Source organism: Silurus aristotelis (assembly GCF_946808225.1).
Source record: "Silurus aristotelis genome assembly, chromosome: 2".
In the NCBI taxonomy this organism is placed as follows: Eukaryota; Metazoa; Chordata; class Actinopteri; order Siluriformes; family Siluridae; genus Silurus; species Silurus aristotelis.
The window spans coordinates 23,662,311-23,734,399 of NC_139575.1; the positions used below are offsets into that span (position 1 = coordinate 23,662,311).

Below are 72,089 nucleotides of genomic sequence, written 5' to 3' on the forward strand. Positions count from 1 at the left end.
TTTTCTGAGCAGGTTTAGATCTCTCCAGAACTTCTCCAGAAAAGCTCTATCCCTTTAAAGACTCTGCCACGTTTTAATCTAGTAATCAAACATTGAATACGTTTACCAGTAGTGATATTGCTTGGGCATTTCAGGTCTCCAACTGCTAAAAGGTGCTTCATTTTCATTACTGTTGGTTTCTTTTTTTAGAAAATAATTGATGGGGTGTTTGCTTTAGCAAGTAGAATTATCGAAGCAATGTTGTGTATTTAATCCGCTATGTAAATATACAATTTGAAAAGAAAATTCTAGCATCCTAGTTTTGAAGAGAATAGCGAGGTATCTGCTGTTACCATAGAGTCTGATTACATCTTGTTGGGGAAAACAAACACATTTTTAGTAGTAAGATTAGCATAGCACTAGCTCAAAACCCAAATAGAGATAACAAGAAAGCTCTATTTCTGAACCTATACAACTCCACTCTCGAAACTGTGAGCCTTTGTCATTAATGTGGATGTGGTAGTAGTTTTTTTTTTTTTTATTATAATTCATAAAACTAACAGATATGCCTGAATTGGTCAGGCGTATTGATTTCATTTCCATGTATCAGCACAATAATAAAACAGATGAATGCACTGCAGTTTGAATTAGTTGTCTGGTTTTAAGAAAGAAAGAATTGAACAGATCTGCAATCTGTTTTGTTTTCTAATTACTGAATTATCTTTCCTGATATGGAATTGAGGCAAAATTTTAATACCATGTTGTGATGTGAAGTGAGATGGATTCCAATGCTGAACATTAAATGGATGGATTTATCTTTATTTCTGTGAAATCTATAATTTATTTTGTGAAACGTAGTGGTTCTCATTTTTCAAAGAGCTTCAATGTCAGGAAGTGTTTGTGCACCACTGTTTTGAGAGTATCGTTTCAACTTACAGACAATACAATGCACACCAGACATAACAGTGTACTCTGTACTTGATCTTGATTTCAAAACCATGTAGCCGAAATGAATCTACATATCAATACTGAGATAATCCACCGACTTGTTATATTGATTGCTAATGCAGCTCTAAGCGCTTCAACAGAAGATTTGTCAGCAAATCGCAGTCAATATTTTGTTTCCGATGCCCATCACCCTCCACCCCACCCCTGTAATGTGCTCATGACTTAACCATTTGTAGGTAAGCAGAAAGTTTCAGACTTTCATCTCTTTATTTTCTTATCTAACAAAGACATTGTAAATCTTGTAACATTTATCTTATCTTTTAATAAGTGGGGTTTAATGTTATTTTGAACGAATTTTATTTTTCTTATGTGGATGTGTACAGTTGGTTGATTCTTGTCGAAATATTCTGAACTGAAAAAATAAATATATAATGCATTACTTGTTCTGGCTATGAGTCCGATACTTCTAATGTGATCAATTTTACAATCATGCTGATGCCTCAACTAGAAATAAAACAATGTTTTTTTACAGTTGGCCTTTTGAACACTGTCTATTTTAGCTGGGGTATATTACATTTGCATATAAATTATAAAGCCCTTTATTACTTTCTGTGTTAAATGCCACTGTAGCTCTATTTTTCTATTAGAAATGTTGCCTTTGTATACAGAATACAGGTGTTATAGTAATGTATAGGGGTGAACTGAGTATACACTAAACCTTGAAACGACTCCCATGAAATACGATGCAACAGTGTGCAGTTTCTCTATTTGGTGTGTTCTAATGAGGTATGTACAGCACTACTTCTTGCTGCCTGCATTGTGCCTAAGAAGGCAAAAAAGGAGAGGGAGGGAAATGCAGAAAACAGATGGGAGCGCTGAAATCTGGCGTGTTGCCTCTGAGCTCGTCACGATTCACAAGCATCTGAAGTCTTAAGAAATCAGGGCTTTGAAGTGGCTGTGAAGCTATGGAAGGAATAAAGGAAGGTTTCACGGTTTGTACACATCTCTCTCTAAAATAAAAATAGAATTGTCCATATCTTGAGGACATGTTCAACCAGAATTTATGTTTCCTGCCAAATAGGGGGGGGAACTGATCTGCAAAAAAAAAAAAACAGTAACCACTAAAGGACAACCACAATGAGTACCACTAATGAGTACGTAAAGAAAACTAAAGGTCTGAAGGAAGATTATTACTGTTATTTTTTGTTCATAATAATTACACCATTTTCATTATCCAATCCTCACTGATAATCAGATGAAGAGAAATGAATATTTCTTTTCTATATAATAGTTATGGTTGCTTTTCATAAACTGATCACAAATGAAGTAGGAAACCTCAATCATTTACAATCTTTCTATTCTTTTCTTCTTTCAGCTTCTCCCATTAGGGGTCACCACAGCAGATCATCTATCTCCATACCCCCCTGTCCTCTACATCTGCCTCTTTCAAACCAACTACCTGCATGTCTTCCCTCACCACATCTATAAACCTCCTTGTTCTTTCTCTTTTCCTCCTTCCTGGCGGCTCCATCCCCAGCATTCTCTTACCGATATACCCCATGTCCTTCCTCTGCACATGTCTAAACCATCTCAATCTCGCCTCCCTCACCTTATCTCCAAAACGTCCTACATGCGCTGTCCCTCTAATAAACTCATTTCTAATCCTGTCCATCCTCGTCCCTTCCAACGAAAACCTCAACATCTTCAGCTCTGCTACCTCCAGCTCCGCCTCCTGTCTTTTAGTCAATGCTACTGTATCTAAACCAGGGGTGCTCACTTTTTTTGCCTTACAAGTTACTATCTATATATATATATATATATATATATATATATATATATATATATATATATATATATATATATACACACAGTACAGACCAAAAGTTTGGACACACCTCATTTAAAGATTTTTCTTTAGTTTCATGACTATGAAAATTGTAAATTCACACTGAAGGCATCAAAACTATGAATTACACATGTGGAATTATATATGGAATTATATACATAACAAAAAAGTGTGAAACAACTGAAAAATGTCATATTCTAGGTTCTTCAAAGTAGCCATCTTTTGCTTTGATTACTGCTTTGCACACTCTTTGCATTCTCTTGATGAGCTTCAAGAGGTAGTCACCTGAAATGGTCTTCCAACAGTCTTGAAGGAGTTCCCCGAGAGATGCTTGGCACTTGTTGGCCCTTTTGCCTTCACTCTGCGGTTCAGCTCACCCCTAAACCATCTCGATTGGGTTCAGGTCCGGTGACTGTGGAGGCCAGGTCATCTGGCGCAGCACCCCATCACTCTCCTTCTTGGTCAAATAGCCCTTGATGCCTTCAGTGTGACTCTACAATTTTCATAGTCATGGTCAAAATAAAGAAAACTCTTTGAATGAGAAGGTGTGTCCAAACTTTTGGTCTGTACTGTATGTGTGTGTGTATATATATATATATATATATATATATATATATATATATATATATATATATATATATATATATATATATATATATATATATACCCCTACTCTAAACCATACAACATAGCAGGTCTCACCACCGTCTTATAAACTTTCACTCTCGCAGATACTCTTCTATCACAAATCACTCCTGCTATCACTCTTCTCCACTCACTCCACCCTGCCTGCACTCTTTTCTTCACTTCTCTAACACACTCTCCATTACTTATTTATATGTCCTATTAATTTTCCAAATGTCTCATGCACATCAGAAACACTCATTCACAAATGGAAAATTTGAACTTTTGCACACACCCTGATGTTACTCTATTTTAGTGCACCGTTCACATTTTGTTGGACTCGGGATTATGTAGCGTAAACAATCCATCTACTGATATGTTCCTGGAAAGTAGAAGGGGACCAGAGAAACTGGAGGAAACTGACATACACATGGAGAACATATGATGTTAACTCTATAAAGATGGTGACCCAAGCTCAGAATTAAACTGGGAACTCTGAAGCTGTGATGTGGCAGGGCTACCATATGTTAGCCACCTCATCTACTCCTTATTTAAAAATATTTGTAACAATCATAATGGTCAGATGATCCATGACACCATTTTTCATTGTATTTTATGTTCACTTATAACTTAACATGATCTAATAGCCAGTAAGATAAGTGTGTGAGAAAAGCATTTTGAACTAAATTGATATATGATTGGAAAACTGTTGATGCAATGATAGATTGTTACTTCTAACAATTATAGATTTATGAATTAGAGCCTATTACATGAGTCATATCCATTTAATTTATTTACTATTTATAGTGAGAAACATTAATATTCCATTAATATCTTCATTTTGTGGTCATCTGCCTCAATACTTCAAAACAAGATGTTGGAAACAATAGATAAAACAAAAAAATATTCTGGTACATGCTGATACAATCACACAATTCCTGCAGATTTTTTGGGTGTCCTTTCAAGCTATGAATCTGCCATTCTACCACGTCCCAAATGTAATCTTTTGGATTTGATTCTGGGAAGTCAGTTTAGAAGAGATGGCAGTGGAGTTTTTAACCAGATTGTTAAACAAGATTCTGGAAGGCCTAAGTAATGAAGAAGGAGTGTATCTTTAAGAATAAGGGAGATGTGCAGACCTGCAGTAACTACAGGGGAATTAAGTTGATCAGTCACACCATGAAGTTATGGGAAAGAGTAGTGGAAGCCAGGCTGAGAGAAGAGGTGACCATCTGTGAGCAGCAGTATGGTTTCCTGTCGAGAAAGAGCACTACAGATGCAAAATTTGCTTTGAGAATGTTAATGGAGAAGTATAGAGAAGGTCAGAAGGAGCTGCATTGTGTGTTTGTGAATTTAAAGAAAGCGTACGACAGGGTGCCGAGAGAGGAGTTGTGGTATAGTATGAGGAAGTCAGGTGTGTCAGAGAAGTATGTGAGAGTGGTGCAGGAAATGTATGAGGACAGTGTGACAGCAGTGAAGTGTGCAGTAGGAACGACAGACTGGTTCAAGGTGGAGGTTGGACTGCATCAAGGATCGGCTCTGAGCCCTTTCCTGTTTGCAGTGGTGCTGGACAGGTTGACAGACGAGGTCAGACAGGAGTCTCCATGGACTATGATGTTTGTGAATAATATTGTATTTGTGCTGAGAGTATGGAGCAGGTTGAGAAGAGCCTGAAGAGATGGATGCTGAAGAGAAGAGACACACTGGAGAAAAGGGAAATGAAAGTCAGTAGGAGAAAGACAGAGTACATGTGTGTGAATGAGAGGGAGGGCAGTGGAGTGGTGCAGTTGCAGGGAGAAGAGATGGAGAAGGTGGAGGAGTTCAGCTACTCGGGGTCAACAGTGCAAAGTAATAAGGAGTGTGTTAGAAAAGTGAAGAAAAGAGTGCAGGCAGGGTGGAGTGGGTGGAGAAGAGTGACAGGAGTAATTTGTCATTGTCTACTTATACAACTTGCTGAACATATTGGGATTGTTAGCTAAAGTCTGACAGTGAGGTCTGGTTTGATTTTCTTTTTTCTTTTTTTCCTTTTGATCTGCCAGTTTTAGAGCAAAACTCTTTCCAAAATTCCATTTTTGATTGCCTCACACCTCTGGCAGATATCAGTCTTTATTTTCTCCTAACACATTTATTGTTTTCTTGTCTTGGAGTAAGTCAGCGTTTATTCATTCATCCCTGCACTGACTGAGGTGGTCATTATTTATCCTTATCTAATACCACTTATATGCATCAGACTAGTTGGATTTTTGTGTCAGCACAGGCCCCCGAGACTAGAACTGAGAATCTTTGGTGTAGGCACATTATGAGCCACAATAAATCTGAAATGTGGACCATCTGGGATCTCTGGGAAAAAAACCCCCACTGTGTTAGTGTATGATGTCAAATGAAATTTTGCTCATTGAGTCTCTCGTGCTGAGCCTGGGGATCTGGTGATGAAATTAGAGTCTCAGTTAATTGGGTGTTATTAACCTCAGAAATAAGAAGTCGATTCTGTGCTGTTGGAGTTTGTATTGGGAATTTAGTGCCCATCAACACTACAATCTGTCATTCATTTCAGTAAAGGAAAAATGCAAAAGACAAATTTCTTAATTTTTTAAAAATCTTTCTTACAAGCTTCCAAAAAGAAAATGTTTATTTTTAGGAAAACTCAGCTTACCCAGTTTATATTTACTGCATTTGTCTGACAGAGCAACTAACGTTTATCTCATTCATACAACTGAGCAGCTACAAGTTTGGGATTTGAATCCAAAGTGCAATGCCTTAACCACAAAGGCTTTCTCACCTTCGTACGCCGCAGTTCCCTGGTTGTACTTGTTTTCATGCCACTTGAACAACTGTATGAGACTTTTTGCTTTAAAAGCTGTCACAAAGTGGTGACAGGTTATGTCTCTCAAAACCAGGCAATGTTCTGTCAGTGTCAATGTAAAAAATACAAACATTTTAAATGAAACCAATTCGTAGCAGGTGACTATTTATGAACATAACACAGGTTATTAACGTCCATTCAACATATTCATACAGTGTCCCAATGAATTGTACACCTGTTTCAAATCATAAAGCTCATTTAAAAAAAATATTTATTACAATATGGTATTAATATATATGTTTATTCTTTATTATTTTAAAATACGGTTTATTGTTTAGTAGGTAACTTAAAAAAAAGAGAGTTCTGGTGTGTGCTGTGTGCATGCAGGGCTTATCATAAGGTAAGTAAATTCCTTTTATAATTCAAGATTTAATATTTGTTTTGTCACAAAGCTAATTTTATACAGAATACAACTTGCAGTGAAATGAAAACATGATCGACTGCTCAGTGAATGGTGCATCACATAAAAGGAGCTATAAATGTAAAAGAAGAGTAAATATAAGAAAATAAAAAAATATATATTAGATAGAGTACAACTTGTATAAATAAAATTAAGAAATGACGATAACAAAACCAATGATCGAATCTTTTTTTATTACTGCAAAATGAAAACACGTTTTAAAACGTGTTTTGAGAAAATGATACATAAATCCTTTAAAAGTGAGACTTTTTTCGGGCGGACTGAGATCGTCCTCAGGAACGACTGAAGCGCTGCGTGTTTCCGGGGGGGACATTTTGAGGAACGGATCCATTTCCGTTCAACCAGCAATAAAGAAAGCACTCGGCGGCGCCAAGCTTTTGGCTTCGCGGGTCAATTTTTTTGAAAGTCTTTTGGCAGAATCCGATCTTAATCGGAGCCATCCCAACAGCAATCATGGTAAGACTGGCCGAATTAAACGGCATCCTTAATTTCTTTATGCTATTATTGTTGTATTTTATGTCAGGACGAGAAATAATCAGCAAAAACTTTTATTGTTGTAAGTCAATACGTTTGTGTTACGTTCTGCTCTCCTGAAGCTGCTAGCCCTGCTAAATCAGAGAAAGTTTCCACGATTACAGCTATGATAAAGGAATATTTAATGTTACACCACGCACTGTTTTTATTTGTTTAACTTTTTAAATATATTGCGTTTGAAAGCCGAGCATAATGTAATAAAACGCAACGAATGGGAAGCTACCGAGCACCGAGACGTAGCTGAAGAGTAGCCATCTTGCTAACCGGTTCGTGTAGATTATACAGTAATGTGTTTTGTTTCAAAGAGAATTCTTCTACTTAAGTGGCGTGTAAGGGGAGAATTATAAGCTACATGGTTTATCCCTGCACGACTGAAATGCTAAGCTATGGGCTAACTAGCTTGGGACACTATGTATAAGATAGGCTAAGAGTGTAGAGCTTAGGACCTTATGACGCATGCGCGCCATAGTGGTGGACCTGATGATCTTGTATCATAATAACCAAAGTGGCTGTTTTTGTGTGTTTTCTTTCCTCTTAGACGGTCGGAAAGAGCAGTAAGATGCTTCAGCACATCGACTACAGGATGCGCTGTATATTGCAGGACGGCCGAATTTTCATCGGGACCTTTAAAGCCTTCGACAAACATATGAACCTCATTTTGTGTGACTGCGACGAGTTCAGAAAGATCAAGTAAGAACTTCACGGGAACTATAGTGTACAATTGGGAATCTAATCAAAGTCTCTCTCATCCATACACCCCAAAAATCAACAAGTGAAGCTCCTCATTCCCATCTGGCTTTTCAACCAGGGTTTCTCAAGATATGAAAAGATGCATCATGATGTCTGGTGCTGGATGAACTTCTTTGTAGGTCTCTGAGCAGCTAGTCCTTAGCTTCAGGTCATGACTGAAGACATGGCCCATTACACAACATTTTTCTTTCTCTCATGGTTTTAGTGGCAGATCCCGAATTATCTACGTATCTGAGGTTATGTAAGTTCACCTGTCGTGTATGAGTGTCGACTCGCCACTAAGAAAAATGTAGATTATGGATTAAAATGCACCCCCCCCCCCCCAAACAGCTTGATTCTGAAAACTTACTGAATTCTGAAAAAGAACAGGTCAGAACAATGGGGTCTACTCCAATGTTTTACCCACAGGCCAGACTCTGTTCATCAAAGCCTAGCAGGAGACCTCCTGCACTTCCTGTTGCCTTTTTAAGATTTCACACTCCCTGCATCAGACCTGTAGTACTGCATTCGGTTCTTCACAGTGTAGATACAGCTGATCAGGAATGTATTCGTGCCAGTCAATTCAGGGGTTATGTGTGGATCCAGCTCTTACTTGGAATGTTTAGTGCAGTTAAATGCATCGTTTTAAGGTTTAAAAACAGGATTTAACCTTTTTTTTAGCCCATGTAAAAGTGCTTATTTCTGTGCTTCTTGTTTTGTATGGTTGTTACAAGTTTGTGTGTAGGTTCATGATGTCAGATTCTTGAGGTTGTCTTACTGTAAAGAACAAGCTTTGCTGAATGCTTTGAATGTGTTTCATAGGCCCAAAAATTCCAAACAGCCAGAGAGGGAGGAGAAGCGAGTATTGGGTTTGGTGTTGCTCAGAGGAGAGAATCTGGTATCGATGACTGTTGAAGGACCACCTCCCAAAGATGTAAGCTAGACAAACATCACAAGATTTGGATTTGTAATAGTGTTTAAATTTAAATGTCTAATCTGATTCCTGTTGTAGACTGGCATTGCCAGGGTGCCCCTGGCTGGTGTGGCAGGAGGCCCAGGTGTGGGCAGAGCAGCAGGCAGAGGTGTACCAGCTGGAGCTCCAATGGCCCAGGCTCCTGCTGGACTTGCTGGACCGGTTAGAGGAGTTGGTGGCCCATCACAACAGGCAAGTTATTATTATTTTTTGTGATTCTAATAAGGGTTGTACTATATACATCTGACTGGTAGGTTCATGTAATTAAGGCAGGGTTTGTTTGAGAATTTTATTTATTTTATTTTTATTTATTTGTTTATAAAGAAACCTAGTTTCAGCTAATGGGTACTTAAATACTCATCTATGGTCTTATGCTGACAAAGCATTTCTGGCAAATTAGATTTGGTTGCTTTAAAAAGTTTTTGTTCCTAGTGAAGCTCATGACTTTTTGCTTGTACCTCCTTACAGGTGATGACCCCTCAGGGCAGAGGCACAGTGGCTGCAGCAGCAGCTGGTGCCAGCATCGCTGGTGCACCCACACAGTATCCACCTGGCCGAGGTGGCCCTCCTCCTCCCATGGCCAGAGGTGCACCACCTCCAGGTAACCTACATCCACAACTTCTGATATACCTAAAACTGCTTTCGGGTCGGTTTAAAGGGGAACATCCAACCGCAGACCAACTCCCCCGTCAGTTTGCAGAGTAGAGTGGCAGTGGAGCTTGTGATTCTGTAGCCATGATGAACACTTGTGCAAACTGAGACTGATGAAGAGGCATTTGTGAACAGGATTACTCTGAGCTCAGAATCACGCTCTCATGCAGTGTTTGATTCTGGGTCTCTGACTGTTAATTGAATGTTAAACTGAAGGCTGTTGTCTTATATTGTCCCCAGGCATGATGGGTCCTCCACCAGGCATGAGGCCACCTATGGGCCCCCCAATGGGCATACCACCAGGCCGTGGTGCCCCAATGGGCATGCCCCCTCCAGGAATGAGACCACCACCACCCGGAATGAGAGGTTAGGATCTGGATTTTGAAAAAAATAAACCCTAGTGTAAAACACAGTATATTTAGGCTTTACACATCAACGTAAATTGAAATGTTTTACAAATAATTTACTGCATGATATTCAAATTAAGCAGGCTCAAACGACCAAATTATTTAAATGTGCTTTGTGTAATCTTTTACATTTGGTCAGTTTGTCACCTGATTTGAGAGACTGACATTTCAACATTAGTACGATCTTGGATTTTAGTGTTTGGCTTTTGTTTATAAAACTGTTCTAATTCTGTTTTTGTTTGTCTGTCAGGGCCTCCTCCTCCAGGCATGCGTCCGCCAAGACCTTAATTTGCCACATTGGAAGAGAATGTGCTATGAGCCTTTTCTGTTCTGCCAGCTCTGGGTTGTTGTATAGTTTCAAATGGTTTTGCTTTTTTGTATTTTTCTTTATTTTAAAATAAAGTGTCTATTTGACGTCTTGTTTTAAATCACTTTGTCTGTGTATGTTCCCCTGTCCCAAAAAAGAAATAATAAAAAAAAACCTCACTTTATCTTTGGGTAAGCTCAATACAATGAGTTAAGATTTTAAGATTGTGAGGCCAAAGCCTGCAGCTTATGGTGGAAATTACAGGCTGAAATGATATCGTCTTATGAAGGATAGATGGAAATTACATTATGTAGCATTTGTGAACAAGTTACACGGCCTCTTTTTAGCCACTGAAATTTCATGTCAAATTCATTATTTTTGTGTAAGCTTTCCAAATCACTGCATCAGTCAGTATACATGGTCCATTTGACTGTTTTATATTGAGCTATAAGCAGGTTTGATTCCCCCCCCCCCCCTGCTGTAGAGCACCTATGCTAGAAATATGAAACCACCCACAGGACAGAATTAGTCCAGTCTCCTCTAGCAGAGTCACTGGTTTGTTACCCTGCTCCTAGAGAGCAGTCTGTACTTTCCCGATGACGTTATTAATTTATTTGATAGTCTAACTAATCAATATTCATCAATATTTAATTCAAATACTTGTGTGAATATTAGTGTGCATGAGAAATGAAACGTCCTGATTTGTCTTTGATTAGAAAAAGTGTCCTATAATTCCTTTTAACTGAGTTTTAGGCTTATTGTATCTTAAGTCTGCAACCTAGTGACCAGTGTTGGTTTGTTTATTGACAGACTCTAAGCACTAGGGTTTTTGTGCGTCGCTCTGGATAAGTGCATCTGCTAAATGCTGTAAATGTGAAACTTAATCCTTCACCTTTAGATGTCACTGTTGAGCAATAGAAAAAGCAGCGGAAGTGACGTATCTTGAACTTTTACAACACGTGGGCCTTGAACGATGTGGGTTTAGTCCTCGTGCATCGTTTAGAAACAGTTTTAAATTTCGGGATTTAAAAACATTTATATATTAATAGCACCCAAGAACAAACCACAGACTGTACCAGGAGTCGGGTTACAGTGTGCGGTAGGTTGTGGGAATTGAATGTGTTTGGGTTGAATCCAGCAAGACGCTGAGATCTGCAGTGTGGAGCAGAAGCATGTTGTCGGATTTTGATCTGATCGGAACCATTGCAGACGATGTTGATGTTCCAGAAGACGAGGAATCAGGCTCTGATGATGAGGTGGGTAAACGCCACATTCTTTTAGACTTCTTAATCACAGGGTTTCCTGCCTGTTATACACTGCTAGCTAACCAGCCAGCTCCATGTTCTCGCTACTAGACGCGAAGAAGCTCTCACGTGTACCCGGTAGAACATCGAGTGATTTCAGACGAGGTCGGAGTTAATGCAAAAAGCTCTGAGGACACATGAGCCGTGATCAAATAACACTGCCTTTCCTAATGTTAGCGACAATTTGACGTCGTCATTTCTTCAAAGACGATAAAAATAATTAGTAACGCACTTGAACAGGAAAATTATATCTGATTACAAAAAGTGCTGGAATGTCGGCTAATACCACTTAATTGAAGAAAAAACAAATCCAACAAGTTGCATTCACTGAGTTTTATTTCCTTATGTCATTTCCGTTTACCAGAAAACATACATATATTCACAGTTTGCGAATGATTTTTACCGTAAAATCTCTTGCTACAGTGGATAGCTTGTTAGGGGTCAAAACTCCTAGACACCAATCAATTTAACAGTTCACAATGTATGACTTCTTCTTTAAAGATCATTAAACGTATACAATTCCCAATCGCTCTTCAAACTTTTATTATGATGCCACTGTACCACGTTATCATCCACTTCTTCTCCTCCTCCTCCTCTTCTTCTTCTTTTTTTATTCGGCTTCTCCCACTAGGGGTCGCCACAACGGATCATCCGTCTCCATACCCCTCTGTCCTCTAAATCTGCCTTTTTCATACCAACTACCTGCATGTCTTCCCTCACTACATCCATAAACCTCCTCCTTGGTCTTCCTATTTTTTCTCCTTCCTGGTGGCTCCATCCTCAGCATTCTCTTACCGATATACCCCATGTTTCTCCTCTGCACATGTACAAATCATCTCAATCTTCCTCCCTCACCTTGTCTCCAAAACGTCCTACATGCGCTGTCCCTCTAATAAACTCATTTCTAACCCTGTCCATCCTCGTCACTCCCAACAAAAACCTCAACATCTTCAGCTCTGCTACCTCCAGCTCCACCTCCTGTCTTTTACTCAATGCCACTGTCTCTAATCCATACAACATCGCAGGTCTCACCACAGTCCTATAACCTTCTATAATCAAGTTCAGTTAAACTTCTTGTATTTCATCCAATAACTGCGTTGAACGTGTTGAGGAGATGTAGAGAGCGAAAGACCAGACATGCTGTGGAAACTCTGACACAAGCCCCTTCCTGTTTTCTTATTTTTTTGCCTGTTTTTTTCACACTTTAATGTTTCAGATCATTAAACTAATTAAAATATTAGTAAAAGATAACACAAGTGAACACAACATGCAGTTATAGTTGTTTGAATGAATGGTTTTATTATTGATGGAAAACAAAATCCAAAACTACATGGCCCTGTGTGAAAAAGTGTTGTTAAAACTGTGGTTTATCACAATTGAGACACCCAGGCCTGATTACTGCCACACCTGTTCGCAATCAAGAAATCTCTTAAATAGGACCTGCCTGACAAGGTGAAGTAGAACCAAAAGATCCTCAAAAGCTAGAGACATCATGCAGAGATCCAAAGAAATTCAGAAACAAATGAGAAAGAAAGTAATTTAGATCTATCAGTCTGGAAAAGGTTATAAAGCCATTTCTAAAGCTTTGGGACTCCAGTAAAACACAGTGAGAGCCCTTATTCACAAATAACAAAAACATGGAACAGTGACGAACCTTTCCAGGACCAAAATTACCCGAGGAGCACAGCGACGACTCATCCAAGAGGTCACAAAAGACCCCACAACAACATCTAAAGAACTGCAGACCTCACATGCCTCAGTTAAGGTCAGTGTTTATGACTCACCATAAGAAAGAGACTGAGCAAAAATGGTCTGCATGACGAAAAACGCTGCTGAGCAAAAAGAACATAAAGGCTCGTCTTAGTTTTGCCAGAAAACATCTTGATGACCACCAAAACTTTTGGGAAAATACTCTGTGGACTGACAAGACAAAAGCTTAACTTTTTGGAAGGTGTCCAATTACGTCTGGCGTAAAAGGAACACCGCATTTCAGAAAAAGAACATCATACCAACAGTAGAATATGGTGGTGGTAGTGTGATGGTCTGGGGCTGTTAGCATGAAAGTCAAAGATTTATCTCAATCTGTGTGGAGTGTTCAATGAAAGAAGGACAGAACCATGGAATAAAGCACTGCTGCATTATTTTCTTTAGGTAGCAGTAAAGCAAAGGCCGACTTACACTGCCACTAGCATCAGCAGGTTGTCTTACATCATTTTGGTGAAAGGAAGATTACTTTATCCAAAGTGAAATGATATCAATATTTTATTTATCATTTGGAACTAAAGCAGTCTGTTTAGAACTTCCTTATGGAACAACTATACGATGTCATTGCAGATGACCTGTTAATTCTGCAGATCAAAACGGAAGTCGTTCAACCTGTATTTTTACATTTGTACATTTAAATGGACAGGAGCAACCCATCGTATTGAGTAAGGAGAAGAGAACGCTGAAAGGACGAAGCAATGGCGACTTCAACGCAGACTTTGAGTTTGGCGAGAGAGACGGGTTGTACAGCGAAGACTGGGCCATGGCAGACGTTATGAGCCAACTTAAAAAGAGAGTGAGTGTAATACGGTGTCATGGTTCAACAGACTCCTTTGCTCAATGTGCTTAATGTCATGGCTGATGTATTTTCCAATTTCTAGAAAGCACCCACCACGCTGGATGAGAAGATAGAGAAAGTGCGTAAGAAGCGTAAAATCGAGGTAAGACTCTGCTGAGTGCTACTTTCAAATGTGGTATCATTGTTGTGCTGTGGCTTATTTTCTGCTGTTGCTGGTGGTGTCTAGGAAAAAGTTCAGAAAGGAGGCAACAAAAGTGACAAATCCGTCATCACGAAAGAGGAGGACGATGATGATGATGACGATGATGAAAACGATAATGATGCTGAACCTGATGACGATGATGACGACAATGGAGCTGAAGATCAGGAGGATGAGACTGTTGAAGATGACAAAGTTGGGAGTGATATCGATGACGAAGACGAGTTTGATTCTGAGGATGAAGTTGTTTTCAAAAAAGCAGGTGAGTGCTGAAGACCTGCGGGATAAAGCTGGAGTATGTCACAAAATGCCATGCTGTTATGATTATTGAAGTTAATATATGTGAGTAAGACAAAGCTTTTTATAAATTCTCCAGATAGTTCTCTATATCAATGGGCAACAAATAGTTTTGTGTAAACGTGTGTAAGTATTTGAGCTGAGTCCATCCTGCACGTCCCTGCGAAAGAGTTAAACTATTAGAACCACTGCATGAATAGAAACCTGTGTTTTGACTAGATTTAGATTGTTATGGTCCTGATTTTGGTCCCAGTCAGAACGAAGATGCTCTGATCTACCTACTTTTTCAACAGACAATTAATTTTGCACTATTTTGTAAACAGTATGTGGACACTTCACCATCACACTCGTATATCTTGTACTTATTCAATCTGCTTCCACACACACTATTTTCTAGAATCTATCTTTTTTTGCCCCTTTGCTGGGACAGACGTGGCCGAACCTATTTGTGCAGGAAAGTAAACATTGCACCAAACCAGGTTTGTGGTTTACAAGTGTGTGTCTTGCAATCCTTGGCTTTATTGGCCAATGGTGCTTGAGCATAGTAGAAATTTAAACTTATTCATGTTTATAACTAACACAACTAAATGACAAAGCCTAGAATACGGTACACATTGGCCCATGACCGAGGGACATAATAGTGCAGCAATTGTTCAATTGGTTAAAAAAATCCTATTGCACATTGATATGAAATTTCAAGACAAAGACTTCTACAACAATAACACAAAACACAACCAGACATAACTAAATGACCGAGTATTGACATTACGCATTGATCTGTGGCAGAAAGTGACATTTTAATGCAGTGAAGCAGGATTGAAAAAATGTTTCTACGTATATGATATTGCACAAAGTAGAGGAAATGGTGGTAGTAGTAAAATGTTCATTGTAGATTTGGGTTATGGGAGAGTGTTTAGAATCTTTGTGGCTGACAGAAAAAAAAAAGTTAATTTGGAGTTTGACAGTGCTTGTTTTAATTAATCCCGCCTTGAATTTGATGTTTTAAAAAGCACACAAGCATGTGATGGTAGGCTGTCCATTTTTTTTGGCCATGCAGTGCAGTTACAAATAGCATCGTGCAGTATGCATGGTGCGATCAAACAATCACCTTTTTTCCCACATTATAATTACATTCAAATAGCAAAGAGATGCAGGTGCGGTGGGCAATTGCAGTTCACCTTACAACCAGCAGAGGACTTTAAAACTTCCAAAATAAAAAGTGCACGTTTGTGTGGTAGGCTTGCTTTGTTTTTTAGCTTCCAAATGCAAAACTATTGTAATACATTCTCATTATAGATACACTAAGAGAAAAGGGGAAAAAAGGAAAACGAAAGGCATCAGAAGAGGTATGTAAATCTCATTGAACATCACACATCATGTAAAATGTCTAATGCACCATCATCGTGTTTTCCTTGTTAATGTATTCTTTTTTTTCTGCAGCCTGAAGCCTTCTTCGAAGATGCCTCGCAGTATGATGAAAATCTAACATTCCAGGACATGAATCTTTCCAGACCTTTGCTGAAGGTCAGGTGGCATGACTAGTGCTTGGGTTCGCCTCTTGAAATATAATTCGAAATCAGACATGTATTTTGGTACAAACAGCTTGTCCTGATTTTTCCACAGGCCATCACCACCATGGGTTTCAAGCAGCCCACACCTATCCAGAAGGCGTGTGTTCCAGTGGGTTTACTGGGAAAAGATATCTGTGCATGTGCTGCCACTGGAACTGGTAATGTTCAAACCTGGCAGTATTATTTACTATGTGTGCTGTAGAAAGCACGTGTTGTACCTTCCAAATCTTCGTATAAGAAAGATATCCCCCTCATTGTTAATAATTAAGGGTAACAGTCTCGTGCAGAGTCCTCAACCCATTTAAAGGGATCACCTTCAGGACATTTATCAATTCAAATCATGGCAATGAATTAAAAATTATAGTATGGATAACAGGGTGTATACAGCGATCAGGCATAACATTATGACCACCTGCCTAATATTGTGTTGGTCTCCTTTTCCTGCCAAAACATTCATGACCTGTCGAGCATAAACAGCATTAACCTCTTCAGCAATTTGTGCTACAGCTGCCCGTCTGTTGGATCGAACCACATGGGCCAGCCTTCGCTCCCCATGTGCATCAATGAGCCTCGGCCACCCATGACCTTCTCACTGGTTCACCACTGTTCCTTCCTTAGAACACTTTTGATAGACACTGACCACTGTAGCCTGGGAACATCCCACAAGAGCTGTAGTTGTGGAGATTCTTTGACCCAGTCCTCCAGAGATCACAGTTACAATGTTATAAAGTCATAATGTTATGCCTGGTCGGTGTATATGCACTGCTGACAGAAAATTGTGTAACTATTTTTGCTAATGGTTACATCTGTGCTCCAAAAATACCTAAGCACGCATCACATTCACTATACATCACAGATGAACGATAGAATACGGGCTCTTTTTTATTTAAAGTAAATCACTGGGTGTAAGAGTGTGCAGCTGCAGACAGTCTGGAAACGCACACCATATGTATTGAAAAAAAACAAGTTTGTGTCGAACATATGGTTTAGTGTATTGATTTTAGTGAAGCAAACTGCTGCTTTAGCACTTTAATAGGATCATTTCAATTCGCTGCAGAGAGACACGTGTGATTCCAAGATGCTTTGAAGCTGCTTTTGGTGGCTTGTAAAGTCCAACATGTTTGGATCATAGCACTTTATTTACCTTTCTCTCTCCCTCTGTCTAACTCCCTCTCAGGTAAGACTGCTGCATTCATGTTGCCTGTACTGGAGCGTCTTCTTTATAAACCGAGAGTAATGCAGGTGACTCGTGTGCTTGTGCTCGTGCCCACCAGAGAGCTGGGTATCCAAGTGCACTCTGTAGCACGCCAGCTGGGCCAGTTCACCAACATCACCTTCTGCCTGGCCGTGGGTATGTGCCTCATTTTCACGCCGTCTGCTTTTGGTTTTAAAACGGGACTTTCCCATTACTGAAGACTTGTGGAATCACCTTAATTCTCTATTAATGCTCCCTGTGTACCTGACAATCAGTGGCAGAATTAGATCAATATTTCATTCTGATGATCTTCAATAATCATATATTTTTACTTGCAGTTTAACTCTAGCTAATAGCCAATAGCTTTTTGATGATATATATATATATATATATATATATATATATATATATATATATATATATATATATATATATATATATGTTTATTTCATAAAAATGTATCAGCAATTGTAATTAAACTTATTTTTAATTAAAATTTATACATTTCTATAATAAATACATGATATATATATAATCCAAAAGGTTATTAAAAGTGCAGCACTATTGTTTTAATGGCATTTCGTATGAAACGTTTATATGTTGATATTACTTTTAAACTCTTTTGTTTGTCAGTCACATGTATGCTGATATCTAGGTTATTTTTTATCATAAAGGTGGTTACTGAATCAAGTCAAATTGCCACAGGTGAGGAGAGCAAAAATGTAGCCTAATTTAGCATATTTTATATGCAAAATTAGGCTACATTTTTGCTCTCCTCACCTGTGGCAATTTGACATGATATATTTTTATCATGTCAAAATGTTTGAATTATATTGTTTGGTATTCCAGGCCGATGTACAGAATAAGTAATGGACTGATATAAAATATTCTTGTTCAGATGACTGTTTTATTCTGAACAGAACGTTTTTTCATTTTGTTTAAAGGCAGCAAAGTTAAGAAATGCACACTTACTCTTCTTTTGTTGTGTCTTCACTCAGGCGGCTTGGACTTAAAGTCCCAAGAGGCAGCACTGAGGCTGGGTCCCGACGTCCTGATTGCCACACCTGGCCGCTTGATAGATCACTTACACAACACTCCATCTTTTGAGCTTAGTCAAATTGAGGTGCTTATTCTGGATGAGGCAGACAGGTAAGACTTCGCAACAAATGTATTACATTGCTGTAAGTATTTCTGACAGGAAAGAACATAATCTGTCTGTCAATGTTTGTGTGATGCTGTTCTCTAGAGAAACATACATCATGCATATACACTGGGACACATCATCAGTGAAGTATCCTGGGGTCATTGGGTGTTTCAGGTATTTAAACATCAGACACCCTTGTCCAGACGATCCAGACAGGGTTGATCAGACACCGGTCTGTGTCCCTGTAGCGATTGCCCACAGTTCTTAATCCAAATCCACCTAGTGGCTTTATCTGTGGCTTTAGTTGGGTTTTTATTCGCCTTTCTCTTTGCTACCCCAGTGATGCCTAGTAGCGCAAGTGCTTTGCAGAGTGAACACCCTGCAAATCATTTGCAGCCCACCTCCAAAGGCTCACAACGAGTTTTTCCAGCTCTGCCTTCTACACTCTTCGACTAGGCCTTGGTACTTAGCATGCTTTCTCCGATTGGCTTTGTCCATGTGAACTCCAAAGAGATCAATTGCTTGGTGGGAACTTAGACAATGATCATGTCTGGATGAAGCGGTGTGAATGTTATTCTGGTAGGGTTCTTCAGCTGTTTATCAAGATCCACTTCCAATTGGCAGTCAGTAGCAGTGGTGAGGAGCACAGACTTGACTCTCTGTTGTGGGTGGGCCGGCTCTAAGAAACTTGGTGATCAATGCCTTGTAGTGGCCCTTGTTTGCCTTGATGACTATGGCTACGCTCTCAGCAACTGCCTTGAGCACTTAGTCGTGGTGCCAACAATAGCACCCATCTCCAAGGGCTTTTGGGCAGCTGCTAGGGATATGTTCTAGGGATCCACTTCACGAGCAGAGGGGACAGGAAGATGTCTCACGTTTGCCCCAGACGTGTGGAGGTTTGCCTGACTTGGTAAGACATCATAGAAGCTTTGGTCCAAGATCCTTATACGATGGAAATCTGCTTTCCGGATATCAGCCCAGGTGATTTTACTTTGTCGAACATTGACCCATGCAGTCCAAGTTCCTTGCTGTCCCTTTTCCACAATCCGGATAGCTTTTACTTCCTCCACGCCTGCCTGCAATTTTTTCTGAACAAGATGTTGATGTACTTTACCTTGAGCATAGTCAATTCTCACAACCAAGAAGTAGTAAAAACCTGCACGCCCTGTTGCTATGGCCCCCACCATTGCCTTGCGCATCAACCGTGACTCAGCGATTTCTCTGCACTCCCCTTTTTTTGTCTGTTTGCACCTGTATGCCAGCTGCTTCTACTTTCGGATCCCTAGACTCTCTATACTGCCATACCTCCCACGTTCTTGACACTATGAACTTTTTCAATTTGGCTACTAACCGGGAGTCGCAGAATATTGCTGGTGCCGTTATATAGCAGCACTGCTCAGGCTTCGCGGTAGACCAAGCCACTTTTGCAGATAGATGCTTATTTTTCTCTGCAGGGCCTCGATCGTTGCTATGGGCACTTCATACAGTACCATGGGCCACAGTATCCAATGCAGGATACTCTGCTTTGTCCACCTTACTGAGCCAAAACTCAAGTTCTTTACTGGCCTTCTGGAGAGAAGAAGAATCCTTGAGGCCACAGTCGGACAGCTTACCAAGGCTCTTGACTGGGTGCTCAGTAATGAATGAGATGGTGGCTCTGTTCAGCAAAAAAAAAAAAGGAAAGTTGTCCACCACTTTCCCACTCTTGAGCACTAACAACCTCAGTTTTGCTGGTTTAAAACTCATCCTTCCCCAATTAATGAGTTTCGCTAGCTCTTGGAGAATTCATCTACTACATGGGACAGATGTCGTGGTGACTGTCAGGTCATCCATAAAGGCTTTTATTGGGGGCTGTAACACTCCAGTTCTCATCACAGGGCCTCTACACTTTGCTCTACAACTCTGCTGACATGACAATCATGTTCATGGCAAGGGCAAAGAGAATGACTGAGATTTTACTAATCTAAAAGAGCAGCGTTAACCTTGGCTATTAGTTTAGGTTGAATTCTAGCTTTAAGAGAGTAAGTTATGAAATCATTATGCACAGTCTTAACATTTGATAGTTGGATGTCAGATATGGTTTATTTATTTATTTGACTGAGATTATACAGTTATTTATTTGATAGTTGATGATCTTTCAACTTTTTTTCTTTTCTTTTTTTTTTTTTTTTTTTTTTTTTTTTTTTAAACAGGATGTTGGATGAATATTTCGAGGAGCAGATGAAGGAGATTATCCGAATGTGCTCCTATCAGAGGCAGACTATGCTGTTCTCAGCCACCATGAGTGAAGAGGTATACTTACTCTTAATGTCCCAGTACTTATACTGGTGGTCTAACACCATGAATTTGCTCTATTTGGAATTGGTTTGGGTTCAAAATCTCCATCAACCACAAAAAAAATGCAATTTGTGTCACCATGTTGTTGTAGACAAAAGGTGGATCAGCAATCTCTTTAACGACCTGAAAACCATGCAAATATGAGGAATGAACCCAAATTCATGCAACAGATATAACTGGAGGCGGAGCATGCACGTAGACGAGCATGGCTCCCAGTCAGCAATCAATAAAGTTTTTTTTTATTCGCTGCCGGCATTCTTTGTGACAAGACGAGCAAAAAATAAGACATAAGTGCAATAGCACATCGCATCGCGGAGGACATTGTACCAATTCAAAAGAAAGAAGATACGAGATAAATGCAAAACAATTTAAATGCAAAATTTTATTTAATGAATATGTAACGGCATCCACTGTATGGCAAAATTCATATCATGGCAGAGCATAATACTGGTAGTCACATTCATACTGATATAGCGCCCACCCCTAGTGCCCAGTACTATTAAAGAAACAACTATATGATAATTATGTGTCTAGTAAGGTTACCAGTGTAGACAGTAATGTTTAAAATCTAATCAAAAAAGTTACCATTCAGAGTATAATAATAATAATAATAATAATAATAATAATAATAATAAAAAAAAAGATTTATGGCAGGAAAGCGATAAAAGCATCGTTATTTTGCTTTGCTTCATCCACCATTTTTTTTTTTTTTTGTTGTTGTTGTTTTGGGTCTCTGTTGTAAGTCACTTTGGAAAAGGTGTCAGCCAAATAATGCAACAGAGAATTTTACAAGAGATGGTGTGTTTAGAATGCTCAACCTGACTCTATGTGCATAGTATTATGTCGTTAAGTTTATTGTATAGTTATAGGGTCATGCGGTCTCTTAGTGGTTATGGCACTGAACTTTCTGAGAGTTCAGACAGTGAGTTGAAATCCCAGCTACACCAGGATGCCACTCCTGGGCCCTCAGTGAGGCCCTTAGCCCCATATCTACGGAGTTGTATGATGTAATAAATGTTAAGTCTTTCTGGATTTGGGCTTTTGCCAAATGCCTTAAAATGTAAATCTAAAAACTGTGTCCTGAATGAAAGCTAAATGTTGTTGTCGTTGTGTAATGCAGGTGAAGGATCTGGCCTCAGTGTCACTGAAGCAGCCAGTGAAAATCTTTGTGAACAGTAACACGGATGTGGCACCATACCTCAGACAAGAATTTATAAGGATTCGTCCAGCAAGAGAGGGAGAGAGAGAGGCTATAGTTGCAGGTAAGGGGGAACACCTTTTTTTTTTTTTTTTACGTCATTCTTTATTCAATAGTTTTTTTTGCTCCTCTCCATGTCACATGGATTGTTCATGTAAACTAATGTTTTACCTTTTTCTTACCCTGTAAACAGCACTCCTCACACGCACGTTTCAGGACCATGTGATGTTGTTCACCCAGACCAAGAAACAGGCCCACCGCATGCACATCCTCCTCGGCCTCATGGGGTTGAAGGTCGGAGAGCTCCATGGAAACCTGTCTCAGACACAGCGAATAGAGAGTCTTAGGTAAACACTGGTGACATTCAGAGCTCCTGGAAATGTTTCCCTCATAGCAAAAATGTTCATATGGTTTATACAGTCAAAAAAATTCGAATGCGTATTTTTGCACTCTCATGCTTAATGCCTTTGTCTTTACTCTCATTATTAGGCGATTTAAAGATGAGCAGATTGACATCCTCGTAGCCACCGATGTAGCAGCCAGAGGTCTGGATATTGAAGGAGTCAAAACGGTAGGTTTCATTACTTTGCCAATACTTTTTAAATAATTTTTAGAAATGTATTTTTCGTATAAAATATTTATTGCCAAAAGTATTGGGTCACCTGACTTTCCCAGCCATATGTGGTTCTTTTTCCCAACCTGTTATCGCAAAGCTGAAGGCACACAGAAATTTTCCCTTCACGTCAAACCTGTTCCAGCATGACAATGCCCCAGTGCACAAAGCATACTCCATTAATATATGCTCTGCTTGGGTTGGCATGAAAGATCTCCTGCTTCAGAGCTTAGGATGAACTGGAACACCCCAGGCCTCCTTACCTCACCTACTTCACTACCTGATTTTACTAACACCCTTGTGTCTAAATGAGCAAAAATCTAGTGAAACATCTTCCAATAAGAGTGAAGGGAATTATAAGAGCAAATTGGAACTAAATGTAGAATGTGACGCTCAAAAAGGACATATGATACTTGACTAGGTGACCCAATACTTTTGGTAATATACTGTATATATATTTTATAAGAGGGATGTGATTGTAGATCTGCAATGCAATATACCATCATAAGAAGATCTAAATTTTACCTGATGAATCGTAAACCGGTATAAAGAAATGATTCAGGTGCAGGACGTTTCACTTTTGTGTATAAACTGTGCTGTCTACTTTCGTAAACGATATGCATACTAGTGTGAATTATGAATCAATTCAATAATTAATTAATATTAACTATTAATGCATTACATTTTAGGTCATATGTTTCTATATGTTTGCGGAATATGAAATGTAAATGGTTTCAAACAAAAACACAACTTTTCAAATGAGTATGTGTATAGTGCTTACAATTCATAAAACTGTGTTGTTACCTGGATGATAAATGGTTGTTTATATGTTTAGTTGTAGTTCATTGTTCACAAGTCCTTTGTTCATCCTGAGCAGTTAAACTGCCTATTTTTTAAAGATAATTATTCAGCTTTTCAGTGTCTTTTGCATATTTGACCCCGTTCCAGCGGGGACAATGAGTTTCACATCCATTTAGTCATGTTTTGCACCATTATTATTATTTATTAATTAAAGGCATTTCTGGATGAGAAGTTATGCCTGTGTTAAAACTTGTTTTTTTTTTTTTTGATGGCTTGGGCCATCATGAACCCTTGTGCAAGAAAGGCAATATGCAAATTGGAAGCATGAACTAGTGCTTATCTGTGTGGAGTGTAGAACAAAAGGGAGATTGTAAGCTAGAATGTCCTTGAAGCCAGGCATCGACAAAATTTAGGGAGCATTTGTTAGAAGAGGATCCATATCTCTTGTACTTTACATGCTCAAAGCCCATTATCCTTTCCACAAAACAAGTGCATGTGAACTTGCATTCCTCCACTTGAATTGATGATAAAATGCAACACTACAGCAGCAGAGCGTTGCCTTCTAAAACAAAAGGAAGCTCTGAGCTGCAATGTGTTGTAAAATCATAATTGCAATAAGGCTGCTGCTATCAATGATTTTAGTTTTAGGTTTTTTTTTTTTTGGTTATTTTTTTATATTTTCTTTCTTTCTTAAAGAGCAATACTAAATAAGAGCGAGGGGGAAAAAAAGGTCTCTAAAATGAACAAGTAATTAGTTTATCTTCTATTCATTTAATGAAACTCATTATTTTTCTTACTCATGTATTTATTAATTAAATCCCGCACACTATTTTATTGTCTCCGGAAAAGCCGATTTAAATTTTCCACGCACTAAATCAGCGTATTTATCGTAAGCTTTAAAAAGGTGCTGCCCTACCTGCTCCTGTTTTTCCACTGCGGTGGGAGTTTATATATACAAATATAAAAAACTATTTCAAATTACTTTATAAAACGGTAACCGCATTACCGTGTGGTTTTTTTTTTTTTTTTTTTTTTTTTTAAACACTTAAACTGCTATATTTCTGCTGCACAAAAGCAACAGTGGCAACTAAAATAAAATAAAACGGTTTCCAGGCACAAGGTCGGACTTCAGTTAATGCTCGGTAACTACTAGAGCGCACACAGGCACAAGACAGAGGAGAATCACTGAGTGCTTCAGATATATTACTTTATTATTGAAGAAAGGAACATACAACACAACAAAACCTTTTAAAATATAAAAAATATAAAAAAATTTTTTTTTATATCATTTCAGATGATCTATAAAGTTAATTGTTCATGTCCATGTTCATAATTTTTTTTCAAGTCAAATTTTACGTTTCTTTTTAATTCATATTTAAAAGGGAAGTGAGTGAAATAAACAAACAAAAAAAAGCAGAGTAGCAGGAAGAAGCAGTCAGAGCACTAAAAATAAAACTACTTATAGGTTTTATGGAACAAAACCAGTGCTTCAGTAATAATGGCTTTTGGGTGGTCCGTGTTTGTTATTTTTGTATTCGAATTATTCAAGTTACTCAAGGTATTGTTACACCCCTACATTACATTGCTTGAAATTTATGCAAGTCAGCATGTTGGTTTCTGGTGAACATATTTTTATAACTGTTGTTAATGTTTTGCGGATGAAATGTATTGATTTACAAAAAAAGATTGCATGTGTCTAAAATATTATATGCTATATCATTATACATGGTAATATTTTAGGTATGTGGGTGATATGTGGGTGATTCTACAATAGATTAGATGAGCCAGACTTGATGTAGCATGCTGGAAACATCACATTGCTAACAAAACATACTATTGGCTAAAGTTTTAAAGATACGTAGTGTTGGTGCATTTTATAAGGATCGAGCCGATACATACCTTACATTCATAAACCCATTATGTTAGCTAGTTTAAATAATTATAAAGTTATCAATTACCAGTATCCTACGAAATAAGTAAATAGAAATAAAGCTAGCTATTTAGCAATCTAGAGCTGAAACTAGCCACTTGTCTTTCTAGAATAAAAATAGTCACTTGTCTTTTAAAAACTAAAACTAGTCACTTAGCTATACATGAACAATGTTTGCAATCATAACTAATCTACTATATAAACAATTAGCTAAGTGTACTTATGAATCTGATTAGCTTTACTAGGTGCAAATGATGGATTTTTTTTTTTTTAACCTATTTACCGTATTTTCCGGACTATAAGCTGCTACTTTTTTCCCACTCTTTGAACCTCGCGGCTTAAACAATGAAGCGGCTAATATGTTTTTTTCCTGGGTTTTTCTCGGTTTCACAAGCTTCAAGCCAAAAACCTGATCCCCATAACATTAAACCAATGAAATTGCTGAACGGGTTCAGGTGAACCAATTAAACTTTTTATATTAAATCAGATGCGCTCCCACTGAATCGGGCCGCAGCACATCGTAAATATGGATGAGGTTCCTCTGACGTTTGACCTGCCGCTCACTCGGACTGTCTACAGGAAATGCAAATCATTCGTCACGCTGAAAACAACCGGGCATGAAAAAAACTTACTTCACCTGTGTTCTGAGCTGCACGGCATCGGGAGAAAAAAGCCTCACCGATGGCGATTTTTAAACGCACGACGATGCCAAAAGAAAAACTCGAGAGAGAAATTGTTGTGAAAGGAAGGAGGAAGACAGTGAACAATGACTTTCATTAAAGCCTGTGTAAAGTTCATTAGTTTCAATGTAGACACCTGCGGCTTATAGACAGGTGCGGTGTATTTATGTTCAAAATAAAAATCTTTGTCAAATTCAGTGGCTGCGGCTTATATTTGGGTGCACTTAATAGTCCGGAAATTACAGTATCTTTTCCCCACCGCCAAGTTTGTTAATATGATTTTCCCCTACATTTTGGAATAAATTTTAACATGTTTATTTTACCCAACTTTCCTCAGGTTATAAACTTCACCATGCCCAACACAGCGAAGCATTATGTGCACAGAGTGGGCCGCACAGCGCGAGCAGGAAAAGTGGGTCGTTCCGTGTCACTGGTGGGGGAAAGCGAGAGGAAGATGCTGAAGGAGATTGTTAAACAAGCCAGAGCTCCTGTTAAAGCTCGTGTTATTCCTCAAGGTAAAAGCACAATGCACTAAGCACAGTCACACCAGTAACTATAGACTATATTAAGTCTATTTATTTATTTATTTATTTATTTATTTATTTATCTAATTTTTTTGCAATTGAGAGAGACAAATTTGATTTATTTGTGTCAGAGGTGATTCTGAAGTTTAGAGATCTGATTGAGAAGTTGGAGAAGGATATATATGCTGTCATGCGTTTGGAGAAAGAAGAGAAAGAGATGGTGCATTCTGAAGCACAGGTAATACACTTTGTATATGTTTAAAAATTCTTATTCCACCTGACTTTTTTTGTGTTTTGTCTTGCTTTTTAATGCTAATTTCTATGTGTGGTTTTTAGATTAGTATGGCTCAAAAGAGACTAACCCAAACAGCAGATGAGAAACAGCCTGCAAGGTCTTGGTTCCAAACCCATGAGGAGAGAAAGAAAGAGCGAAGTGAGTGTTTTTCTTTATATTGGTCTTTCTTTCGTTCTTTATTTATTTATGTATTGATAAATTGATTGCGGTGACCACAGCATGTGGTGTAATATTGTGAAGCAGCACAGTTGAGACTTACCTCACATTTGTTCTTGTACAGTGAGCAAAGCGCTTCAGGACTTTGACCTGGCCCTAAGGGGAAAGAAGAAACGTGCTCAGTTCTTGAAAGATGGCAAGAAAAAAGTGCTGACGGTATGGGTCTTCTCTAACCTACTGCTTTTTCACCACCATTTAATTCATTATATGTACATAATATTATATACATAGATAAACATATAGTACATAGTATTTGATACATGTCAATTTAGTATTTTCCCCCTGTCTTAAGCCTTTTCTGGATTTTTGAAGTTACAAAATGTCACTCACTTTCCAGCACTGTGCAATTGGTGTCATTATCTGAATTACAAAGACACGTTTCCTGGAATATCCCAGAATTGATTAAGAAAATGACTGAAACAGGCATGCAGTAGCTATATGAGAGCGACGGAGAGATAGCAATTGAGAGAGAACTACATAAATCTTGCTAATTTCATAAAAAAAATTGCTCATTTGTTTATGAAATAAAAAAAAATTAAGCTGAAGGGGGAAAGATTTATGTGCTAATACATACAGAAAATCTGTTAACATAAAAAAACAAGCTATAACTTGCATGTTTGCCAGGTACAACCAGTCTTACAACCAGTCTACCAATAGCTTGTTTTTTTATGTTAACAGATTTTATAAGATATATAGGAAATACAGTGCAAGAGTGTTGTAAAAGTTAATATTATAGATGCAAGCAGGAGATTTAGGTGTAATTAAGATGGCAGTGCAAACATGTTGGAGACTTCCGTAGTTACACAGAAATTTATACCAAGAAAATGTGGCTTTTATCTGTTTTCCTCTGTGAGCAAACCGCTCAGAAAATCAGTTTCACTTTTGTTTCTGATGGGTTTATCGGTTTTCCCCCCCGTGTGTGTGTGTGTGTGTGTGTGTGTGTGTGTGTGTGTGTGTGTGTGTGTGTGTGTGTGTGTGTGTGTGTGTGTGTGTGTGTGTGTGTGTGTGTGTGTGTGTGTGTGTGTGTGTGTGTGTGTGTGTGTGTGTGTGTGTGTGTGTGTGTGTGCGCGCGCGCGCAAGCCTGAGGAAAGAGCTCAGTTTGAAATGCTTAAGTCTCAGATGTATGCTGAGCGGTCTGCAAAACGTGACCGCAAGCCAAAGCGAGCCAGAGTTGTGCCAGAAGAGGAGCCCAAAAACACAGGTTTGTGCTTCCATTGCTAATACTTTGTTAAAAGGCCTTTAGAGTAAATTGGCTTCAGCCTTAAATCACACAACTTAAAGGTACACTGACCAGGCATAACATTTATAAACACAAATCAGGCATAACATTATGACCACCTGCCTAATATTATGTTGGTCCCCCTTTGCTGCCAAAACAGTCCTACCTCATTGAGCATTAACAGCATTAACTTCTTCAGCAATTTCAGCTCCAGCTGCTCGTCTGTTGAATCAGGCCAAACAGACCAGCTCCCCACGCGCATTAATGATCCTCGGCCGCCATTGGCCCTGTTTCTGGTTCACCACTGTTCCTTCCTTGGACCACTTTTGACAGACACTGAGCACTTCAGACCGGGAACATCCCACAAGAGCTGCAGTTTTAAAGATTCTCTGACCCAGTCATTTAGACATCACAATTTGGTCCTTGTAAAACTCGCTAAAATCCTTTGCCCATTTTTTTCCTGCTTCAAACATCAACTTTAAGGAAAAATGTTCACTTGCTGCCTAATATTTCCCACCCACTAACAAGTGCCATGATGAAGAAATCAGTGTTATTCACTTCACTGTTCATAAAGTTATGCCTGGATGGTGTATTTCTTGAGGCAGAAATCATGTTTCTTTTTTTAATTATGTCTCTTTTTTCCCAGCCATAAAACAAAAAGGTGGAAAACCCACTAAGAAGTCTGTGTTTGACAAGGAGCTCACGAATGTCAGCAAGAAAGTCCTGAAGCAGTACAGATCTGGGTATGCTCTGTGCAGACATCCAGGACTGATTCTTACCAAACACACAACTTTAGTATTATATGATTTTATCCTTGTTATGCACAGAAGGGAGATTAAACCTTATGATGCTTATAATAAATCCACTAAGTATTATAATATTTCTAAACATTATAGCGTTAACAGCTTTCACATTTTTCCTTAACTATTTCTTATTTCTAAGTCTAAATGGCTTTCTAATATTGTATATAGTATGTTATCATAATGTTAAATTTCATTCACTGATTTTCTTTTTTTGAACCATATCTTTATTTATATTTCTGCAGGCCTTCCTTTGAAGACAGAAAAAGACTTGGTCTTTCTAATAAGAAAGGAGGACGCTTTAAATCCAAAGCAAAGTATGTTTATATACTTTTAGAATCTCCATCAAACATACGTCCATCCATCCATCAAACATACGTCCATCTGTTTGTCCATCCATCAAACATACATCCATCTATCCGTCCATCCATCCATCAAACATACGGCCGTCCGTCCATCCATCCATCCATCAAACATACGTCCGTCCGTCCATCCATCCATCAAACATACGTCCGTCCGTCCATCCATCCATCCATCCATCAAACATACGTCCATTCATCCATCCATCCATCCATCCATCAAACATACATACATACATCCATCAAACATACATATAAATAAATAACTAATTAATTAATTGATCAAACCACAGTCCATGTTAGACAACTTAAAAAAAAAAATATTTTAAACCTAAATGTCAAGTTTTGTTAATCAGGTTTATCTGCTTTTATCTCTTGTTTCAGGTTCAGGAGGAAGTAAAGTCTCAGATACAGTGGTTTTCTTTGTTCCTTTCAGAATCATCTAAGATGTTTCCTTTAGGCGCAGCATCAACTGGGCAGTCAATAGGGCAATTTGATACTCATTGTGTGTACCTTTTAAATAAATGCTGGACTCTTTGCTGCTGTATGCGACATTGTTAAACTGATACAAACCAACTGATTCAACTGGTATTTGTATTATAAGCCATGTAAAAGTACAAATTAGTTGCAGATTGAATGGGTGTTTTTGCCTTCCGATTGTAGAATGGTATTGGGTTTACAAATTATTTTTCAACCAGCAAAAACTTTGTGCAAAGATTGAAACATTGTCCAATTAGCCAGATATCATATTACAAATGATGTATCTGAACTCACCGACTTAATAATCATTACCTATAGTTTATACAGAGCGCATAATCATATTGCTGTATGTATGTTTTAATATAACATCAGCCATTCTGTTGAACAAACATTTGGTGCCATTATTACATCCACATTGCATAATCTAAAGTTGACCCAACATTTGGCAAAATGTATGTTATCATGCTACCCACAGAAAGCAAGCAATGTATAGCAGATACTACTATTGTCCTATAGATAGGTTTCTACAATGGATTATATGATTTCATGATGATTTGATAATGTAAAGACACACAATACATAATCAAACCTATTTAATAATGAGTTTAATGGTTACCAGCAAATGGATAGTATTGGTATTCATATCGGAAACCGTTACAATTTTCCCTTTCAGCAGAGAGGGTAGAAAACTATTTTGTTTCAGAAGATGGACAGGGTATACTTGGAGTCTTTGTCTCTTATCAGTCTTGCACAAAGCAGTACAATGTATGAGAAGATAATGAATCTCCACGAACCGCTCCTCAAAATCTTCCATTAAATCTGCAAATAAAACCGAATTCATGTCTTTTCAAAGTTCACACACTCAGACCTGTGAAAATGTCAACTCCATTGTCAAAAGCCTACACATCAGATGCTTATCCAATGTTTTCACCAAAATATTCATGTTGTTTCACATTGTACAACTATTTTTGGGAACTCTTTTAATAGTTTATGCTGTTTAATGCCCCGTTATCACATTCATCATAATGTAAAGCGTTTCCCCCAATGGTACAGGCGCAAACTCTCGCGAGAACTGTTTGTTTACGTGTGTAGTCTCACGACAGGTTCTCATTTAATGTCACTTTAAAGAGTGAAGAATTCCTTCCATGAAATGTGGTGAAGTAAAAAGATAAGCTTTTAGTGATAAAGTTTTCCCGAAGTAAAGCACCATGTTCAATTAAACCAACTGAAAAATAAAGTTTAAAATATTCCATTGTCATCCACCACTGTGTTACACTGTAAAAGAGTGATTCGATGGTGGAGAAGATACCGGAAGTACAGTAATCCTGTACAAACTGATCATTTTTAGGCATCGTTTTGCCTGAAAGGAACCTAATGTAGATGTAATACGGCTTTAATTGCTTTCAGAGGTTTAACAGTGACACGGTGAGGGCTTGTGTAAGTTTCTGGTCTCTCTCTGCGGTTTCGATTATGATGAAGCGAACACGAAAGCGAAACTCAGAGCCCGGTATTTAAAGCTGCGGCGGAGCGTCGCCCGGTTATTACAGAAACACAGGAGCGACTGTATTGGAGATAACCGGTAAGATCCCGAGGCTTCTGTCAGCTGCTTCCTCATAGATATACTATAAGAAATGTTTAAAACTGATGAGACGTTTCCTCGACCTTTCGGTACATATCACGGTTGATATATTTATATATATATATTTTTTCTAAATAGATTGTCTTCCGGTTTGCCTCAGATGATGTCGCAGAAAGCGCGGTGATGTGCATATTAGTCTATTAGGTTTAGGGTTTTATATATATATATATATATATATATATATATATATATATATATATATATATATATATATATATATATATATATTTGACAATTCGAATGAGATCTTAAGTGGTGTATGCTACCCCTGATTCTTGGGTGAATCATTTTTTTCCGAGAAATTAAACCATGCTGACTCATATCCTGATGATTATCGATATATAGAGAGGATAAACAGTATCAGAATGATGGGAAAAAATTAGGTAATATAATATGAAATGCAATCTTAGTTCTTGATTGTGTGTGTGTTTTGATGCGCACTGTGTATCTCACCGGAAATCATCTCTCTGACTACTTCACCAGGGGTTTGTTTTCTAAGATGAAGTATAAATCATGATTTCATTCCACCTGCAATTTATTTCACTGTGCTGAAACTGCAGGCTTTAGGGGATGAAACGCTATAATGTGATACACGCCGAAACATGAAAAGATGTGTGTTAACGCGATGGTTGTGGTTGACAGGTTTGTATAGGAGGTTTTCCTGGAAAAGGAAACATACCGTGACACACTTAGGCCTAAGGCTTTATTTTTATTAGAATAACGAACATTTTGCGGATTATGACGTAGCAAAACATACAAACAAAACCCGTTTATGCACCTTTGTATTCACTACGTTTTTATACTACTACATCCCTCTATCTCTAAATGCAAAATCATCCTTGAATGCGTTTATTTTCTATATATGTTCATCCTTGAAAAGATTCGATATGTAGGAATACATAGCACAGGGACACAAATGCACCGTGTTGATGCATCTACATGCTGACATCTTGTTAAGATGCTCATATATGTCGTGTTGACGTACAAAGCATTTGTACATGCATATTATTAAAAAACGCTATTTGTATGTGGTGTTTTGGGAAATCCGTGAGGAAAGTGTTTTTACTGCCCCCTGCTGTTAACTGGTTGGAAAATGGGGGCGCATAGAACATACTGTACGGTCCTTGAATAGTCCATGTACCAGAGAAGTTGGTAGGAAGAAATGATGTGGAAAATGATTTCGTGTAATTAAAAGCTGATGTAGAGCCGAATGTGTCACACCATAAAGCTTGGGGTTTAGTGACAACGTCAGGAGTCATACAAATGGCAGGGCGCTCATGTAGTCATGCAGCTGCCATTCTGTGAAAGGACAGTAAATTAAGTAAAAAAAAAAGATGAGGAGGAGGAGGAGGGTGATAATGATGATGAGTACCCACGTTACATAAAGTGTGTTTAACCACTATCTAATTTTAACATTTACATCAATCATTTGATACAATGCACTGTGCACATTTTTTACATTGTATTTTCGCAAGTGCAGTCCATTCTAACTGAAGTTATACCCATAATCTGATTTTATACAGTCTATATACGTAGTTGTGCTAGTGATAAAGTCAATTTCTTCCAGGAGATATGAGCTTTTTTACATAATTTTTATTGTATGTTTTGTATTATGAGTATATTATGTAATATGAGTATATGAACTAAATAAATAAAAAATATATATACTGATTTTGCAAAATCCTTGCCTAAAAATGATGTCCAATCTATAGGGATCCATAATGTAATGATTATTGTTTTGTTGCAGCTCGAGGACTTGACAGCTCTATTGAACCATGGAGGAGGAAATCCAAAACAGGCCACAAGCACAGCAAAGACGAGGTACTGATTTCTTTCATCCTATTCTTTTTTGGCTCCTGTAATACCACTATTTTTGTTCTTCGTGTGTTAAGACCAGTAATTTGCTTTTAATATTTAAATAAATAAAAGAAGATATTAATTAATTAATTAATTAATTTTTTTGTGCAGATCAAGAGCGCGGTTCTTTAAATGGTAGATTAAGAGATTACAGAAGAGGAGGTTCAGGAGGAGGACGAGCTGGAAGTGCCAGAAGAGGAGCACCAGGTTTAGAAGATATAAGAGGATGTGCAGGCGGTGGACCAAGTATGGGTGGTAGAAGTTTAAGTGTAGGAGGAGGTGAGAGAAGAGGAGGTGGAGGAGGGGGTGACAGAAGAGGAGGTGGAGGAGGAGGTGACAGAAGAGGAGGAGGTGACAGAAGAGGAGGTGGAAGAGGAGGTGGAGGAGGAGGTGATAGAAGAGGAGATGGAGGAGGAGGTGATAGAAGAGGAGATGGAGACAGAAGAGGAGATGGAGGAGGTGGTGACAGAAGAGGAGGAGCAAGAGGTGGACCAGGTGGAGGTGACAGAAGAGGAGTTGGTGCAGGTGGAGGTGGAGGTGAGAGGAGAAAAGACACCAGGTTGGATGCATCAAGGGAAAGAGGTAGAGTGGAAAGTGCTCAAAGAGGAGAAAGAGGTGGAGGATATGGGCAAAGAGGAAGAGGAGGCCATGGAAGAGGGAACAGCAGAGATGGTATCCCTGAGGTACGTAGACTTGGATACCATGCACTGGAGGAGCTGCTAGAGAAAGATGCATCTGTGGTGGCCATTACGCTCTCCTCTAATGCGGGTCTAAAACTTTTGCTGAGGGACACGATCATGCAGCAGGGCCTTATACAGCTGCTTTGCCAAGTTCTCTGTAAAGCTTTTCAGTCTAAGAATGATCGCAGAATAGTGCTTCATTTAGCTCAGGAGGTGAAGGACTCTGGCTTCTTCCAAACTGTGCTTCCTCACTATCTGGCCGGAATGATGTCTGATCATGTCCCTGCTCGGAGACAACAGTATCCACAGCACCTGGACAACATTATAAATCTCCTGTCTGGTGTACTCAGCATGTTTCCATCCAGCTCTATCCGTTCCATCTCAATGTTGTTGGCTCTCTTGAAACCAGTGATCAACCAACTGCGTGCTTCTGGTGTAGACATTCGAAACACGATTGATGAGGATCTGGAGAAGGTCCAAGGTATGGTAGATCATCTCCAAGAGAAAGCAAGAGATGGGACATTACGATCAGACAATTACACCATTCTTATCGGCAATGATAATACCCTCGAAGCGGAAGAAGACTTCAGATACATGACTATCTACCCAACTCCTGAAGAGTTCCACCAGGAAAAGAAACCTTTTCTGCGGGCTAACATCATGTCACAAAGTTACCCCAGTGTCAATATCTATCTGGATACACATTTTAGGCTTCTGAGAGAGGACTTTGTAAGGCCATTACGTGATGGTATCAGGGACTTGCTCAAAAGCCAGCATGATGAGCCACTAAGAAAGAGACACTTTGATGACATCAGGGTCTACTTTGACACTCGATTGGTCATGCCTCTTTGCACTTCTACAGGCACCGCCTACAGAGTGCAATTTGACCCACAGCCTCTTGAGGTCAGACAATAATAAATCTTTTTTAACTTTAATAAATGGCAATTCATATAAACAAAACAAACAAACTAGGAACATATCAGTTTTAAGTTAGCTTTATACAATTTACAGAGAAGTTACTGAAGATAACAGGTTTGCTTTTTTACTAATTCACAGTTTGTTCGTTGGGAGAATTCCAAACGGTTGCTGTATGGGTCTCTGGTCTGCTTGTCTATGGACAATTTTAAAACGTTCCTCTTTGCTACGGTATCTGACCGTGACCCCAAAGACCTGAGAAAAGGCCAGGTGCAGCTAAGTTTCTCTAGAAACAGTCGAGCTCAACTGGCCACCATCCAGGCCTCTCATTCCTTCCTGATGGTTGAGACCACTGCCTACTTTGAGGCCTACCGCTATGTCCTGGAGGGGCTTCAGGAACAAGAAGAGGATGAGCTCCCCTTCCAGAGGTATACAATGTGAATTAACTTAATGAGTATGGTATTGACCTGTGGCTTTCTTCTTTATTTATAAGATAATTCCTTTCTAATCAGTTATTGCAGAATCCCTTTTTTTGAGATTGTATGCACTGCCACGTGTTCTGTAATAGTTGCTGCGAATTACATAGTCAAAAGTATGAAAGTGAACTTTGATTTCTACAGTTTCACAAAAATTGTTTACCGTAATTTCCGGACTATAAAGCGCACCCAAATATAAGCCGCACCCGTCTATAAGCCGCACATTGAAACTAATTAACTTTACACAGGCTTTAATTAAAGACAGTGTCTGTAACACGGCTTGTATCTAAACAGTAGCCTACCAAGAAATTCATTGTTCACTGTCTTCCTCCTTCCTTTCACAACAATTTCTCTCGGGAGTTTTTCTTTTGGTTTCGTCGTGCGTTTAAAAATCAACACCAATGCCGTGCAGCTCAGAACACAGGTGAAGTGTGTTTTTTTCATGCCCGGTTGTTTTCAGCGTGACGAATGATTTGCATTTCCTGTAGACACTCCGAGTGAGCGGCAGGTCAAACGTCAGAGGAACATCATCCATATTTATGATGTGGTGCGGCCCGATTCAGTGGGAGCGCATCTGATTTAATATAAAGAGTTTCATTGGTTCACCTGAACCCGTTCGGCAATTTCATTGGTCTAATGTTATGGGGCTCAGTTTTTTGGCTTGAAGCTTGTGAAACCGGGAAAAACCCAGGAAAAAAACATATATTAGCCGCTTCGTTGTTTAAGCCGTGGGGTTCAAAGCATGGAAAAAAAGTAGCGGCTAATAGTCAGAGAAATACGGTAAATATGTTAACCATTGACATTTCTGGCATTTAGTCTACTAATCTAATTGATACAATTAATTGATACAACAGCTTTTTTATAATCAACAAGAACCAATTAAGTTGGTTGTCGTGGGTCTGTCAGAGAACATTGCAGAATACTATTCTCCAAAATACTACTATACTACTTCCACCCTCAAATAACACATCTGTTAATTGTCTCATTTTTGCCTTTTAGATACATTGTAGAATGTAACCCTGATGTCCACCCACCAGCATACCTCAGGACAATCGAGAAAAGTTATGATTTGGCCTGCATCGCTGCAGAGGATAATAAGGACAGTATAAAACCATTTAACCTCCTCAACGCTGATGCTTGGCCAACTGAGGAGCAACTAGGCCTTGATGAAAGCCAACTCCAAGCACTTAAACTGGCTCTCACCAAGGAGCTGGCTATCGTACAAGGTCCACCAGGCACAGGTAGAGAAGTTGAAATTTTAATTGAATTCACGTCAATGTATATCTAACTTTCTTCCTAGTAGAGCTACTACTTCCTAAAGTTTAACTTGAAGTATGCAATCTTGATCTAGCTTCTTAAAACCTTCAGGTGGGTCTCAGTAGAGTAAAATGTTCATGGTGCTGTCAATCAACCTTGCACCAGAAGAAAGAAAATTGCTGATAAACATAATTTACTTTTAGTTTTTTCTCTTTTTTTGTTTTGCAGGGAAGACATATGTGGGGCTAAAAATTGCCAAGGCTCTGTTGCAGAACAGTAATGTGTGGTCTGCTAATTCTCCTATGCTGGTGGTTTGTTATACCAATCATGCCCTAGACCAGTTTCTGGAAGGTAATATATGGCAAATACACTGCTTATTTTTTGTTTGTTTGTTTGTAATAATACTTCTCACATTTGTGTGAGATTTTAGCAGAATTATCCTTCAGATAAAATAAAAATATATCCATGCATGCTTGTATTTAAGGCAAATTATATACCACACATTTCTTTCATGCTAGAGATCAGATAATACTGGTTTTATATGCAGTAAATAAGATCATGTATCGTTTTGCAATAATGCAGTCGTGCTGTGTTTATCTCAGGTATACACAGTTTCTTGGAGAAGGGCATTGTGAGGGTTGGTGGCCGCAGTAACAGTGAGATCCTTAAGCGCTTCTCTCTGCGGGAGCTGACCAGGGAATCAAACTTTCGCAAAGACCTGCCAGCACATCTCAGAAAAGCATATTATGAGGTTTCACATTGTTGTTTTTTTTTCATATTAAGCATTTTGGAATACCTTTAAAAGTGGTTTCGAAGTGAGGAAATAGATGCAGTATTTATAATACACAATTATATTTTATCTATATTTTATGATATAGATTTTTTATTTAAAACTTGTTCTGTAGTAGTAGAGCAACTTCTGTCAATTTTAGAACTTCCAATTTCTTCCCATAGTTCAAGTGCGTTTTAATATTCCACAGATCCACAAGGAGATGCAGGAAGCACAAAACCATATAAAGAAACAGTCAAGTTACCTCGAGTGCAGTCTACGTGGTGTAATTAATGAGCAGTTTCTGCAAAAGTACATATCTGATGACCATTGGTCCAGTCTGAATCAGCAGGTCAGTTAAAAAAGCTTTGATTTGTATGTGTAAATTGGGTTTAATTATTATTATATGTATTTAAGCATTATTAATGGAAATATTTATTATTAATATTATTGTTATTATTATTAGTAGTAGTATTATGTAGTAGTATAATTATGTTGCTTGCTTGCTTGTGTGTGTTAGCCTGAGATGCTGGATGGATTTGCACTTGTTGGAAAGAAGCAGTCAGTGGTCATGGAATGGCTTTGCCTTGGGGCGTTTCAGCAGCAAACCAACAGTGGTGAGGCAGGTAAAAAAAAGGTTCATTATGTTAATCTTTTTTTTTTTTTCTTGCACTCTGATTACAGAAAGGACCATAAAAAGTATTTACAACTATAATTAATATAATTATATATAAATATAATTAAAAAAGTATTTACAGCTATAATACATTTTCATTCCTGTTTCATCTGCTCCCTGCAGTTCCTGAGTTAAAACTGGGGAAAATAATTGTAAACTAAGAAAATGCTAAAAAAAAAAAAAAAAAATAAGGAAAGCTGCAGTAATTATGAAATTTTATTTACACCAGAATTTGTATTAATTATTATAAATATAGGATAATATGTTTATAGTAGTAAACATATTAGTAGTTTGCAGTAATTCATAGATTTAAAGCAATAAACATTCAAAATGAATTTTCAAAGTGTCAAACTCTCTTTGGTATCATTACATTACAAGCAAAGCTTACTATTTCATAATGCATAATAAACATTGCTGTAATCTGCAATCCATTTTCATAAATACTTATGTCTAATAAAAACTAAATGCATCAAAATATAATATTAACATGTTCATATTTCAAGAGATTTGCTTGCTTATTTATCTTCCTTTTTCCAATTTTCGTTTCATATCAACACCCTCTCTATCGTCAGCAGAAAATGATGAGGGGGAACCAGGAGAGGACGAGGAGCTGTTGGAAATAGATGAAGAGGCAGCTCTAATCGAGGCTGAAAGAATCCTGGAGGATTCAGACCCTAAGGACCGAGATGGCCGTGAACGCAAGAGACAGGAGGAGACCATAACAGAACTATCTGAGATCATGCTGGCCGTTAACATACATGAGGCTAATGAACAGCCTTCACAGGGACCGGAACAAGCACATGGTCAAGCTGATCAAGAAATGTGGCAGGTAAGATTTTTCTGGAACAGTCATAATGATAATTATAGCAAGTGTAGTTTATTTCAACTCAACTCAATTTGACTTATTGTTATCCTCAGAAACTCAAATAATTTTGTAATTGCAGCTTTTGCAGTCAATTCTGTAGCCATTGTAAATACATTTCTAATTTATAATCCAGTATATCTACTGTATAATGTTATCTAATACTTGCCATTACCTTTTATAATGCAATTAAAAGATATATACTTGTGCATAGAACTTGTAATTACATAGCACTTTTTACTACCATTAAAACCAGTATAATTTTCTAAAGAATCACAGGCAATAATGTTATAATGCAGTATAACACAGTTATATTAACAATAACATAAGCTATAGTGCAGAGCCTATGTTACAGTGGATTGTATCTTGAATATAATATAATATAATATAATATAATAGAATAGAATATCTCATATCTTATATGAACCTAATGTAATCTGACATTATGATGTTACCTTAACTATTTCTTAAAGCCTATGATAGGCATCATAAAGTATTATAAATGCAACATGTTTGTAAATGCATTTTTAGCATTTATGAATATTGGATATACTAGTATTTCACGAAAGTGAGTACACCCTCACATTTCAGCAATATTGTTTATTATAAGTACTAAAGGGACAATACTATAGAAATGAAACTTAAATATATTTTAGAGAAGTCAGTGTGCAGCTTGTAAAGCAGTACAGTTTTACTTTCTTTTAAAAATAACTGAACATACAGCCATTATTGTCAAAATATCTGGCAACAAAAGTGAGTAAACCCCAAGTGAACATGTTAAAATTTTGTCTTAATCCTCCTGAGCATGGAATTTACCAGATCTGCTCAGGTTGTTGCTGGGATCCTCTTCCACTTCTCCATAAATACATAACAGAGCTGCTGGATATTAGACACATGGTGCTTCTCCACCTTCTGCTTAAGGATGCCCACAGGTGCTCAAAAGGGTTCTAAAGGGGTCTGAAGACATACTTGGCCACTCCATAACCTTCAGCTTCCTCAGCAAGACATTTGTAATCTTGGAGGTGTGTTTGGGGTCATTGTTATGTTGGAAATCTGACGTTCGGCCCAGTTTCTGAAGGGAGGGCATCATGTTATGCTTCAGAATGTCAAAGTACATGTTGGAATCTATGCTTCCCTCAATGAACCACAGTGCCCCGGTACCAACAGCACACATGCAGCCCCAGACCATGATGCTACCACCACCATGCTTTATTGTAGGCAAGACACAGTTTTCTTGGTACTTTTCACCAGGGTGTCACCACACATGCTGGATACCATCTGAGCCTAACCTTTTTTTTTGTGTTATTAGACCACATGGCATGGTTCCAGTAATTCATGCTCTTGGACAGGTTGTGTTCAGCAGACTGTTTGCTTGTTTTCTTGTGAGCCAACTTCAGAAGAGGCTTCCTTCTGGAACAACGAACATACAAACCGTCTTATTGCAGTGTGCGGCCTATTGAACACATTACCATTGAGAGTTTCCTTGGCTGTGTGTTTGGGATCATTGTCTTGCTAAAATGTCCACCCTCTTATCATATTCATTATCCTGGAAGATCGCAGCAGATTTTTTATCAAGAATGTTTCCGTACTTTTTTCTATTCATTCTTCCTTCACATATATACATTTGCCAGTACCGTATGCTGAAAAACAGCTCCACCTCCAAACTTCGCTGTTGGTGTGGTGATGTGCAGTGCCATTTGTCCTCCGAACATCGTGTGTATTATGGCATCCAAAGAGTTACATTTTGGTCTCCCAGTATTTCATAGGGTCGTCCAAATGTTGTGCAGTAAACTTCAACCGAGCTTCTACATGCTTTTTCTTCAGAAATGTAGTCTTGCGTGGTGAGCGTGCAAACAGGTCATGGCGGTTGAATACTTGTTGTTTTCTTTGAAACAATTTTACCTGCTAATTCCAAGCTTATTCTGAAGCTCTCCACAAGTGGTCCTTGGCTCTTGGACAACTCTTCTGATATTCTTTTTTCACTCCTCTGTCAGAAATCTTGCGAGGAGCACCTGGTCATGGCCGCTTTATGGTGAAATGTTCTTTCCACTTCCGGATTATGGCCCAACAGTGCTCAAGTTTCAGGTTTAGAAATCCGTCTGTAACTAAAGCCATCAGTATGTTTTGAAGCAATATGGTTGCGAAAGTCTAGAGAGAGATCATAAAGGTTTTCTTGTGTGAGACCTTGGTAATGGGACACCTTTATGTAGGCCATCAGTTGAGACTGAACCATCTGATTTTAATTTGCACTGACGAGGGGCAGAATTGATTTCTAATTACTGATTGATTTCAGGTTGTGTCTTGGCTTTCCATGCCTTTTTTGACCTCCCTTTTTTATCTGTTCAATACTTTTTCCCTGTGTCATTTCACATCATTACACAGAACTTTATTTATTGACATGTATGGTTTGATTTCTTTGTATATTTGAATTGCAGGGGTTATTACCAACATCTGGTAAAAAATAAAATGTCAATAGCACCTCAAGAAATATATTTACTGACGAAAATGGTGACGTGTTCGAAACTTATTGTACCCGCTGTATATGCATACAAATACTTGGTGTACTTGATTATCACCTTTTGCACTGCCTCAGACTTATAACCTTTAACTTGTACTTTTTCAATAGTGTCTGCACACTTTTTTCACTGCTATAACCTTTATAATTATTTGCTGTTCATATATTTACATATATGTATTACATACTGTACATCTATCTATCTATCTATCTATCTATCTATCTATCTATCTATCTATCTATCTATCTATCTATCTATCTATCTATCTATTAAAATGTATGCAATGTGACGGGTGTACTCACTTTTGTGAGATACTGTATATGGGGTGGTAAAAAAATTTTTTCTGTGTAAAATCATTGACACAACAATACTTGCCTGGGTGTTCGTTTATGCACTCAGATGCAGCGTCACCAGAAGAAGAAGATAAAGCAGATGGTCCAGAAGGAGTTGAAAAAGAGTGAGGCCATGAGTGAGGAAGAAGAGCTGCAAGTGTGGAACGTATGGCATCTTAAACTTAAAGACAGATGGAGACTTTACCGGTAATTATTGTGTATACCAAAAGCAAAGCACCCTATAAATAATTGTACGAACTTTGTATGTAAACCGAATCATAAAATCTGTACAAAATTGAATTGAATATAAACTAAACTTTATAATTGTCTTAGGTCAGAAATGAACTTAATGGATTTGAACAATCCTCCATGTTGTTTTGTTCTTTTCCTGGCCCTTATCTCAGTGACTTTTCCCCTGTTTACTTCACTCAATCACTCTCTCATTTGATAGCCTCTGGGTGTTGCGGTATCAGATTGACCTTCGTGGGAAAGCCCTCCAGGCTGAACGAGTCTATCAGGATGCCGCAGAGCGTCTTACTGAAATCCGCCGCCGTGAGGATCTGTGTGTGCTCAAACATGCCAAAGTCATTGGCATGACCACCACTGGGGCAGCCAAATACCGACAGGTCCTGCAGGAGCTCGGGCCACGGCTGGTGATTGTGGAGGAGGCAGCTGAAGTGCTGGAGGCCCACACCATTACCACACTCAGCCGAAACTGCCAGCACCTCATTCTAATTGGAGATCATCAACAGGTACAATTTACATATATGACATATCAGAGCTATTCACTAACAAGGAGGTCATATGAAAAATTAAATGTGATGCTGATTATGTAGACTTATTGGACTTTTGGATCTTGTAATATTTTAAATATTCACGAAACACAAATCGTCAACTTCTTAACAAATAGAAATATATGCATGGCATACAATCTACATTTTAGTTTTTGCTTGTACTGTAAAAAAATTATGTTTACAAGTTTATAAGGCAACCACAGGTTGCTGATTAAATACGATTGGTGTGTATGCTCAGGCAAAACTGTTGGATTATGTTCACAGCTGAGACCAAGTGCCACAGTGTATGAACTTGCCAAAAACTTCAACCTGGAGGTGTCTATGTTTGAAAGACTTGTCAATGTGGGATTTCCTTTTGTCAGGCTTAACTACCAGGTGAGCTACTAAATCCATACATGGTGTTCTTTATTATATTTTATAATATTTTTATAACCCAAATATCTTTCGATATCTTTTAAATCCCAGACCTGAATCATTATCAATGTGTTACTTTTTGTATTTTCTTTATAAACAAACTTCTACAGCATCGTATGAGACCGGAAATTGCCTGTCTTTTGACTCCTCATATCTACTCCGAGCTGCAGAACCATGAGTCTGTACTGGAGTACAAAAATATCAAGGTCAATTAATATATTTTAAAATTGGAAATCTATATACTGGCAACTCGTATTTAAAAAAATGTCTTTCATAATATCAAATACTCAACATTTGCTTGATTATAATTAAACCTGTCATTTGTTTGCACCTTTAGGGAATTCTTACAAACATTTTCTTCATTGAACACAAGTCCCATGAGGTGGAAATAAAGGATGGACGAAGTCATCAGAACGTTCACGAAGCCCATTTTGTGGTGGAACTCTGTCGATACTTGTTGCGTCAGGACTACCAGCCCTCTCAGATTACTATCCTCACCACTTACACCGGGCAACTCTACTGTTTGCGCAATCTCATGCCCTCATCTGAGTTTTCAGGGGTCAAAGTTGCCGTGGTTGATAAGTATCAAGGTGAGGAGAATGATATTGTTATATTGTCATTGGTACGCAGTAACCCGGAGGGCCGGGTTGGGTTCTTGCAAATACCGAACCGTGTTTGTGTGGCACTTTCTCGTGCCAAGAAGGGACTATACTGCCTTGGAGACATGGATATGCTCAGTAAGGTAAAGCTATGGAGTAACATACTTCACACCCTGAGGGAGAAAGGTCAGGTAGGACGTTTTTTGACACTGAGCTGTCAGAATCATCCAGAAACACGAACCCTTGTGTCATCTTCCAAGGACTTTTCAAATGTCCCCGAAGGCGGGTGCAGCAAGCCCTGTGAGTACCGATTGGACTGTGGCCATGTGTGCATTCGCATGTGCCACCCTTATGATGCCGACCACAAGAAATACAAGTGTACCAAAACCTGCCCCAAAGTGCTGTGTGAGATTGGGCACAAATGTCCTAAAAAGTGCTATCAGGAGTGTGGTAAATGTGAAGTACGTTTAGAGAAGGTTGTTCCAAAATGCCTACACAAACAAAAAATGCCCTGTCATCAGGATCCAGAAGAATTTGTCTGCAGGATTCCTTGTCAGAAAAAACTGAGATGTGGACACCCATGCCAGGCCAGCTGTGGTGAGGAATGCACTGTGAATTGCAATGTACTAGTTCCTATGGCGTTAAAATGTGGGCATACTCAGGAAGAACCATGCAGCTTCTCGAAGAATTTGAAGTATATGCCGCCCTGTAGGACCCCATGTGATGCAATTTTGAAATGTGAACATTCCTGCTCAGGGACTTGCCATAAATGCCATCAAGGTCGGTTCCACACAGCTTGTAAACATAAGTGCCAGCATGTCCTTCCCTGCTCACACAAGTGCCATGTGCCTTGTCCAAAATCCTGCCCACCGTGTACCCTACCTTGTCAAAATCGTTGTGTTCACAGCATGTGCATGAGGAAATGTGGAGAGCCTTGTGTCCCTTGCATGGAACCTTGTGAGTGGCATTGTCCACACCAGAGCTGCAGCAAACTCTGTCACGAGCCATGTGACCGTCCACCATGTTCAAAGAAATGTAAAAATGTCTTGCCCTGTGGACATCTTTGCATAGGTCTTTGTGGAGACCCTTGCCCAGATAAGTGCCGCATATGCCATCGTGACGACGTGATTGAGATCTTCTTTGGTAACGAAGATGAGCCAGATGCCTCCTTCATACAGTTAGAGGACTGCAGGCACATCATTGAATCTTCTGGCATGGACCGGTACATGGCCATGGATGAGGATGAGGGAGCTGATCAAGATCAGCGTGCTATCCGGTTGAAGGTTTGTCCTAGGTGTCGAACCCCCATCCGTAAGAATGTGCGATATGGCGCCCATATTAACCGCAGCCTGGGAGAAATTGAGAAGGTGAAAGAACAGATCAATGGTCTGGAGTCTGTTATTCAGGATAAACAAAACAATCTCAAGTTGCTTCTAACAAAGCAGGAAAACTTTATGGAACAATTTCCTGTAGAGCATTTGATGGTCACGCAAAAGCTACAGAATTTCAGCTTCAGAAGTTTTCTTGACCTCTGGTACCAGGAGAACTTGATAATGTTCCTGGAGAGGCTTGGGAAGCTAAAGATGCAAAAGGATCACATGTCTTTTCCCATGGATGTTTTATTTTCACTACGCATTACTGAATGCCTAGAGTTCCTGCTTGACAGATTCCAGAGGTTCTCCGATCAGCAGATTGAGGATATAGAACGTGAACTGAAGAGGCTTTCCTATCTAGCTGATCTCAATGTGCGTTGCAGTATGGCCAAGAACAGTGTGCTGGATGTAAAAGTCAATGCAAAGGTGACACAGGCAAGACAGATCCTGGAGGAGACACAACCTTTCACTGAAAATGATGAATTTAAAGTGAAGGAGATTTTTAAAGAGCTGGAAAATAAACTTCCAATCAATGGTTTGGGGATTTCTAATGAGGAAAGGGTGATGATTGTAAATGCCATGGCTCTGCAAAAAGGACACTGGTATAAGTGTCCTAATGGGCATGTGTATGCTATCGGAGATTGTGGAGGTGCCATGGAACAAAGCAAGTGTCCTGACTGCAACGCAAATATTGGTGGAATCAACCATACCCTCACTGTGGGTAATAATGTAGCTGGAGAAATGGATGGAGCACAACATCCTGCTTGGTCAAATGCTGCAAATTTGCTCGATTTTAACCCAAGGGATATTTAAAACCCTTTGTCCACCCTGCAAAGAAATGGAATAAAATAGCTATTTTATGTATGTAATCATGGATTATGATTTTAAAGACATTTAAAGATCTCATTATCTATAAAACCTATGTATTTCTGTCAATGTAATGCACTTTATTTTAGTTTAGAAGCACATATGTTCGTATATATACTCTAGATTCTAAAAATACAATCACTGTAGATGAAAAAAAACTGTCCTAATAAAATTCTAAAGTACAGCACAGTTTTTTAATTGCTTCTTTTTTTATCACCAGTAGGGGTCAGAAGTGCGCTATTGAAAGTTAGTGAAACTGAAATCACAAAAATGTATTGTTGCATTATTTGCATCTGGACCTAGATAGGTGTGTGTGTGTGTGTGTGTGTGTGTGTGTGTGTGTGTGTGTGTGTGTGTGTGTGTGTGTGTGTGTGTGTGTGTGTGTGTGTGTGTGTGTGGGGGGGGGGGGGTGTTTGAGACTGAGCAATTTTGTTCCCTTTTTTTTTTTCTGGTCATTATTAATATTACTCCACCACTTATTCATACTATACACTCTATCAGTGATGTAAACTATCTGCAGAGACTCTGTGTGCATTTGTTGGCTTTTTGAGCCTCACAGATTTACTATATCATAAAGTGGCAAGACAAGGTCAGCAAATTTATCTTACCCTCTGAGAAAACATTGCAGCGCTTCCATTTAACCTGCTTTGTGGAAGCTTGTATCAGTTTATTACATGATAAATGTAGCCTTTTCACAGCATCAAGCCAAATGCAAACTTTTCATGGAAAAAAAAAACCCTGCAAGGGCAAGAAAAAACGTTGTGTCAGAAAATGAGGAAAAAGCAAGCCTACAAATGGATTTTTGTCTATGTTTATGGCAAGTGTTTTTAGAGGCAGGTCAGATGGGAGACCAAAAAACCAAAAAAAAACAAAAATGAAGCTAAAATATCCTGATGGGCTTTCTGCCATCGATCAAATTTCTTTTGGGAAAACGTATACTGCTTAAAATGAGCCCTGGTAGGAAAGGGATTCATGGTGATGTACTGCTCTTATATGACTTATATGGCCTATGACCAGGAAAAAGGTTAGGAAAAAGCTAATACAAACATAAAATTGTGTTACATAAAATAAAATTCAGAGAAATCACACAAATTATATTATTGGATATTAGTTATCTAGTGCAAATCTCTATGTATACCTTATATCTTTTTACAACCCTTATAAGAGGCAGATGAAGGAAAACAACATGCAATACTTCATACTGTCTAGCAGATTATTTGGCACGGTTTCACACCCAGTTTGATCAACTTTGTTTGAGGTAATATCACCAAATAGGGTTTACAGATTTCAGCTACATTTTTACCCCAACAATATCTCCAAAAATATTTGGGCAAAAAGCAAAACAATTTTGATGCATTTTTGATGAATAAACATTATCCCCTTTTTAATTGTTGCATTAAATCTTACAATAGAAAAGGTACAGTACATTAAAGACTGTCTCCATAAACATATTGGCATTATTATTATTGCATATATTGTATTTTTGTATAATGCAATATACATATTTTCTGTATTTGATATTAAATAAACAACACTTTTCTATACTCTGTGTGTGCTGCTCATATCTGAGAATGGGGCAATGTTCTTTGTCCATTTAATAGACCTCAATTAGCGCTTCAGTTCCAAATTGTGACCACAAGGTGGAATAATAACCTTATAAAAGCTATTGTGCAATCTCCATAAAGACGAGGGACAAATCAATGAAATATTGGTTTATACTGTGTGTCAAATAGATTTCTTATTTTTTTTTAATATCATGGTTTATTATTCATTATGGTAATTGGGTATTTCAATGGAATTTAAAATGTAGACTTTATGAAAATTACCATTTGTTGAACTGCTCCACTCATATTTTTAACTTAATACAAGAAGAGTAGACTATGATATGACAGACATCTGTCTTAATGACAGATATAGAGTTCAGAAAAAAAATGAATTCGAACATATTAACACAACCAATATGAGTTTTCAGACAAAAAGAAGTGACAGCATTTATATATTTTTTTTTATAACTATTACACACAGTTTATTAAAGTCACCACAAAGAAAAAGAAGTTGTACGTAAAATACATACATGTGAAATTACGACCGTTTCAAAAGCCGAGCTGCTGCAGTGAACCGAAAATTTATAATGTTAAGATGAATAACACAACATTTTTCTCAGCGGGAGCATCTGTAGCCTGCAGGTGGATCTGCAGAATGGCATCTGGAGCAGTGGCCTTAGCTGCATTTATCAGGGCTGCCTGGCTGCTAGGACAGAACTGATTAAAATTTCATCAGGCCTGGTGGTGACTGCTTCTGTGCTTTCATGAAATAATGTGCATGTGGATGTATAAATATAGACCTGCCAACGTTATAACTTTTCAAGAAAATCCCTACGATGGAATTTCTCTATTTTTAACGAAAGCGTGATAAAGGTAAATGCATTCTATATGTGTGTGTGTGTGTGTGTGTGTGTTGCTTATTATCTGTTAGCTCATATTCAAGCAGCTGTATGCTTTGCAAAAACAGCTATGAATTAATGATGGATTATAATGTCTTTGAAGCCTCACGAGTTGATGTTCAAAAGGAAGGTTGTGTCATTATGTAGCAAGTTGTTATCCAGAGAAATGTTTCAGCATGTGCATCATAAAAGGTTGGGCTGTGATTCTGAGAGCTTTTAATCTTTATAATCAGACCTTAAAAAAAAATAAAAAGAAAGATAGAAAGCTTCAAGATTATTTTACCTAAACAAAAATCAAAGTTATAATGCAGATTTATTACAATGTAGTTAAATAAATCTATTGTAGAACTACTAGAAAAGGAAAATAGAATCTGGAGTTTTAAACTCCATGTCTCTGGTTTGTGACTTAACTACAGTAGATGATATGCTCAAACATAATTGAAAAAAAGAATGGTTTTGTATTGGGTTACGTATTTCAAAATTGAGTAATATAAATTAAATGCCAGCCAAGAACAGTAAATTGAGGCTAAAATGGAGACAGACTGAATACTGACGGATTACTGGATGTTTTCTGCTTCTTTGTTTTCTTCTTCTCAAACACGAATTTTACCCAATGTGCTTTTTTTGTTTTAAAACCCCTCCACTCCAAAGTTTGATATGTTATGCACAATGTGCTGCTTTTCTGCTCATGATGATCGCAAAGAGTGGTTACTGTAGTCTTCCTTTTTAAGGTCCCTGGAGAGTACATAAAACCTTTTCATCCAAATTTCATGTTGAATGAACTCAAACTGAAAATGTGATTCATAATCGCTAATACAAATGGCTGAATTAAATGCAGACTACAGAAAATGAGTTCCTTTCAGTTGATTAGATGCTTTAGATTTTTTTTTTGCTGTTTTCTGTTCTTTGATAAGGATTGGATGGTAATATTTTTGGTGGATGTGATATCAGGTTTATTAAAGTATATGTTACATGAGGTACCCAATTTGTCCTAGCCACAGAAACACAAGTGACTTTTTCTTAATCATGTAATCTCTGTGTATCTGAATAAGAGAGAGAAAAACTACATGTAGTCAGAACTTATGTGAATAATCTTACATACATTATTTTTGTGAAGGTCACTTATGTGCTAACTGCAACAAAATACTAATTTGGCTATATAAATGGAGAAAAAGTTTCAGTTTACTGCAACATCGCATGTATAGAAACATGCCCAGGGTCAGCAAAACAATGGAAAGGGCTTTACTCTTATTATAAACATGGGTGCACTGGAGTGAGTGAGCAGATTCAAATGCCTCAGACGTTAAGGTTTTGAACTACTGTAGATTAAAAGATTGTTAGTTCAAAGAGCCACAATTGAGCTCTTAAGTAGGACTTTTTAGCCATTTAACTGCTCAAATCTTTCCCAGCATTGTATCTGCTCGTGTTTAGTCACTGTGGCAGTATATATACAGTAATCCTCCCTTGATTGCGTGGTAACGTTCCAAAACCGCACGCGATAAATGAAATACTGTATTAATAAATGTCATTATTTCAACATAAAACTCCATTAGAAAAATGTCCTATCAGTTTTTGGTCTATCGTGCTATCCGCTAGAGATCGGGTAAATCAGAGAAACAAATCAGTTACGTGGCAATATGCAATTCCTTCGCTAAACTGGGGACGCGAGATTCGAACCGCGGTAAAGCGGGGGATTACTGTACCATCAAAAAGCACATGTATATCTAAGGAATGATTTGACAAAATATGTAATAATTGTGACAGAACAACTTACTCAAGTGAAAGTTTAAAAGGGAGCACTTTTTCTGAAGTAATATTTTAGCTACTCTCTACTTTAACTCTAGTACATGGTTTGTGTATTTCATCCACCACTGATTGCAACCAGAAAACAAACATTTTACCTTAAATATCTTAACATTTTTGGCTTAAAATAAATCATAAATGTTGCTGCTAATTGCCCCTGTCCTTTCAAGAGCCTTTATTTTGTCACATATACATTACAGTACATTGAAATTCTTTTCATCACATATTCCAGCTTGTTAGGAAGCTGCAGTCGGGCCAGACATGATACAGCAGCCCAGACGTAGAGAGGGTTGAGGGCCTTGCTCAAGGGCCCAACAGTTGTTTTTTGCCAGTTCTACAGCTTAAACCCCCAACCTACTGATCAGTATTGCAGAGCCCTAAGTGTTGAGCCACTGTTCAAACCCCGGGACTACAAAGAAAATAATTTAATTTGTATTGTTGCACTGTATATATAACAAATGAAGATATCTCCTCTTTTGTTGTTGTTGCTCTTCTTCAATAAATTAATGATTTCATTTGATGCATGCAGTCATGGTTTATATACAGTGTGTGTATATATATATATATATATATATATATATATATATATATATATATATATATATATATATATATATATATATATATATATATATATATATAGTGGGTATGGAAAGTATTCAGACCCCCTTAAATATTTCACTCTTTGTTATATTGCAGCCATTTGCTAAAATCATTTAGGTTCATTCTTCTTCCTCATGAATGTACACATAGCACCCCATACTGACAGAAAAACACAGAATTGTTGACATTGTTGCAGATTTATTAAAAAAGAAAAACTGAAATATCACATGGTCCTAAGTATTCAGACCCTTTGCTCAGTATTTAGTAGAAGCCCCCTTTTGATCTAATACAGCCAGGAGTCTTTTTGGGAAAGATGCAACAAGTCTTTTACACCTGGATTTGGGGATCCTCTGCCATTCCTCCTTGCAGATCCTCTCCAGTTCTGTCAGGTTGGATGGTAAACGTTGGTGGACAGCCATTTTTAGGTCTCTCCAGAGATGCTCAATTGGGTTTAAGTCAGGGCTCTGGCTGGGCCATTCAAGAACAGTCACGGAGTTGTTGTGAAGCCACTCCTTCGTTATTTTAGCTGTGTGCTTAGGGTCATTGTCTTGTTGGAAGGTAAACCTTCGGCCCAGTCTGAGGTCCAGAGCACTCTGGAGAAGGTTTTTGTCCAGGATATCCCTGTACTTGGCCGCATTCATCTTTCGTTCGATTGCAACCAGTCGTCCTGTCCCTGCAGCTGAAAAACACCCCCACAGCATGATGCTGCCACCACCATGCTTCACTGTTGGGACTGTATTGGACAGGTGATGAGCAGTGCCTGGTTTTCTCCACACATACCGCTTAGAATTAAGGCCAAAAAGTTCTATTTTGGTCTCATCAGACCAGAGAATCTTATTTCTCACCATCTTGGAGTCCTTCAGGTGTTTTTTTAGCAAACTCCATGCGGGCTTTCATGTGTCTTACACTGAGGAGAGGCTTCCGTCGGGCCACTCTGCCATAAAGCCCCGACTGGTGGAGGGCTGCAGTGATGGTTGACTTTCTACAACTTTCTCCCATCTCCTGACTGCATCTCTGGAGCTCAGCCACAGTGATCTTTGGGTTCTTCTTTACCTCTCTCACCAAGGCTCTTCTCCCCCGATAGCTCAGTTTGGCCGGACGGCCAGCTCTAGGAAGGGTTCTATTCGTCCCAAACGTCTTCCATTTGAGGATTATGGAGGCCACTGTGCTCTTAGGAACCTTAAGTGCAGCAGAAATCTTTTTGTAACCTTGGCCAGATCTGTGCCTTGCCACAATTCTGTCTCTGAGCTCTTCAGGCAGTTCCTTTGACCTCATGATTCTCATTTGCTCTGACATGCATTGTGATCTGAAAGGTCTTATATAGACAGGTGTGTGGCTTTCCTAATCAAGTCCAATCAGTATAATCAAACACAGCTGGACTCAAATGAAGGTGTAGAACCATCTCAAGGATGATCGGAAGAAATGGAAAGCACATGAGTTAAATATGAGTGTCACAGCAAAGGGTCTGAATACTTAGGACCATGTGATATTTCAGTTTTTCTTTTTTCATAAATCTGCAACAATGTCAACAATTCTGTGTTTTTCTGTCAATATGGGGAGCTGTGTGTACATTCATGAGGAAGAAGAATGAACTTAAATGATTTTAGCAAATGGCTGCAATATAACAAAGAGTGAAAAATTTAAGGGGGTCTGAATACTTTCCGTACCCACTGTATATATATATATATATATATATATATATATATATATATATATATATATATATATATATATATATATATATAGCAATGGCATTACACTAGTAACAACAGGTTTTTCACTTCGTAGTTTTCTGCACATTTTAACCTTACTGCCCTGGGAGCCACCAGTTGACTGCTAACATACCCCTGTGGAATAAAAAAAATGGTCAGTAGGCTGCTGACCTTTCTTGACTGCATTGGAGTAAAAAAAAAGATGAGGTCATGTCATGTGGATACAGATCTGCACTATCTCTGATGTTGTGAGCATGTCTCAAATGCACCACTTAAGTGCAGTGGCAGAACCATGAACCTCAGCACAACTGCATCTCTGACTCAGCATGTTTTGTCATTTCCTGGCCTACATAAAGCTGCCACTGCAGAAATGCATAAAATATCTACACTTACATAAAGTTTGCTATTGGACCTCTATTATAAATTCTGATAAGTATATAGACCTCTTATTCTATGGTCTGCTAAAAAAATAGGAACTTCCAATATTTTCTTGAGTATAGTTTATAAAGTACAAAGCAGAACAAAACAAAACAATACACATTTTTGCACAGGCCAAGGAAATATACGTAAATAATTAGATTTTTATATTATTTAAATTGTGGCTTAGTCTCATAAACCAGACTTCCAGCGTTTACTAGAAAGTCAGGTACGATTTATCAGTGAACATAACAAAGAAAAGATTTAAAGTGAAACCCGACATGGCACACATACACCACTGACTTGCTCTGATGAAAGAAAAAGGTTTCACACACAAAAAAGGGATACTTTGAATTTTCCTATTCCAGTAAATATTATTTTTGCCCTAAATTGGTAATCTTCCAAGTAATCTTGCCCTAAAAAGTTTATCATTTTGTAGTGCTTAGATCTTTTTCCACTGGAAACCAGAACAATTGGATAGTTAGCTAGTAAGATTGCAACCCTCAATATCCAAAAGCTTCCAGCTAGAAAAGTGTACAAAATGATGCTATGTGGCCTGTGGATGGAGTCTATGATGCTGAAGCTATTTTTGACCTAAGAGAAAAAAAAAAAAAAAAAAAAAACTTTTTCTTTTAATTATTTTTTTTTAATTGCTTTTAGTTTTTTATGACCTATCTCAGTCCAGTACTGCATTATTATATTAAAATCCAAATTAATTTGTAATGTGACACCTTAAGTTTTAATTAAAAGAAAGAAGAGATTTAATTGGATCTAGTCCATGTAACTACCTCATGTGGCAGACTGGGAGAATGCCAAGAGTGCACAAAGTAACACTGCCGTCAAAGTAAAAGGTAAAAAAAATACAAAATTAACATATTCTGGGTTATTTAACATGTTTTAGTTCACTAAATAATTCCATATTAGCTCGGTCTTAATTTTAATGTCCTCAGTACTATTATACAATGTTGAAAAAAAATTAAAACAAAGGAAAACTACTGAATAAGAAGGTGTGTCCAAACCATTGCCTTGTAGTGTATGCTTATATGACTATAATATACAGAGAAGAAAAATGGCCCACTGTACAAACTCCTGATTCCATTATTGTCAAAATGATATGACTGATTGGTTTTTAAGAGAAAATCAGCATTATTACTGATTAATGATATATGCTCACTGACAAATGTGCTATTATAAATTATAATAAAACATTTGTGTCAGAACATTATTCAGTCGCTAGCACTGAGTGCACTGGAAGGAAATTGAAAGTCATATTTTAATATTCAACGTGTGACCTGCCTTTTTGTGAGATTCCTTTTCTTAGATCAGCCATGATATCGTGTTAAATAACCAGTTTCCTCTACTGTATGACATTCAGCCAGTATGTAGAAAAATCCCTAACACTTAGGTTTAAGTCACAATGTCATATTTAGCATTATGTTCAAAAGTCATAGCAATCTTTATGCTGGTAAATCATGACAGATCCTTCACACTTCTTCTGCTGATGATCTGTTTGTCCTCCCTGCCTGATTCATACTGATGCTCTGCATCTGCTTTCAGATTCTGCACCTGTGACTCACCTTCTGTTGCTGTGGAGGGTCCAATAATAACTAAATATTTGCACTTCCTACAAAACAGTTTATGCCCAGCTCTTGCGTTATTGGATAATCTCACAAGGATTCGGTAGATACAACTGCTGCTGTAATCATGAAGACTATCATTCATGTGCGTATCCTGGATTGTTTGTACTTTTCTACAAATAGATTGTATATTTTATTTAAAGTGTACACCATATTTTATTTAGAAGGCAATGGGTTCCCTTTTTGTGTCTGGTTATTCTCTTGATTTCTCCTTCAAGTCACTTCAGGGATGTTTTTCTTGGCAAAACTATTCCAAAGCTTATGGAGAGCATTGAAGATCTAAATCTACATCCGAATTTATGCACAGCTACTCTACTGTTAAAAGCACTAGTCATGTTTCTGTAATTCAAAAGTACTAACTCACAGTCAGTTCTGCGTCAAGATGTGACAGAACTGGCAGGTAATTTGTATATCTACATTGTACAATCATGAACAGATTACAGTATTATATACTGTATGCTATTTTGGTGTCATTCTTTTAAAAAATGTCCTTGATGCACATATGTGTTGAGATATGGCTTTGTGCAAGCACTAGCATTTTTCTAAAATGTGTGACAGGCTTGAAAACAAAACATCTAAGCACATTTTAAAACACAGAAAATACATGCACACATACAGTATATATAATATATATGTAAGGTACATTGTATTTTAGCTGGATTTAGCATTATAGATACATTGACCAATCTGTAATGCAGACACAACCAACACAATAACACACTCCGAAATTACAACCAAGATCTTTCAGCTGTGACTAAGAAACTGTTACAATCATATTGAGGTGTTAAATTGGTGGCAGGGGGGTGGCATGAGAACTATGAGGGATAGAAACACCAGAACAAGCATCAGGGCATATTTGTTGTAGTGTTATAGCCCAAAATAAATATTCAAAGCAGACATATGCATTGTTCAAGAATCCTTAACAACAACTCTTGGGTTATTGTCTTGGCTCTTAGAGAAGCTTGTCACTCAACTTGTTGCTCAACCTGGCAAATTGGCCTGGCAAAACGGTACCAGTCAAAAGTATTGTTGAACACACTTTAAAAACTATAAAACATTGTGTGGTAAACAAATAAGTGTTAAACAACCGATCAGTTGTCTTGTGCAGAGGAAAGGGTGAATACAGATTCAAAAGCCCTATTAGTGCTACCACAACTACTGTACAATTTATACAGTAATATGGCAAAAAACACTCAGTTAAGTAAAGATAAAAGACAGTCCATTGCTTTAAGAAATGAAAGTTAGTCAATCTGACAATCTCTTTAAATGTATTTCTATGTGCAGTCTCCAAAACTTTCAAACAATATGATGAAACAGGCTCTCATGAGGACTGTCTCAGGAAAGAAAGACCAAGAGCTACCTCTGCTGCAGAGGATAAGATTTTTAGAATTACTAGCCTCATAAACCACCAATGTACATAAATGCTTCTTGGACTTGATGTGACTGTCATATTTCAACATCCACTGTTCAGAGGAGACCGCATGAGTCAGGGCTTTGCCTCAGAAAAACAAAAAGCAGAAGGGACTTGCTGGGGCCAAGAAACACAAGGAATAGAAATTAGAGTGGGAACCTGTCCTTCAAATATAATTATATATTTTGAATTAGACATTTTTGGTTCTAACCTGTGTAGACATACAGAGGGTGAACGGGTGGTTCTTGAATGTGTGGTTCCCACTCTGAAGCATGGAGGAGGAGGTGTGATGGTGTGGAAGTGTGTTGCTAAATCACTGTTGGTAATTTTGTCAAAATTGAGGGCATGGCTATCACAGCATTTTGCAGTAACGTGCCACCCCACCTGATTTGCACATAGTGGGATCACAATTAGTTTTTCAACAGGAAAATTACCACAAACACAGGTAATGTCATATCTATTTGTCCAAGATGGAAAGTGATTGAGTGTTGCATCAGATGACCTCCACATCTGTCTCCCAAAGTATACATCTTTTTGATGTCAGTTCTTTTTGTGAATTCATGCCGTCTGTTTTTCCAAAGTTTCTTAAAGCTATTGTGTCTCACCTCTTGTGTTTGCATGTAAGTCTAAATTGGGAGTTTTGCTCTTGTTGGTCACTTATTACCTGTGTTTTGGATTGTGGATTTATTTAGTTAAACTTTTTAGGAATTATATATTTGGGTTTGTTTTTTTTGTGTTTTGGTATTTACAATAAACACTATTGACGTTACATCGTCTCCTAGTATGTGTCTTCACATGGGTTCATACAAATGGGTTCACACTTGTAGCATTGAATCCACACTTGTGGCCTGCCTCACGTGCAGCCGATTTGGGTTCAAACTGCGGGGCTCACTGACAGAACAAACCCGCTACCAGTGAACCCAACAGAGACCACTGGATACTAGATAAACTTACACCAATATAGTGTGATGCGCTACGATGCACAGCCATCGTTTGGGAAATTCTTCAAGACTCATGGAAACAACTGCCTTCTCAGCTACAATATTTTTCTGGAGATCCTGACTCCTGCTGGTTGTTCCTTGTTCGGTGCAATCTCTTATTTATGTCAACCTTACTACAGCGTTCATCTTTTCCTTCCTCTCAAACAAGGCTCTTAAGTGTGCCACGGCTGTCTGGGAAGCCAAGGGTCCTTGCTACTCCAGCTACCCAGCTTTTTCTGGCAAAATTTAGGCTCCTTTTTGGCCACCCCAGCAACAAATCAATTCTTAAGCCTCTAAAGCCTCACTGGGGACATCACTTTATGATCCCGGCTGTGGATGCCTCCCAGCCTCAGAGTATGTCTCTGCACATGGGATCACCAATGTACCTGCCTCACGCATGACCAATGCAGGTTTAAGCCAGATAAAAAAAAAATAGATTTCACCAGTATCTAATATTGGCAGCACTGCATGTGACAGTAGTAAGCAAGGATTCAACTTATATGCATTTAATGTACATGTACATATGCAGTGATTTCATGAGGTGCAATTGCACCAGTTTGGTATGGTCTTGTAAGTAATTATCTGCATCATTATCAAGGTATTATCTTACTCTTATGTAAAATTCCAAGGAATAAGCCCCATGATCCACTAGGATCTGGTGACTCAAGCTCTTTTGGAGCCCTTTCAATGTCTGAGCTCTCTAAGCCCTCTGTCTTCCACCTCTTCATGCTGCATTTGTTCTACCACTTCACTTCCTTCTAGCTGTTTGTTGTTCATTTATATATATCTATCTTTTTTTTCCATCTTTTTTCCTGCATCACTTCCTACTTTGCCAGTTATACCTCCACTTGCACTCTTTCCCTCACCACTTCTCCTGCTATGTTATCCCTCTTATCATGCATCCTCTTTACTTGGGAAAATAAATCTACAAGACCAACAAATGTGTGTACACAAATGCTCAATATAATTCAAACAGTTGAAAACCTAGCTAAACCATGGCAAACTAGATAACCAGGTAGATTTTATAGACATAATTGTGTTAAATTTAGCCTGCTAAATAAGCTCATCTACCTGAATTGATACACTCCAGTTGTGTCATTTTCTCAGTTAAATTCTACATCACTTTGCTGTTCAGAATTGCTAGATATCAGTAGTTAGTTGCTACCCAGCTACTAATGAAAGCAATCAGTAACTCTTTATTTTAATGATCAGAAATTAGACAGTAATAACTGCTTTTAGAACAGGGAACATATTCTATATTTATTTCATACTTATAAGCTTCACATTCACACAGTGTACTGAGCACCTATAAAGTGAATATTTTGCACAATACATGCTATTAGTACCTTTTATGCTTTTATGCCCCTGTGGTAGACCCCCTTTCTGATTTGCACATTATTGTAAACAAGTCTGCAATCCTAATTATTGGGTTGTATCCCAAATTGCATATCACTCTAAGAATTTTTGCAGTACATCATTGGTTGCCACTTGCAGCTGATAAATGCACATATTGGTGATAAGCAAAACATATGCTATATAGTATTAAAATAGTTTTTCCACATGCATTTAGCAGGAATATATTTCTACTAGAATGGGTATAATTCCAAAATCTTATATTAAACAACTTTATGTAATTGTTGTGTTTATAAGGCTGCATTACAGCCACATAAACCATTCTGTACAGCTGACAAAAAATACATAAAACAATCATAAAATGTTAGTTTCAATAAAATTCAGCTCCATAAAATGGCTTTGTCAATCAGACAATACATTTCAAACAAGTGACAGATTTTTATTGGGATAAGTGCTTGTTTTAGGGCTGTCGTCATTTGTGACTTTGCAACTCTTTGTGTCAAAGGTACACAATGGAAACAAAACACAATACTAACTGCCAGAGAGAAATAAATTTTTGTTTTAACAGTGCATGTACAGTTAAAACAAAAATGTATTAACAGTGCATGTACAGTGCATGTCACTGTTAAGCCCTTCATCCAAGTAATTGTGTTATACAGCAGGCTTTTTATATTATGATTTTCATGAACTGCCAAGCTCAGGAGACATAGCAGAACATCTTTCTTAACTTCTCTCACATGCCAAATCATCATACTGGGACTCGGACATACTCGAAGCAAACTGAGCTACAAAGTCAGTGTCAGTACGTCCAGCTGAAAAATGCCATGTCACATTATGTCAATATCTACTGCCATGAATGTCAGTTTTGTCAAATAAACACCCTCGTGTCACTGGACTCAGGTGTTTCACTAACAAAATAAAGATTTTTGACAGCTGATGCCTCTGAGAGGATTATATAAATATTTAAATATATATATATATATATATATATATATATATATATATATATATATATATATATATATATATATATATATATATATAAATAAAAATATTTTGTAGGTTGTAATTTGTCTATTTCACTTATGTATGAACTATGTAAAAATCCTGCTTTTAAGTTAACTATTTCTTAAAATTTATAATACCTACTGTACAGTAAATAAAGAAAAAAGTCTCTGTTCTCTCTCTCTCTCTCTCTCTCTCTCTCTCTCTCTCTCTCTCTCTCTCTCTCTCTCTCTCTCTCTCTCTCTCTTTCCCACTTTCTCTTTCTGGTGTATAGAAATACATCTCTGAGAAGACTGATATTTTACATTCTCTTTCTTTGTTTTGCAGCTTTAACCTCAGCTTGCTATCATGTAACCAGTCGTTTAAGGATGGTGGAGCAATCAAACACATTTGTATTTTGCAACACGCTTGTCCATGACCCTCATTGTCCCAATTTATCTTTGAGTATAAATTTCAAACACATAGAACACGCTTGTTAAGGAATGTAAGTTTCAATCCAAGAATACTCTATTAACATGGTTTCCGTTTTAAATTGAAAGCTGAAAATTGAACATTGTAAAGAAACCATGTGTAATAATTAAGTACTGAATCAATCACAGCTCTACTTGACGTGTTTACACACACACACACACACACACACACACACACACACACACACACACACACACACACACACACACACAATGCAAACACACTTTGCTGTAACAAGTGATTAAGTCTTGTCAGTGGGGGTTTAATCTTAATTGTTAATCTTTGTGTGGTCTTGATTTTTTTTGTGCTTCCCTTGAGTGGAGCATTGGATTAGAAGAGCGATGTTAGATACAAAGATGCTTGACTAGTCACTTGGAAAGATAAGATGACACTGTTTATGTTTACTACTTCAGGAAATCAACTCCACAGTATTATCAGCATGTAACGTAATTTATGACACATGGATGCTGCAACATCTTGTCGTCTTGTACACAGCTATGAACAATGTGTGGATGAAAAATGATGTTACTTATGCTTAAAGCTGTTCTATTAAAATCTACCTTTGGTAAACATTGTTTAGTGTTTGGAATAACAATAGATTGCATGATGGATGTCTTTTTACTGCCACTGTATCTAGTAATCTTGTGGAGGGATTTTCAAATGTGTAATATCATAATAGGAGATGATCAATTGTAGTAATTAATTACTACCACATATTTAGATTTTTTTTAAATGCCACTTTGTGTACACATAATAGAAATAGGATAACTTCTACATATGCATCAAACCTGACCTCTACAATTGAAGATTGGATAAACATCATCTGGTCTTTTTCCAATCCTCAACTGTTTAATTTTTGAATGAGCTTGTGATCAATATAACCTCAGACCTGAAGGTTCAGTGTGTCGTGCCTCCTGGAGATGCTTTTCCACTCACTACATACAGAACTGAATTTAGACTCAAACACACATATTTTGTGTGTTGTCTTGCACTGTCTTGTATTGTCTTGCACTATCTTGTATTGTCTTTGCACTGTTTGCATCAGGTTGCACACGATGCACTTTATGTGGTGAGGACCTTAGCTCTGTGTTTTCTTTGATGTAGCTTTATGTTGTTAAATGTAGCACCAGGGTTCTGGAGGAACGTTTTACTGTGTACTGCGTCAGCTATATATGGTTGAAATGACAATAAAAGCTTGACTCTTGACATTTGTAAAGGCCATTCTGCAACTCTCTGACCTCTCTTTTACCAACAAGGCATCTTTCCGTTCTTTTGTGTTTCTTTTGCCAAATTTTGAGTAAACTCTAGAAACTGAAGCTTACACAAAATGGTGCAAAAGAGATGATTTGAAATGAATCTGCCTGTCTGGTAAGAAAAAACAATGAACTGATAAAAATTCACTGAGATTACGCTTCCCCACGTTTTGCTGTTTGATGTGAACAGCTCTTACAATAGCTATGCATGATTCCATGCATTAGTCTGCTGCCACATGACTTGCTAAATTTAAAAATTGCATTATTGAGCTGGGTTACACATGTTCCTATTAAAGTAACTGGTGAGTGCGTGTGATTTTGCTTAAATGTTTAAGAAACATAAAATCTAAACTTCTTTGTTTCTTTCTTTTTAAATTCTTATATGACTTACTCATGTTTTCCTGTCTGTAGTATACAATATTCAGAAAAAAAGCAAGTAGATATCAGGCCATGTGTGATGCCTGCCGGCTTTGCTATTATGTTGCCTTATTTCCGATTGATATTCCATGCATGATTTCTGTTATTATTTTAAGTATGTTTTTTATTTTACTGAATGAATTTCAGGGTTCCAGTGCCAAACTTGAGTAAACTTGTTAAATTGGTCTGTTTTGAATAAAAAACATCTGCTAAATGAATAGAAAAATGAACATAAATGCAAATATACTGTTTGACAAAGCACCTTTGTCAAAATGGAGTTAAATAGACAAAGATATACTGGATATACAAAGGAACATAAAGGGGAATGCAGATTTCACCATATGCATAATACACAAAGAGAAAGTGGAGAGCAGATTTTATCTGAATACTGAAGTATTTTATGTGTCACATTCAAATATGTTGAATAAGATCAGTTAACTGGGCTTTAACACAGAAGCAGACACTCATATTTCCAAGTAATTAAAAGTAGCTCAAGAAGAGAACAACTAATTGCTTCTTTAACTCACTGGAGATGCTTGCTTTACCCCCTCGTTGTCATCATGTCAAGTTTTATCAGAATGTTGATGTTGGCATTGAGAAATATGAGCTCAAATATGATTTAGCCCCTCACTGATTTAGAGAGCTATATTAAATGTAAATTTATTTTGTACATTACACCAACGCCGCTCTCTTGACATTGAAATAAAATCTTAGCCGTGCTTTCTTGCACAGGTAAGCGTATTTACCTAGAGTGATGTTAAACTAATTTGAATAAATCTGCGAAACCCAATTTTATGTAATTGAAGCTCACTTTGTGAACACCTGCAACTGGATTAGAGGGTGACATTAAGTTGTTTTGCTGCACTGGGCCGAGAAAGGGCTCCATAAATTTGGATTTCTTTCAACATTTTTAATACTGCACCATATGCGCTTTACAGAATAGGCAACATGCTTGGCTGGTGCTTAAAAAATGACTGAAATGAATCCAAGAAACTGAGACTAATGAGACCTAATCCAGTGCTCACATTTTACAGCAAGTGTACATTTTTTATTTATTTGAAAAGCAAAAACTTTTTGTAATAAATAGCCAGTTTTTTTAGTTTAGACAAATCCAAAAACTTGGATCACAAAGAGTTATAAAAAAGTAAAGAAGCACAATCATTATTTAAATGTATTTCTGCAATTTATATTTGAAAAAAAAAGGATATTGATGATACTATTCAAAGTGTGAATAACAGATCCCACGACCAACAAATTGATCTTCCAAATTTGGGGCCCTGTTTGAATGAACAGTCATGCTCTGTATTATTATAAAATTGCCAACCTGCTTGAAAAGAGCTAGAAATCATGGTGTGCCACCTTGGTCAGCTCTGCAACACGCCAGCTGTGTTGAATGGCTGTTTGTGCACAGAGTGTGAGCGATCCCTGACAGGCTGCTTTTTGTTTGCCTGTGTGGCTGCGTGATTTGTGCGCGGCCATCGATCCGCTCCCAATTAGAACAATTACTGCCACCTCGCTTCCCCTTTTCGATAGCTTTCATTAAAAATGGCTCTGTCAATAGCCCTGTTTATAACAAGACTAATGCGGTGGCGCATAGACAGGATGGCATTAGGTGATTATTTCATCCTGCGATGGCACAAAAGGAAGCAGCGTGAGAGAATCAAGTTGAAAGGAGCAGAAATAAATATTTGTTTCCCTTCTGGCTTGCCTTTTGGCTTGAAGTCATCAGAAATGCTCAGCAGCCAGCTATTACACATTGCTGTGTAATCTATTTGATGTTTTTCACTATTATTTAACCATCAGTCTCATTTTATTTAAACATCAACCCCATGCTGATGTTTGCCATTAGACTGTAGATGCACCATTGGCACATGACACACCTCACTAACCAGTGCAGCATGTCAGATTGAGGATTCAGCTACATTTCTATTATTCACACTTTCCTCTAATGATGACCTTGATTTAGGCACGTACAGAGTAAATGCGTGCATCCGTTTGATGTCTTTAAGCAGACAGACAGATGTAAGTATTCGGTGCTTTGAATTAAGACCAGTGTAGGCTTAATCTGGAATAGAAGAGACCATACAAAGTCAGTAAATGTATAGCATGCTTTGGTCAAACCCTAATCAAACCTGGAGGGAACAAAGAATTGAAATCATCAGTGACACATTGCTACAAGACCTGGCATTTGCAAGTAACATTAAGAGTTCTCGTGATTATAATCGAGTATTATTAAAGTGATTGCAGATAGGCGAATTTAATTAATAATCAGGTGACTTTGACCAGAGAATGGTGCTTGTGCAGAGGTCATGTGATAAGATTGTAAACTGAAGAGAGGGGGATTTCCAGACAGAGATGTGATACCTTCTTGAGGAATTTTTTAATGTAACTACACTAAAAAGGTTTATAAGGTGTTGAAAACAACAAAAAAAAAGAAATCAGTGTATCTTGGAACAAAATAACAATCCCTAATATTAAACTAAATTTGTGGACAAATAGGTTGCACACAGCTCACAAATTCAAACAAGAGACAAATTTAGTTTTGTAGTGACAGTCTCAGTCTCCAGACCTCATTCGAAACACGTAGTATATGTGACATCAGTATATGAGGTCTGAGTTATAAAAAATGGGCGAATTAAATCAGATGTGGACAGATTAACATGTAAAGGCAAATATTAAAACAAAGAAATTCCTAAAGGTCCTTAGAGGATACACAAAGATGCTGAATGCAGCTATAATAGCAAAGTTTAGAGATTATAAGTATAACTTTGTCCCTGTTCAGTGGTGACTGTGGCAAGGAAAAAACTCCCTAAAATGAAAAAAGAAAGAAACCTTGAGAGGAACCAGACTCAAGAGGGAACCCATCCTCATCTGGGTGGCACTGAATGTCTATTTATTACTAAACGATGTCGAGGTATGCAGTGAAGGTGATCAGAAAAGGGGTGACACAGAGAAAGATATGGATTATTAAGTATCCTTATTGTTGTATAAATGTTAAGGACACTGTGCCATTGGGGACTCCTGCAAGACTAGCTCTGGCAGCATAAATAAAAGGGAGAGCCGGAGGGTAACACAGACATGAGGGATCTCTGGGATAAGAGACTGCCACACCACTGTCAACAAACCTGTGTGAATGTGTGAGAGTTAGAGGATGGCAGCATACAAATATCCCTGTTCACCGAACACTCAATATCCATGATTCCTCCAGATTTGCTCCTTCACCTAAGACAGGGGTGTCAAACTCAGGCCCGCAGGCCAGATTTGGATACACCGCTAATACTACAAATCCCAGAATGCTTTGTTAGTTCGTAGACGCGTCAGTCGAGACCTCTGAAAAACTCCGCGCTGAAAAACTCTGCGTACTCAGCGCTGTATTTATCCGGTGATTTACGGACTTTGAAGCCCAGAAATGCAGATTTGAACTGCTCAGTAATCCGTTTGTGGTTGATGTGGAAAGCGCACCAACCAACCTGGAGCTGATTGAACTCCAGTGTAGAGACATGCTCAAGTCAAAGTATGAGTCTGTGTGTGCTGCACAGTTTCCATGTTTCCTCCCCGACACACTGCTCCAACTCCGTGCCCAAGCTGCTCAAATCCTCTCTATGTTCACCAGCACATATCTGTGTGAGAAACTGTTCTCTTTAATGAAGATGAACAAAACACCACTCAGGAGTCTCACTGATGAACACCTTCACTCAATCCTGAGTATTTCCTAAGCTCAGAGCCCAAACCCAGACATGATGCACTTGTATCTAAGAAGAGATGCAGGTATCTGACTTTAACCAATCAGAGTAAATCAGAGTTTAGCAAACTAAGCTTTAATGAATGTTGTCTTTATGCACTTTTTCTACTCCAAGGCATGAAGTGTTAATGGTTGAAAGATTGCTTTTTTTAATTGAAGGAAATTATTATTATTTTTGGTTGTTTTGTTGTTGCCCTGTAAAAAAAGGTTTACATTAAAAAGGAATTTAAAAGGCTATAGAGAGAGAGAGAGAGAGAGAGAGAGAGAGAGAGAGAGAGAGACATTATAAGTATCAAATACCACTGATGTGTTTTATTTCAAAGTTAATTTCTCATGTGTTTATAATATTAAACTTTTGTTGTTGCAGATTCAATGTTTATGAAAAACTAAAGTTTGTTTCTATATGAAAAGGTTCAACATTACATATCTGGAGAGACGAAAAACAGTAAATTTTTCAATAAATATTGAGTTTGGCCCTCGTCCCTCTGCCCTCTGCCCTCGGCCTCGGCCTCGGCCCAGTTTTTAATTTTGGCCCACTGTGAATTTGAGTTTGACACCCCTGACCTAAGAAAAGCCTAGCGATAAAAGGCTTGGCTCAATAAATGTTTTTAGCCTTGACTTGAACAATGAGACTTAGACTTGAACACTAATTGGAAGGCTGTTCCATAACTGTTGGGCTTTATAAGAGAAAGATCTGCCCCCTGCTGTAGTCTTTATTATTTGAGGCACCAACTAATAGCCTGCACGATTTGATCATAGGGGCATGGGGGGTTCATAATGGTACAGAAGTTCACTCAGATACTGTAGCGCAAGACTGTTAAGTGCTATATGACAGTAGTATTTTATAATCAATGTGAGATTTAATGGGAAGCCAGTGTAGACTGATTAATACAATGATGATGTGGTCATATTGTCTAGATCTATTTTCTAGACTCATTATTTTCTCAAACACATTACATTAAACTCCTGATCGGTAATAATTTATTTTATTGTCAGCGCTTTTGACATGAAAGATCAAATATTCAACAATCCCATTTTTAGATTAGAGGCACTGTGCATTCAGCCTTGTTTTGTTTATTGTTAATCAAGTTACTTAAACAGACTTTCTGAGAATTTCTACATTTTGCTTGGGAGACAGACACAGTCTCAATTTGGTGAAACATGAGTGACAACTACGTGCAGCTAGCAGACAGTCAGTTTGTCTGCTCCCTGGCCTTGGCTCTGGATAGTCACTGGCTAACTATACTATAAGAAATCAGAGCAGCACCTTCCCAAGTGGGATGGATACCGTCCCGCCAGGCCAGCCTTGCCCTCAAAATTGTTTCAATTATCTATGCAGCCCACATTGTTTTTCGAGCACTATCTGGACATCCAGCATTTAAGTCACCATAACCTTCTGTAAGCTACATTGCTACACTGCATTGGATATTGCCTTTGCTAATTTACACACATTTAAAATGTTACTCTTAGTAACCTCTAACTGTTAAAGGCGTAAATCATTAGCTCCTATGTGAAAAACTATTTTAGAGCACATATGCTTTCCTAAAAACCTGATTTGAGGTTCTATCTTCGGCGCCCTGGCTCCCAGTATGCACCTGTCTTGCTGGTGCCCCTAACAGTCTAGTTAATTTCATGTGTCTCAGAATAGAGTCTCTTATAAGCAGAGCTCAGATTTCTTAGCAGGTGCTTCACTGAGGAGAGCAAACATGTCGAACATGTGAAGCGAAGGAGAATGGTGCTCCCATGGGCGAGCCTTAGCGGTATCTTTTTTGCGAGTATGCCGCCACATCATCGCCCACTCTACCACATCGCTGCGAGGGCTAACGCCACCTAGGGTATCCAGACTGTTCCCTGCAGAGCTTGTACTGCTCTCGCACTCACTAATTTTCTCTAGACTCTCGATGTGCTCCTCTAATGCTAAAATCTTCTCCTCAGAGGGCTAACTAACTTACACTTCTCATAGATAATATTATCGCTAGTGACGAAGAAAGAATGACTATAAATTTCACACTTTACACACTGGATGCTTGCCATATCAGAGAAATGACATACGTTAATGTGGTTACTGTAGTGTGTTTCCGCAGTTCCGTTGGAAATGGCCTCCGCGCACGGCTTTAAAACAGAAAAAAAAGAACTTGGGTTGCAAGGATCTAAACAAAGTATATAAATATATATATGTGTGTGTGTACTGTATTCATTTATTCTTTCTTATTTGTACTATGTTGTGAGGTACTTTTGCACTTTTAATGTCTTGTAAATGGCTCCAGGACGCTGTGTCAACAATGCTTTGGGAATGCTTCCGCTTGTCCATGCTCTGAGAGAGGTGCAAAGTCACTGATGGGGTGACCTCATGACCAGGAAGCTATAAATGTGCATGCAGTGGAGCCGGTGCCAGCTTCTGAAGAGGAAAGGAAGTGCTGCAGGGACGCAAGCAATGTGGCTTGGAGGCATAGCATCTTGTTTCCTCTGGGAACCAGGGTTACATATGTAACCTGGAGATGTTCCCCTTCATGAACTAGAGCTGAGAGGACAATTAATCCAGAGGACAATGTCTTAGAGACCGCTACACACATAAATAGAGTGAGCTCTGACCTCGAAAGGTGCGGGGAGAAAAGAAGACTCAGAGGATAAGATAGCAGCCACGATCTACCTGCTTAGGGTCTGCTTGTTCGCAGGGAGACTCTTCCTAGAAGGGCCATAACAAATAAACAGTTGCTCTGACTCCCTCCACAGTTCCGTTCTGTGGACGTATGTGTCCAGTCAGTTAAGTTTTTCCTGGTCCGGGGGCTGAAAAACAGGAGGACAGAATGCCTGAAGCACAACAGGTCATGGGGCTACCGAAGGCACCTTTGGAACATACCTGGGTCTAGGGTAGAGGAAGGCACTGGTCATGCCTGGAGTAAATTCCAAGAAAAAAAGGGGCTACAATGAGGGCCTGAAGTCTCTCTCTTGAGAGAGGAGGTGGCCAGAAGAAACACAGTCTTAACCGAAACATCAAAGACACCTTGGGCAGAAACTCAAAGGAGGCTCAGACAGGGCCTCAAGAACAACAGAAAGGTCCAACACAGGCACTCTAGGTCACACCGGAGGCCTCAGCCTTCGGGCGCCATGGAGGAAACATGTCACTAGCGGGTTCCTACCCAGCATTTGCTCAGAAAGCTGAGCATGACAGGCCATGATAGCGGACATGTAAACCTTCAGAGTAGAGGGAGACAACTGTTTGGTGAACTGTTCCTGCAGGAACACCAGCACTGTGTCAACTGGGCAGTTAACTGGATCCAAACAGTGGTGCTTGCAGGCGCCATCTCATGACATACAACCTCTTCCTGAAGGGAGCTCTAGATTGGAGAATGTTCTCTACCACCTCTGTGGAAAGACCAGAGGCTAGAAGCTGTGACTTCTCAGGGGACACAGCCACAGTCTCCAAAGCTCTGGGTGGGGGTGAAGTAAGGTGCCCTCCACCTGAGAGAGGAGATCCCTCCTGGGAGGGAACTCCCAGGGAGGGTGCTCGAGAAGGGCTACCAGGCTCTGTGAACCATTCCGCCAGGAGATGGACTGCATCCTGGCGAACTCTCTCCAGAACTTCTGGGAGCAGCATGACAGCAGAAGCGTTCCCAAAGCGTTGTTGATGCAATTTGAGTTCCTGAAGGGAAACTGTTAAGTCATTATGGCTGTTGTGACACCAAATTTCCCCTTGGGGATTAATAAATTAGTCATGATTGTTGACTTTATTTGAAGCAAGAGAAGCCTGCAGTTCGATAGAAGTTCATCTGTTTCAGATGCCCCCAATTTTTTTTTCTCTCTTCTCTTCCAGACTATTTGATTGTGGCATAGGGAACTGCATTTTGAAACCTTTTAACCTATATTTCACATAAATAAAGAGTTCGACTTTTCAAGTGAGTTTTCGATTCAGCAGGACTTGCCTGGCTATGTCTTATCTAATTAAACCCAATGAACAATTCACCTTGGTTGACTGGTAATAATGTAATTTTTCTTTCAATTAATATAAAAATACTTGACACAATTAAGGTTGGCAAAAATGTGATGAATTGATGAAGGGAAACATTTTTTTCACAATATATTGTTTCATAGAGCTTATCCCACATCTGTACACCATGCACCACTTTTGTGTCACAACAGGAAGGATTCATAAACATACACATTCCTTATTTTGTTGTAGCATGTTTCTAGCCGTATCCTGGTTCAGTGCTTTCCATGCAAAATCCATCCAAGTGTGATGCCCTGTGGGCACCTAAGCAGCCGCCAGCCGTGGTGAATGAATTTTGACAGCTGCAAGGGTGCAGATAGTCACATTGTGCCATGACAGCAAAGAAGCGGTTCTAGCAGGTGAGCCAAAAGAAGAAGGGGAAAAAAGTGTGTCAAGTTTTTTTCTTCTTCTTTCTGCCTCCTGCCTCTGTCACTGACCCAAGACATGTCAGGGCCTTGTCAGTTTGCCACGCAGCCATGTCAACAACATCTGCTAACAATCTGCACACAATTAGTCATCTGCCCTGGATGCTTTAGTCAAGTCACACCTGTGAATTTTGTTAACATGGTAGGCAGGCTCTTAGCATCTGTTGCATGCTCAAAGCACACACTTTGACTACAATGTCCCAATTTTGGAAGATTTTTAGAGAAGGTTTAATGTCAAACATTATATTAGTGACTTATCAAAGATCCAATTTTTGTTGTTCAGAAGCTTTTACATGCTATGCTTAGTTACAATTTTTCCTGTCCTTTTTTTCTGAGTGCTTTTCTGATTCAGAGTCGACCAATGAATAGGAATTCTTTTACAGCTTGAGGTTTAAGAAAACTTATTGGATATTGGATCAGCTACATTTTGTGAAATAGTTAAAATTGACAATCAGGTAAGGATCAAAATTATGTACTTTAGAATGCATACATATATTTTACTCAAACAATGTAAAATCTTTTTTTATTTCGGCTGCATTCAAAACTTGCCTTGGCTTTCTGTCCACAGAGATCATTTTGTTTAAGTTTAACAAATGCTGTACAGAATGTTTTATAATATATAAATGATCTAATAAAAAGCATTAAAATAAGGAATTTGGCCAACAAATTAAAACTTACTAAATAAATCAATGATTTTTACTACAATATATGTAACAGTGGAGAAAGATCACTCAAGTGAAGAGACAATGATGATCCTCATGTCTTAATGCCATTAGTGATTTGACTTCAGGTGGACGATACTTATAATCAAAGTGAGAATTCTTTGTACACTGGGATTTGCTTTTCTTTTTCTAAAGTTATTTTAAAATATATTGTTGGATTCATTTTCCTATTAGTAACAGTGGAACTTTGTTTAGAATTTTTATATTTTTCTGCATAAATAAGACTTAAATTGTAATCAGATTTAGATCAGTCCTAAAATTAGATAATGAGAACAAAATTTAATAAATGAAACAAAAATATTGTACTTGGTCATCAATTTACTGTGGAAAAAACCTTCCAATATTACATATGTGTGAGTTGTAAAATATGAAAAAATTTTGCTTTTAGTATCTGAAACCAAATCTGAAATTCCCAGTAATCTGAAATCTCAGCAACTAAAGGTTTCTGGGAACAGTTCATCAGTCCTTATGGAATGATAAAAAAAGTCTAAATAATTGCTTATGTGACTGACCATGTGCAGGTTGTTGACTTAATTGCAGATAGTTCAGGCAAAACAAAGAGTTACCTGTCATAAAGGCTCCAAAAGGCAAGTCTAGGTTTAGAGGGTTTTTTCAGTGAATTGATAGACAATCTGCACTATATCCACTATTTGTGCAGAAGGAAACAATAACTGTACAGGCATAAATTCATGTCCATGTTTTTTGTAATGCAATGCAGAAAAGTTCTGAAAACATTTTTCATCATCTTTTTTTGTAACAAGCTTATGGGAATTAGTTGTATTAGTAGTCTGGTTGATTTGATGCTACAAATATTAATAGTAACACAAACAACAGTAACAGAACAGTTGGCAGCCAGAAACTGACCAATGCTAGAGTCTAATTGTTATATTAAGGAATAACACATAATGTGCTAAACAACAGTTTACACTGGAATGGCATGATACATCAGAATGCTTCTCTTTGATAAATAACTGCATAATTTTTACTGGTTTATTATTAGCTCTAGATTATGTGGAGCATTTGCTAGTCCCAAAGCTGTTCTATAGAAAATATAAGTAAGTGCATTAAAATAAATCATTGATCTTACCACAGGAGGTCCAACCTGTTTTTTGCACTACAATGCCCAAAATGATCTCCAGCCAATCTACAGGTATTAAGATAAAATTAGATCTTCAAATATACTTTATTTTCAACCACATAGTAGCAGTAAAGAGTGCTCTGCTATGTACTGTATATTGTTCTGCAACCCAGATCTGTCATTGGTACCAGCATTTTGTGCATTTGCATTCTTTTAGGCTTATGGTAAGGTAATTTACTCTCATCAATTGCTTGGGGTCAATGAATCACATGAAGCTATCTATCTGTATCTATTTATCTACAGTATCTACAGTAAAAATTTTTTTATCATCCATCTTTAGTAACTACTTTACCTGAAAGTAGGATGCAAGGTGCGAGTATACACCCCAAATGGGAGGCCAGTTCACCACAGTAAAAAAAAAAAAAAGAAAAAATATACAGAATATATAAATAACTGCATTGCATACACAGGGTAAAAATAGTAAAATAGTTGAGTGCGCAACAGATTAAAACCGGCCAGCATGTGAAGTTTTCCCATTTCTATTTTTCGTTTTCATTATCTGCTGGTGAAAGTATAAATGCCACAAGGATTAGAGA

At 38.1% G+C, this 72,089-nt stretch overlaps 4 protein-coding genes across 7 annotated transcripts in view; all 4 read left to right on the forward strand.

Annotated features, from left to right (window-relative positions):
- Nucleotides 1–1,366, forward strand: part of itcha (itchy E3 ubiquitin protein ligase a) — a 14,809-nt gene extending 13,443 nt beyond the window's left edge. Inside the window, exon 24 of the mRNA XM_083529586.1 lies at nucleotides 1–1,366. This exon is cut by the window's left edge and continues 1,218 nt beyond it. The gene's annotated coding sequence lies outside the window, so the exon portion shown is untranslated.
- A 5,610-nt stretch (nucleotides 1,367–6,976) lies between these two features.
- On the forward strand, nucleotides 6,977–10,403 carry snrpb (small nuclear ribonucleoprotein polypeptides B and B1). The gene is made up of 7 exons (XM_083530898.1): nucleotides 6,977–7,137; nucleotides 7,754–7,905; nucleotides 8,767–8,878; nucleotides 8,957–9,109; nucleotides 9,386–9,518; nucleotides 9,809–9,934; nucleotides 10,226–10,403. The coding sequence occupies exons 1-7, from the start codon at nucleotides 7,135–7,137 to the stop codon at nucleotides 10,261–10,263; spliced, it is 717 nt and encodes a 238-aa protein (XP_083387024.1). The 5' UTR covers nucleotides 6,977–7,134; the 3' UTR covers nucleotides 10,264–10,403.
- Nucleotides 10,404–10,964: 561 nt separating this feature from the next.
- On the forward strand, nucleotides 10,965–30,164 carry ddx27 (DEAD (Asp-Glu-Ala-Asp) box polypeptide 27). Its single transcript, XM_083529776.1, has 21 exons — nucleotides 10,965–11,538; nucleotides 13,997–14,146; nucleotides 14,232–14,291; nucleotides 14,376–14,610; nucleotides 15,942–15,991; nucleotides 16,086–16,169; nucleotides 16,269–16,374; nucleotides 17,394–17,567; nucleotides 18,410–18,560; nucleotides 20,748–20,847; nucleotides 22,013–22,154; nucleotides 22,284–22,437; nucleotides 22,580–22,661; nucleotides 26,452–26,629; nucleotides 26,770–26,876; nucleotides 26,975–27,071; nucleotides 27,214–27,305; nucleotides 28,230–28,350; nucleotides 29,015–29,111; nucleotides 29,414–29,485; nucleotides 29,912–30,164. Exons 1-21 carry the CDS (start codon nucleotides 11,455–11,457, stop codon nucleotides 29,925–29,927), a joined length of 2,352 nt encoding a protein of 783 aa, XP_083385902.1. The 5' UTR covers nucleotides 10,965–11,454; the 3' UTR covers nucleotides 29,928–30,164.
- A 1,152-nt stretch (nucleotides 30,165–31,316) lies between these two features.
- znfx1 (zinc finger, NFX1-type containing 1) lies at nucleotides 31,317–46,217 on the forward strand. 4 transcript variants are annotated; one of them, XM_083528697.1, is made up of 16 exons: nucleotides 31,317–31,586; nucleotides 33,394–33,467; nucleotides 33,615–33,869; nucleotides 33,915–35,086; nucleotides 35,240–35,526; nucleotides 36,574–36,815; nucleotides 37,060–37,182; nucleotides 37,434–37,582; nucleotides 37,812–37,952; nucleotides 38,121–38,226; nucleotides 38,849–39,105; nucleotides 42,054–42,193; nucleotides 42,438–42,738; nucleotides 43,045–43,155; nucleotides 43,305–43,400; nucleotides 43,532–46,217. In XM_083528697.1, the coding sequence occupies exons 2-16, from the start codon at nucleotides 33,422–33,424 to the stop codon at nucleotides 45,977–45,979; spliced, it is 5,874 nt and encodes a 1,957-aa protein (XP_083384823.1). In that variant the 5' UTR covers nucleotides 31,317–31,586; nucleotides 33,394–33,421; the 3' UTR covers nucleotides 45,980–46,217. The 4 variants fall into 4 exon arrangements, with proteins under 4 accessions (XP_083384823.1, XP_083384824.1, XP_083384821.1 ...); XM_083528698.1 differs by having other exon boundaries at nucleotides 33,615–33,824; nucleotides 33,882–35,086; XM_083528695.1 differs by having other exon boundaries at nucleotides 33,615–35,086.
- Nucleotides 46,218–72,089: the final 25,872 nt, after the last annotated feature.

What these genes read in the sequence shown, in the direction of transcription:
- ddx27 (XM_083529776.1), top strand. Translation starts at nt 11,455, where the DNA reads ATGTTGTCGGATTTTGATCTGATCGGAACCATTGCAGACGATGTTGAT. An exon ending in ATATTGAAGGAGTCAAAACG is followed by an intron (nt 22,662 to 26,451) that starts GTAGGTTTCATT and finishes AACTTTCCTCAG; the next exon opens with GTTATAAACTTCACCATGCC. An exon ending in AGCTCGTGTTATTCCTCAAG is followed by an intron (nt 26,630 to 26,769) that starts GTAAAAGCACAA and finishes TATTTGTGTCAG; the next exon opens with AGGTGATTCTGAAGTTTAGA.
- znfx1 (XM_083528695.1), top strand. Translation starts at nt 33,422, where the DNA reads ATGGAGGAGGAAATCCAAAACAGGCCACAAGCACAGCAAAGACGAG. An exon ending in ACAAGCACAGCAAAGACGAG is followed by an intron (nt 33,468 to 33,614) that starts GTACTGATTTCT and finishes TTTTTTGTGCAG; the next exon opens with ATCAAGAGCGCGGTTCTTTA. An exon ending in CCTAGACCAGTTTCTGGAAG is followed by an intron (nt 37,183 to 37,433) that starts GTAATATATGGC and finishes TGTTTATCTCAG; the next exon opens with GTATACACAGTTTCTTGGAG.
- snrpb (XM_083530898.1), top strand. An exon ending in AAGGACCACCTCCCAAAGAT is followed by an intron (nt 8,879 to 8,956) that starts GTAAGCTAGACA and finishes TTCCTGTTGTAG; the next exon opens with ACTGGCATTGCCAGGGTGCC. An exon ending in CAGAGGTGCACCACCTCCAG is followed by an intron (nt 9,519 to 9,808) that starts GTAACCTACATC and finishes TATTGTCCCCAG; the next exon opens with GCATGATGGGTCCTCCACCA.